This window comes from Papaver somniferum, chromosome 4 (genome assembly GCF_003573695.1).
Source record: "Papaver somniferum cultivar HN1 chromosome 4, ASM357369v1, whole genome shotgun sequence".
Classification (NCBI taxonomy): Eukaryota; Viridiplantae; Streptophyta; class Magnoliopsida; order Ranunculales; family Papaveraceae; genus Papaver; species Papaver somniferum.
In genome coordinates this window covers 143638461-143710549 of record NC_039361.1, presented here as the reverse complement: position 1 = coordinate 143710549, position 72089 = coordinate 143638461, and the positions used below count along the sequence as shown (strand labels likewise).

At 35.3% G+C, this 72089-nt stretch overlaps 2 protein-coding genes and 1 long non-coding RNA gene across 4 annotated transcripts; 2 read left to right on the top strand and 1 right to left on the bottom strand.

Annotated features, from left to right (window-relative positions):
* Window positions 1–25418: 25418 nt before the first annotated feature.
* Window positions 25419–26235, top strand: LOC113274332. The gene is made up of 2 exons (XR_003322957.1): window positions 25419–25757; window positions 26019–26235. It is a non-coding gene; the product is annotated as an uncharacterized LOC113274332 (long non-coding RNA).
* A 16537-nt stretch (window positions 26236–42772) lies between these two features.
* On the top strand, window positions 42773–48204 carry LOC113271449 (chaperone protein ClpD, chloroplastic-like). Its single transcript, XM_026521311.1, has 12 exons — window positions 42773–43887; window positions 43979–44151; window positions 44256–44485; window positions 44676–44784; window positions 44876–45006; window positions 45320–45421; window positions 45498–45779; window positions 45873–45988; window positions 46083–46377; window positions 47071–47304; window positions 47387–47626; window positions 47719–48204. The coding sequence occupies exons 1-12, from the start codon at window positions 43196–43198 to the stop codon at window positions 48034–48036; spliced, it is 2922 nt and encodes a 973-aa protein (XP_026377096.1). The 5' UTR covers window positions 42773–43195; the 3' UTR covers window positions 48037–48204.
* A 343-nt stretch (window positions 48205–48547) lies between these two features.
* On the bottom strand, window positions 48548–51559 carry LOC113271451 (casein kinase II subunit beta-3-like). Of its 2 annotated transcripts, none has more exons than XM_026521313.1 (6): window positions 51256–51559; window positions 50928–51174; window positions 50491–50718; window positions 50077–50183; window positions 49789–49954; window positions 48548–48969 (listed from the first exon to the last, which is right to left on the bottom strand). In XM_026521313.1, exons 2-6 carry the CDS (start codon window positions 51103–51105, stop codon window positions 48833–48835), a joined length of 816 nt encoding a protein of 271 aa, XP_026377098.1. In that variant the 5' UTR covers window positions 51106–51174; window positions 51256–51559; the 3' UTR covers window positions 48548–48832. The 2 variants fall into 2 exon arrangements, with proteins under 2 accessions (XP_026377098.1, XP_026377097.1); XM_026521312.1 differs by having other exon boundaries at window positions 50928–51171.
* Between the last annotated feature and the right edge of the window lie 20530 nt (window positions 51560–72089).

Below are 72089 nucleotides of genomic sequence, written 5' to 3'. Positions count from 1 at the left end.
GGATGCTGGCTATTCCAAGCATAACTATTACAACACACACATAAGGCTATTTATAGTCACAGACCCAAATTTCTCAAAATTATAAAATTAGGGTTTATAGAAAAATCCCCAAATTCCAACAGTGAAATTAGCTCACCTAATCGTCAAATTGACGTCGACCCATCCTTTCTCTGACTCTCCTATATCACTCCATGCCTTCAATTTCACTCTAGCTCAACCTAATTTACCAATTTTGCACGCCTAGGGTTTCTGATAGAGAACGTGCAAAAATTGAGAAAATAGGTGGCTAAGGAGAAGGGAACAGATGGTATTGGTTGTTGGGTGATGGGGTGATGATGGTGGAGGAGTGGTGGTGGCAGTGGAGTTGGTGGTGATGATGGTGGTGCGGCAGTTGCAGGGTGATGGCTCTGCAGAGGGGGGTGGTGGAGGAGATGGCTCGACTGTTTGGGAGAAGGGGGTGTTTGGGTAGGTGGTATAGGTTCGGTTGCTAGAGTGTGAGGCGGCTTCATCAAATTTGATGTTCTGCGACGCTGAGTCATTGGATGCGAAGCTGGTAGGTAGATCGGATGGTTCCTACTGATGAGGTTGGTAGCGACCGTCAGATATTTTGATACAACGAAGTTAACGGCTCTAGATGGGGTTAGGTGTTGTAGTGTAAAGCGGAGATATCAAACGTTGATGACCAGCAAGGGACCGACCGTTGGATTCAACTACCATCTAATCTGAAGGCTTGGAATTTCAGCGCTGTGGTGCTCGGCAGAGACATCAGATTTTGATGATCTATGAGGGAGCGACCGTCGGATGCTTCTGAGAACTGATCTGATGGCTGAGAACGGAGGCGCTTTTGTGTGTAGAAAATGAGGTTGTGCGCACCATTCTTCGCGGCTTCCTTGCGTAGTTTCTCCCGGCTTTTCACTACTTTTCTGCTCTTTTTGCTCCGCAAGTCATCCAGACTTTATTTATTACCTAAAAATGCAAAATTAATTAATAAAAATATTTATTCTTGAAAACAATGAAAATACAGAATATGGGATAAAATGTAGAATTAATGCATAAAAGATGAGTTAAATGCCAACAAAAAGGGATAGATATATACAATATTTGGCACTCATCAGTTGTATGTTTCGACCAATATGACTCGATTTTTCAGATAGAATATTAATATGGACTAGTTATTTGTTAATCCAAAATAATTTAAAGTGGGAATGTTATATATACCCCTCGTATGAGTGAGTCTTTACAAATATCCTTATCAATTAAAATTATACCCCTTCCTTTCTAGAAAGGAACTCATTTAATCGTTAGTACCAATTTTACCTCTTTATATACAGTAAAATGATGTTGGTTTCTTCCGAATGAATATCGGATCTCTTTTTTATCTCTCTCTTTCCTCCTCTCTCAAAAAGAACCATCACCACCATCTTTATTGTCGTTTTCATCACACCACAATTTGAGCACCACTTCTACTCCAGTACCACCTCTATTTCCATCGATCTAACTACCAGTTCCAACACCACCTCATAACAATTAGATTTATTTTAGATCAAAATTAAAGTGAAAAAATAACTTCATTGGAGAACATAAGCAAAGAGATCTTTGCCGAAACTTCATCAGCAACAGAAAATGAAGGTTTGCCATCCGCATCATCATCTTATTCTTATTTGCAACTCGTTTTACCATTGATTTTTTTCAGTTTCAGTTGAAGAGTTAGGAGATCTATAGATCTGATTTTAGATTTCTGTTTGTAATTTTTGGTTTTTAGATTTTTATTATTCATTTATTGAAGTCCAATAACCAATCATGTTGATGTAATTTTAGTTTATGTATTCATCATTTTGTTTCAGAAATTCTTGGAATTTTAATTTTGTGTTTTTTACTGATTTAATTCAAGTTTATTTCGGTGTTTACAATATCGAGGTTATTGATTCATCAACGAAACATATGTGATTATTGCTTGTTTCAGGTTTTGATTTTGATTTTTTTTTTGAATTTTGGTGTATACTCTAGATGATAAGTACTATATTTTGTTGGGTTTTTTGTTATTTTATGTTCGAATTTGACGTAGATGTGTTTATTGTCTTCATTATATTCATATTTAGGCTAATAATATTTGTGATCCATTCATCGGGTATGATGTTGATTTTATTTTGATTTTTTGGTGAAATTTTAGGATTTTTGTTAATTATTTTTGTTGGTGCTTGGGTATTGTAGGGTTAGCAAACACAAAAACCGTTTCAGTTCAAGCTAATGGAAAAGGTTCAGGTCTTGTTTTTTTTACTACTGAGACTAACAAAACTGTCTCTAAGAAATAATTCAAAAAGGCTAAGGTTGTTACCAACTAGTTAATTTAGCAAACTTTTTTCTTTTGTTTAGCATATTATATTTTTTTTTTACAAATCATGTATCTGTAATGGATGTGTAATCTGACAGGGTCTATGATTTATTCAGATGTAGAATAATCAATAACACATATATATATATATATATATATGCTTTGCTGTAAGAATGTGTTCATATTATAGTTAGATATAGTTAGACTTGTAGTTCCACATGTTGTAGTGATGGTGATGGTAAGTGTTGTTGCAGTGGCATCATTAATGGTTATTATTGTTGTTATGGCGGTGGTTAGTGTGTTTGCCGCAGTGGGGTGGATTTTTGTGTTTGTAACAACGGTGTGGTGGGGGATAACATCATTAATTTTGTTATAATTGTTTTGGAAATGGGGGCAATAAAAGTGCTATGATTTTTTTAGTTATGAACTAGTTGATTGTTCAGTATCTACTGAGTTTGCATTTTAGGATGTTCTGTTTGTATGAAAATTTTTTTGTTAAAATTATGTTTCTATGTCTCTTGTCGATTGAACCAAATACTTTAGAAGCTTTGTTTGAGTGGCTCTACATTTACACCTTGTCCTTTGCTTCTTGCAGAGTGCCTTCAAGTTATAAAGGAGATGGAAGACGACCTGATTACGATAAGAAACCATGGTAGAGTGTGTGAAGGATTTATCATTAACAAGAAATGAAATGTTGTTGTAACGTAAGCTGGTTTGGAGAAGCTTGTGAGTGGTCTTACCAATGAAGGTTTAGGCGCTCAAAAAGGAAAGACGTGGACACTCAGTACCCAAGTCCAAGTAGGGAATGTATAATACGAGGATGTATTGTTTCATGAGGTGGTGAGAGTAGCGTTAATCGAAAGGATTCTTGAGGCTAGCATCATCTTAAGTATTGAGGCTGGAGATAGTTATATCTTTCTTGATATCAGTGATAGTCAGAACCTCAAATTTGGTAAAACATGTATCTGGAAGTACATTAGCATTGCCTGAGCGGAGTAGGTAGCATGGTGGTAGTCCCTACTCTTGACGTGATAAACAAGATGAATGAGATTTTCAGTTGGATGGGAGTCTTGATGTAGAGAGATTCTATAAATTACGCTTCAAACCTCAGTACTGCCATTATGATTTATCATTCTGACTCTCCTTCAGGTGCCTGCTTCTGGATTGCTAGGGTTTCGTACTTCATAGACGCCATGATAAGTTGTCTACAACATTTATTCTCCCACAAGGTGTAACACTCTCTTTCAAAGAAGTTAAACAGATGTGGGTAGTCAAGACCTTCTGGTTGAAATTGATGACTGCGTTGGATAGTCTTCAGTCCCCGAATATCTCCCTTGGAATCCAGCGGACATGAGATACTTTGATACAGTTATCATAATTTTATATGTTTGATCCTTAATGACGAACGATTAGTGACATCAAATGGTTCTTCATCCTATCCTAAGATAGGAGATTTAGAGATTCCAAGATTATCAGTGTATGTTGAAGTGTTTTCGGCTTGCTCTGTGGTGTCGCTCGGTCATAGGCCTGAGAAAATTTAGTAACTCCGGTGGCCATGTATCCTCCATTCTTAGAAAGGATCTCTTGCCTATGCATCAAATCGGATATGGTAGGAAGATCTTGAGTGTTTCCGGTTTCTTTGTTATCTTGGACAAAGAGAGGTGAGTTGACAATATCAACATCGATTCCAGTTTTGTCGCCACTGTTCGTGAAGGGGATATCACCTATATTGTTTGAATTGGCATCATTGTTGTTGACATTAGGATTGGTACGTGTGGTACCAATGTTGGAGAAAGGAGCAGTGGCATCAGGAGTACCACCAACGCTTGTATTGAGATTAGGGTTGGTAGTTGAACCTAACCTAATTTAAATTGAAGGAAATTGAATCGAGAGAAATTGACTTTGAAACCGAGAGATTAATCTCCCCCTGTGGTCGCCAATTTGTTTATGGGTAAAAAACTGATTCTGCTGAAAATAGTAAAATGGGGTAGGTTGATAAGAAACGGGTCTAAACCCTAAAAAAATGTACTGCACGGAAATACTTTAAATTCGAGAGATCAGCAGCACTTTGGATTCGAGAGATAAATCTGTACAAGTCTGGCTTAAACCAAGAAATATCCATTCTACTCTTGCTTCAGTCACAATGGAAGAATAAGAGTTGGTCTTAGGAAGGGAAGCAGAGGAAGTATTGAGATCAGAGTGATAGACTCTGTGAGGTGTGATGGTGTATGAATGTGTATCAGAAGATAGAACTCGCTTGTTGATGATAAGCGATGTGTTCTCTTTCTCATAATGAGTGTGTTGGACACCGCATGTCGTAGAACGCCAGACCAATACCCTAGTGAACATCCCCCATTTGTGACATTGCTGGTGTCTCGAGTATTTTGGTAGAAAATACTAATTTGATGTGAAATCGGAGGTGACCTGCATGAATCTTCACACCTTATTGATGAGGCTGACAAGTTGTGAGAGTATGTCATGTTACAGTTTTGAGAGTCTTAAATAAGTTGTGAGAGTTCATCTGTGTCAAATAGTGTTGACATGCTTGGATGAACAGGTGATGCCGAATGTGGCTATTGAGTAAGTTCAAGAACTATCTTTCATGATATCAACGAGAGGTGATGGGTGGTCATGAAAGAGTGGAGAAAAATATATATGAGTATAGAAGTAGTCACGCATATGTAGCAGGACATATGGTCTCATAATCACATTAACACACCTCTTGAATGAAAGAATGAATTGAAATTTATTTTAATGTACTAAGAAATTCGTGTAATTTCGTAGTCAGAAAATTCAGATGTGAAACCCTTCACCAAAACTGTTGTAAATTCTTCATACGAAATTGGATTTTGATGGTTGACCCCACCACTCTAATCAGCAGAGACTTCCTATCTTTTTGCGAGAAGATTTAGGTTTTGAGCTCGTTTAGAGGTAAAACATCCTGAAAGTAAAAACTCGGGAAGAATTCAAGAGGAATTCTATCAGTTTTAAGCCACGACGTAGCTCGCTCTTTAAGTTGTATCTTTTAACTCGTATATTCGATTGATGTGATCTTTTAATTAGTATGTTATACTAGACATCCATACGAAAAAAATTAGTATGTGATTTTTTAGTATGTTATAAGACGTCCATCCAAGTTGAATAGATATGATTGGTCGGAAGGGAAGAAGGGATGGTCGACCAAGTTGAATAGATATGATTGGTCGGACATGTGAATCGGGGGGACAACCAATTTGCCTGGTTATAGATAACACGTCCGTCCAAGTTAGAGAGTTGTTATTGGTCAGTCACTGTGAGCACGTCAGGTCAGGTTCGAGCGTTCTGATTGAACAAAATAAAATTTGGGTGACAGGTGAACTCCATGAGACCTGATTGGTTGATCATGGAAGGTGAGAGGCACGTCGAGTTGGGTGCCCGGAACAATTTTGTGACTAGCAGTCATGGCTAACCCATATCCAATTTTGTTTGTTTCTCGACCATAATTAGGATTTTATTGCAACCAGTCGTGAGAGGTCTTCACTCCATGCTTGGGCAAGCTATACTTCGATCAATAGGAGTTATGATACGATGCATCACGCCAAATTGAGAAAAAATGGAGAAATTAGTCTTCTCATGAAATTGAGTAAAAATTAAAGAATTTATGTTTTTAGGAGTTCAGCTGAGGAACACAACACTATAACATTTTTACAATTAAGTATTGAGAGATATATCGAGAGAAATTCCAAAATGATAGTTTTTTCCTTTTCGCTCGACTTTCCGTAAAATGACCATTTTGCCCCAGGTATAAAACTTGATGAATATGATTTTTCACGTTAAATTATAAAATAATTGTCTTACCCATATAGTATAAAAATTGTCAAAAATCCACCATCAACACTAGTATGCCATAGTCCGTTCTGATTTATATAAATTGAAGAATCTATTTTATAAAGTAAAAACTATACACTCTAACCTCGTATAAAGTGTAGGTTGTGAAGTAGTGCTGAAGTGGAGGTTGTGGAGGTTGTGGAGAATGTGTCGAATACCGTGTCCCTCTTGTTATGGAAGACTGGATGGTTATACACCTACTACTTTTATACTCTGTCAGTAGTTCGCATGTTTCAGACACTTTCTCGTATTGGCTGTATTATTACATCGCGTGTCGTAAACCGCCACACCAATACCCTATGGAATATCCCTATATTTGTGATATCTTTGATGTATCATGTAATTTTAATAGAACTAAATAATACTATTATGAAGTCAGATGAGACTTTCTAAGTCAAACAGTTGACTAGTGGCCTGTCATGCCTGACTAGTTATGACTGATAAATCTGGATGAGTCAGACAATACTAGTGAGACTTGTAGGGAATAAGCAAACTAAAATAAAAAATGTATTTATTAAGCCTTATATCAAGTCTTTTAGAAGCTCATATGAGCAATATGAATTTAAGTGTATCAATACGCATTGACATGCCTTAGTGAACATGTGATGCCAAATGTGGGCATGGAGTGGGTCAAGCATTGTATTTCGTGTCATTAACGTGAGGTGATGGATGATCAGGAAAGAGTGGATAATAAATTATAGGAGTATTGAAGTGATTAAGCATATGTAACAAGATATATATGTTAAGTCATACGTGATAAGACATCCTGGCTAGACATTACAATAAGTTATTCGTGATCAACCTTATAATATAAATTGTATATATGAAAGTCATATGTGTCTTGATATAATGAGAAGTCACATATGACAAACCAATCTTTTTCTGGATTTATCTTTCCAGAATCTTTATTAAGACATATATGGTCTGTCACATGTGACAAGCCAAGTTTTATGGAAATATGGATTACTATGCCAGACACATGTGGTCAGGCACATATGACTAGTTGTATATGAGAAACGAAGGTAATAAGATATTTGTGTCCTGATGTAAACGATAATTATCCCTATCCATATACTTTTATAGATATCCAAATCATCTGTACTAATTTTTATTTTCGGTATAGTATATTAGAGTTTGGAGTCGAATTTTAAGCTAGTGCTTACAAAAAAAAATGTGAAAAATCTATAAAAGAAACTGTAATAGGTTGTTTGTATACCATAAGTACAATAACTTCTGCTTATGAACTTCTAGAAGTTTCTCTTGAGAAGTTGTATAGTTAGTTTCACAACCACCTAGCTTATAATTTAACTAGAACTTCACCCGTGTCATAACGGCACAGCCTCCGTAGTAAGTAAAAAGATTATGTCAATTTTAAATTTTGACATTTTTTTTGTTGGCTCTATATAAAATGAAAATTATTTTCCATGTTTTCTAATTATTATGTTTTGTTTTTGTGAATTGTTGGATTGATCTAAATATTTTTCTTGAGAAAATCACCGGAACATGTAGTGAAACCAACTGAAAACGTTTACTATCACTATTATCGCTGGGTTTTTCAGGGATTGTTTTTCGGAATAAAATGTGGTCAGCCTGTACAATAGTTTCTTTTGTATTAATAACCATATTATTTTCACATTAAGAAAATCAACCACAACTTCCATAATAAATGTTACTTATGTCTTAACAACATAGAATAAACATTATTTCCATTAACATACTGAGCACCTGCACTACCATCACCGGAACCACTCATCACCACTACCTTTTCCACCATGCACCACCACTCACAAAGACCACCCCGATCATCCGTAATGATTATTAACAAATTTATTATTTATTTAATGATGAAAATATATTTCATTTATAATGAGAGATTAATAAAATATCTATTATGTGAAATTAATGATACAATAATGATGTAAACAACCACAACCATTGATATATCTTTTCCCTAAACGAATCTCATCCGCTCTTTATCTTGCCTAACTTGTCCAAATGCAAATTTTAGATTAATACGCAAAAAATATAATTTTACAGTTTTGTTGGTATGGATGCAGAATAAAACATTATTTAGAGTTTATATGTAAATAATTTTTTAGATGTCAAAAAGGGTTGGGGCCTAGCTTGTCGCTCGACTACCAATCAACTCAGTGTAAACGTTTGTTCTTTTGTTTTCTAATAAAGACTTCTAAGGCATCTTTTTTATGAAAAATAATTTTTTCAATTATAACCGCCCTTTATATTGGTTTGGTATCTAACTTTCAGAATGAGCTTGGTTTCCTTATAGTCCTAAACTGTTCATTTTCTTTCATGTCCCGACCCAACAAATATCTGGCCCATAATATTTATTTTAACTTAAAAAAATTAAAAAAATAGAAGAAAAATAAATTTAAGAACTAACATCAAGCAAAAAAATAACCAAGGGTAAATAAGTAATTAACTACCTTAGGACACCATTTCTTATCCCACCACCACTACTTCTTCCAGCGCCACCACCATTAACGTCATCACTCAACCTTTCTCACGTCCAACACCGACCACAATTATCCCCACCGCTAATCCACCACCCCGCCCTCCATCACAACCAATATTAATGTCCACTGATTCAATATAATATAAATTTATCATATACTATATTAATGAAAGTATTATTTTAAGTTTTAAAAAAAAAATAAAAAAAAATAAAAACTAATATCAAATAAAGAAATAAACCAAGGTAACTTAGTAATTTATCTACCTTAAGACACATTTCTCATCCCACTACCACTACTTCTTCAGCACCACCACCATTAACGTCATCACTCCACCATTCTCACATCCAACACCCATCGCCGTTATGCCCACCGCTGATCCACTACCCCCGCCCACCATCACAACCAATATTAATGTCCACTGATTCAATATAATATAAATTTATTATATACTGCATTAGCAAAAGTATTATTTTAATTTTATTTTATAAAAAAAAGTAACATCAAATAAAAAAATAAACCAAGGGTAACTAAGTAATTTATCTATCTTAGGGCACCTTTCTCATTCCAGTACCACTACTTCTTCCACCACCACCACCACCACCATTAACGTCATCGCTCCACCATTCTCACCAACAGCCACCACCATTATCCCCACAATTGATCCACCACCCCTACCCACCATCACAACCACCATTAATGTCTATTGATTTAATATAACATAAATTTATTATGCACTATATTAATGAAATCATATTTATTTGATTAATTAAACAAACATTTATTGTGAAATATTAATAGAATATTTATCATTGAAATTTAATTAAACTGATCATTTTACAGCCGTAGATTTAGCTTTTCCTACCACTACTTCTTCCAGCACCACCACCGTTAACGTCATCACTCCACCATTCTCACATCCGACACCCACCGCTATTATCCCCATCGGTGATCCACCACCCCCGCCCACCATCACAACCAATATTAATGTCCACTGATTCAATATAAAATATATTTATTATGTACTGTATTAACGAAAGTATTATTTTAAAATTTTTAAAAAAAAGTAATATCAAATAAAAAAAATTAATCAAGGGTAACTAAGTAATTTATCTACCTTAGTACATCTTTCTCATCCCACTATCACTACTTCTTCCACCACCACCACCACCATTAACGTTATTACTCCACCATTCTCACTAACACCCACCACCATTATCCCCACCGTTGATCCACCACCCCTACCCACCATCACAACCACCATTAATGTTTACTGATTAAGTATAAGATAAATTGATTATGTATTGTATTAATGAAAGCATATTTATTTGATTAATTAAACAAACACTTATTATGAAATACTAATAAAACATTTATTATTGATATTTAATTAAACTCATCATTTTACAGTCGTGGATTTAGCTTTCCATACGAGAAATCTGGACCACTCTTTAACTTGCCTAAGTTGTCCAAACTATGCTTTATAAGGGAGACTAGAACTTCACCCGTGTCGTAACGACACAGTCTTCATAATAAGTAAAAGAAGAATATGTTAGTTTTAACCGTTGTAATTTTTTTGTTGGATATATATAGTGACAATATTTTTTGATGTTTTTTTTTTGAGAATTTCTAGGTTGACCGTAATAGTTGTCTCGAAGAAACCACCTAGTCAAACATGTAGTGGGACCAACTGAAAACCTTTACTATCCAAATAGTAGATTATTACCCTATCATCCTTGAATTCTTCTAACCAGCTTATTTTCACATTAAAATAATCAACCACAACTTCCATAACAGTTTACTTGTGTCCTACGACATAGAATAAGAATTGTCCACTACTTGATTACCACACTGACCACCTGCATGTCATATGTCTATTTTGTAATTTCTATTCTGGGGTCTGCCGTTAGTAGTATTCGTGGGGCGTATTAGTAATCTGTTCTCTGTTAGGGATTAGCCGTCTGGATTTTGACACGCGTCTTCCTTCAGGTAGTCAATTTTGTTTAGGGTTGCGGCCAATAAATGTGTAAGAAAACACCTATTTGCGGCTTAGCAAATGATTAATAAATTTTAGTTTCTTCTTCTTCTTCATTGGGCTGGTTTTGAACCAGATTTCTTCAAATTCTTAACTCTGTGTGTTAATTTTGTTGTGGAAACACAACAATTGGTATCAGAGTCGTCCCTCACCATGGGTGGAGCTAATAATCTCACCATTAAAAAAGTAAATGAAGATCTTCACAAATTCTCTGAAAAATTCACCAAGCAAATCGAAGATCTCTCTTCACAATACCTTGAACTAGCTGCGCAGAACAAAGAAATCAAAGGAGTTATGCTGTCTAAAGACAATTTCGTCAAATACATGGAAAGTTATGTAGTAAGAAGGATGGAAGAGCAAAGGGAACCAGAGGCAGAAGGTTCACACTCAAACAATTTCCACCAGAATGGTATGATGTATAATATCCCGCAAGTGAATCGTGAAAACATCAACACCCTTCGTATGCCTAAACTGGATTTTCCATGATTCAATGGAGAAAACCCCAAAGGGTGGATTCAAAAATGCGACAGGTATTTTCTACTCAACAATATCAGAGATGAACAACAAAAGGTTACCATGGCAGCTATGCACCTGGATGGAAATGCTGATAGATGGTTGACCAATATCCAAACAACCAGATCTATTACTTCATGGTTTGAGTTAGTTGAGCAAGCTTGTATCAGATTTGAGAACCATGCTAATGAAAATATTTTGGGTATATTCAGTAAGTTATCTCAAACCACTATTGTTGATGAATATTTTGAGCAATTTGAAAATTTAAAAGCTCTCTTGTTTAGACAATTTCCTATGCTTACTGAATATTATTATGTGATGAGTTTTATGGGGGACTGAAAGATGATATTAAACATGCTGTGAGTATGTTCCATCCCACCACACTAATGCAAGCCTTTTCACTTGCTAGAATGCAAGAGCAAACCCTCAATACCCAACTGAAACCTATAAGGGGAACAAATAAAAATTTTCCTAACCAGAGATCATCCAACTCCTCAATTTTTTCTCCTAAAACTGTAACCCACCCACCCCTTCTCCCGTTAACACCAACACCACCTCAGTCTTCTACTACCACTCCACTTCCAATTAGAAGACTCACTCCTGAACAACTGCAAAAAAGGAAAGCTCAGACCTTTAATTTAATTGTGATGAAGTTTATCACCCAGGTCATTTTTTTAAAAAACAGCAGTTGTTCATCATGGTAGCTACAGAAGCTGAGCCTCCTGAACTAGTGGAGGAGGTCACTGACACTGAAGATACTCCAGCAGTGGATAGTGATATGGAAATTTCTCTCAATGGTCTTACAGGTAACCACATTGGAGAAACCATTAGAATTCCAGTCTTTATTAATAATCAACAAATCTCCATTCTTATTGATACTGGAAGCACACACAGTTTCCTTGATTCTGATTTGGCTAAAGCTTTGGGTTGTTGCATCCAGCAAACTGCTAATTTGCTAGTTACAGTAGCTAATGGAGACCAAACAGTTAGCTCTGGTGTTTGTAAATCCTTACAGTGGAGAATGCAGGATTATCAGTTTGTGGGTGATTTAAGGTTACTTGCACTAGGTGGTTGTGACATGGTCCTTGGTGCTGATTGGCTAAGAAAGCTTGGTGACATTTCTATCAACCTGTCCAAATTGAGTATTTCCTTCTTTCATCAGGGTGAATATATTACTTTGGTTGGAGCTCAAAAGTTCTCTTCAATGCATGGAGCCAGCACTAAAGAAATTCAAGATTATTTCAAAACTCATTCACATGGCATTGTGGGCCAATTATTTTCTGTATCTGCAGAAAAAAAAAACCCACACCAATTCCACCAATAATTGATGAGGTACTCTAAGATTTTCAGGACATTTTTTCAGAACCTACTCAATTACCACCATATAGGTCCTTGGATCATTCAATTCCACTTCAACCAAATTCCACCCCTATTAATCAAAGACCCTACAAATGCCCTGATGTTCAAAAGTCAGTTATAGAATACTTGGTGAAAGAAATGTTACACACTGGGGTTATTCAACCCAGCCACAACCCTTTTGCCTCTCCAATTCTCTTAGTTAAAAAGAAGTACAATAGTTGGAGGTTTTGTGTAGACTACAGGAAGCTCAACAACATTACCATTAAAGATAAGTTTCCTATACCAATCACTGATGAGCTCTTGGATGAATTATTTGGTTCTTGTGTCTTTACCAAGATTGATTTACGCTCTGGGTATCATCATATCATAGTCACTCTTGCAGACATATACAAGACTGATTTTAGAACTCATCAGGGTCACTATGAATTTACTGTCATGCCATTTGGTCTCACCAATGCTCCTGCAACTTTTCAGGCTCTAATGAATGACATTTTTCAACCTTATCTTTGGAAGTTTACACTGGTTTTCTTTGATGATACATTGGTCTATAGCCCTGATCTGGAAACTCATGCACAACATTTAAAGATTACACTCTCTCTTTTAAGACAACACCAGCTATATGCAAAAATATCAAAATGCTTTTTTTCTCAGTCTGAATTGGAATATTTGGAGCATATAATTACTGCACAAGGGGTAGCAGCTGATCCTGCTAAAGTTGCTGCAATGACCACTTGGCCAACACCAACAACTATCAAAGAACTCAGGGGATTTTTAGGTCTCACGGGGTATTACAGAAAGTTAGTGAGACACTATGGTGTTATCAGTAAGCCTCTTACTAATTTACTTAAAAAGGACTCCTTCTTATGGACTGATGCAGCTACTAAAGCTTTCAACTCACTCAAGACTGCTATGACAACAACTCACTCTCTAAACCATATATATTGGAAACAGATGCTTGTGACATAATACTTGGAGTTGTACTCATGCAAGAGGGTCAACCAATTGCTTTTTTCAGCAATCCTTTGGGACCTAGAGCAATGGGTCTCTCCACCTATGAAAAGGAACTCATGGCAGTGGATTCAACTGTTACCAAATGGAGGCACTATTTTCAAGGCCACCATTTCACTAAGACTGACCATGAAAGTATTAAATACTTTTTGGAACAGAAAATAAATATAGGCTTGCAACAGAAATGTTTAATGAAGTTACTTGGATTTGATTATGATATCCAATACAAAAAAGGAGTGGAAAACAAAGTAGCTGATGCTCTTTCAAGGAGACCTCATCATGAAGCTGCAGTCCATACCATTGCTCTTTCTAAGCCAATCTGGATGCAGGAAGTCATTGCTAGCTATGCAGATGACCCTAAAACTCAACAGATCATATCTCAGCTACTTATCTCTCCTACATCTATCCAGCACTATACTTATACGGATGAAGTTATCAGATACAAAAAAAAACTGTATATTGGGAGCAACAATCTGGTAAGAGACACTATACTCCATTCTATTCATGCATCAGCAGTGGATGGTCACCCTGGTATGCAATCTACTTACGTTAGAGCTCGAACATATTTTTTCTGGCCAAAAATGAAACAAGCTATCTTCTCTCTAGTCTCTACTTGTGATGTTTGTCAAAGACAAAAAGGGTAACATACATTACCTGCTGGATTGTTGCAACCTCTCCCTATACCTGAACAATCCTGGAAGCATATCAATCTAGATTTCATTGAACGCTTACCCAAAAGTGAGAGAAAAGATGTCATTCTAGTAGTGGTGGATATGATTACCAAATACAACCACTTTATTCCACTTCAGCATCCTTTCACTGCTTCCACTGTGGCCAAGGATTTTCTACACCACATTTTCAGACTACATGGATTACCAGCCTCTATAGTTTCAGACAGAGATAAGATCTTCACCAGCTCATTTTGGCAATAATTATTCAAAAAATTGGGCTCCCAACTGAAGTTAAGTACATCTTACCATCCTCAGACTGATGGACAGACTGAGAGGGTGAATGCTTGCCTTGAAAACTACCTCAGATGTATAACTGGAAATCAACCTAAACATTGGGTGCAATGGTTGGATTTGGCTGAATGGTGGTATAATACTAGCTTCCACACTAGCTTGAAGATGTCTCCCTTTCAAGGCCTTATATGGCTACGAAGCTCCACACCTGGCTTTTCCCTCTTCTACTATCTCATCTGTGGCTTCTGTGGAGCGGTACTTAAAACAAAGAGCTGACATGTTGCACTTTATCAAGGAAGCATTATCTAAAGCTCAGGAGCGCATGAAGCATTTTGCAGATCAACAAAGAATGGACAGGGTTTTCACAGTGGGTGATATGGTTTATCTGAAATTACAACCTTACAGACAAACCTCTGTTTATCTCAGGCGCAATTTCAAACTGTCAGCCAAATACTATGGCCCTTTTAAGATTATAGAGCGAATTGGAGCAGTGGATTACAAGTTACAATTATCATCAGAGGCACGCATCCACCCTGCTTTTCATGTCTCACAGCTAAAAAAGTGCATTGGTGCGGCTCACATTCCTTCACCAACTCTCTCTTTGGTAGATTCTGAAGGTCAGGTATTGGTTACTCCCATTACAGTTCTAGATAAGAGAATCATCACTAGAGGCACTCATAAAGTACACCAGCTTCTGATTCATTGGTCCAACACGACTCCAGATGAGGCCACTTGGGAGGATGCTGCTCACATCACTGCCCATTTTCAACACTTCAATCCTTGAGGACAAGGATTGTTTCATCAGGGAGGCATTGTCATATGTATGTTTTGTAATTTCTATTCTGGGGTCTGCCGTTAGTAGTATTCGTGGGGTGTACTAGTAATATGTTGTCTGTTAGAGATTAGCCGTATGGATTGTGACATGCGTCTTCCTTTAGGTAGTCAATTTGGTTTAGGTTTGCGGCCAATAAATGTGTAAGAAAACTCCTATTTGCGGCTTAGCAAATGAGTAATAAATTTTAGTTTCCTCTTCTTCTTCCTTGGGCTGGTTTTGAACCAGATTTCTTCAAATTCTTAACTCTGTGTGTTAATTTTGTTGTGGAAACACAACACTGCACTTCCACCACCACTACCTCATCACCATTGTCACCAGCTTCCATGGACCACCACCCGGAAATACCACCAGACTGATATGATTATTAACAAATTTACTGTTTATTTAATAAAAGTATCTATTAAGATAATCATAAAACATTTAAAACATTAACAAAAAATTTAATAATGAAACTATATTTATTTAATGATGAATATTTAATGTTGTGAATGTTAAAGTGGGAGATTTCTTTTCCTCTAGGTTAGGAACTTAGGGTTGTCATTCAAAAATAGGTTGGAGCCCATCTTGTTGCAAAGCTCCCATCCAATTTCTTGTAATATGTTCCACTCTCCATCGTACTCTTTCACACTAAAGGAAAACCTGTTTAAAAATTATAAAACATTTATAATGAAAAATTAATAAAATATTAAGTGAAAGTTAATTTATAAAGATTATTATAAGATATTTATGATACAAAAATATATTTATAATGTAAGATTAATGAAAGTTTATTTATGAAGATAATCATAAGATATTTATAATATAGGATTAATAAAATATTTATTATGAGAAATTACTGATATACAACTATGATGTAAACCACCACAGCTGTTGATTTAGCTTTTCCTAAAAAAATCTTGGCCACTCTTTATCTTTCCATAATAGCAAGGGTGTTATATAAATTATGTATAATCATGTTAGGTTATTTATTGAAAATAACTTATAGTCAAATTATTCTGTACTTTGAAACATAAGCCCGGAGAACAGAGGCTTTTGTATACATGTAAGATTATTTTGTAAATACCAATCTATTTTCAAATTATAATGTGTAATCTAAATAACCTTATAAGTTTCTCTCTAAGTTTATCTATCAAGATGAAATCAAAATTCTATTTCCTCTAATGTCTAAACCTAGGAAAAAAAAATTGTGAATAAATGAAATCCCGACGACATGTGATAGCCAAATTTTCATAACCTGACTAATCACAAAATACAGGCACCCCTAAATTTCAACCATGAGGTTATTGTAATCAATAAGGTTATCTTTAAAAATGTATACTTCAGCTAAATATACAATACAACAATAATATTCAAGAAAATGATAGAAATTCCAAAAAATCATACATGAAACAATATACTAGATAAAAATCAAAATGATAGAACCCTGAACAATATATATATACACTAGGTATCACCCCGGCCTACGTCCGGGGATCAACCTTTTATTGTTAGCAATGCATGTTTGGTGTGCTTTTTGGCATATAATGGTGGTCTACGATATTGCCACCCATTTCAATTTCCGTTTATCTTCCCACCAACGTATTTTTTATTTTCACTCTTCAATGCTTAATTGCGCAATCATGTATCATCTCATGTAAACTAGAACACCAACTGATATAGTTCCAATTTCACTGATTTTATTTAAGTCGTACAACACTTTAGCCTTCCAAATAACGATATATGATGTATAAATTCATTGAGTTTGTTGAGGTATTAGAAATTGAATTACTACCATGTTGGAAAGAGTTACAATGTATTTCTTCATGCAGTGACGTCGCATCCATTTGTAATGGATGAAGCATTTCAATTATTTTCCAGAGAAGAAAACTTATTAGAAGATAATGGGTGCAGAATCGACTGTCACTTACCAAAGTACACTTGATTTGATATGAAACTGCAGCATATCGTAGCCTGTCAAATAACTTTTCCAACAAAATTTAACCTCACAAAAAAAACAAAACTAACTCTTGCATAGAACGACTCGATTTCGGGATCAATTGAAATTCCAGAGCACCCCATACTATTACTAAGCAAAATACGTGGTCTGCACCTAATTCTGTACCCACTGCAACTTGAACCGGTAGCCTATTTTTTCATTAAAACGCTAAAAAGTCAGATAAATAAAGGGTTTAAAGCCGCATAAAAGCAGTTATTGAATTATTTAAAATAATCAACCTTCATATGACAAACGTGACTCCAACCATATTATCGACCCACCTTCTACATAACGTGCCAAAGTATAGTGGCTATCACCTTGAGGAGGGTCTCGTACAAAGGTTGTAGGATCTTCGACAACTTCAATGCATTTTTTTTCACATGGATAGAATTTTCTACAATGACATGCTTCACCTTCATTGAACTTCACTATATACCCTGTAGCTATTATGTTTCTTTCTCTGTCTAGTAGATTCACTTTTCTTTGTGACAACCGTGATTCTGCTCATATTATCCATCCAACTTCAACATAACCCACCAAAATGTAGTGACCATCACCTTGAGGAGGTTCTGGTGCAGCAGCAGTAGGATGTTCAACAACTTCAATACATACTTTCTTCTCTTCGGGGTAGACTTTTCTACCATGGCACAATTCACCTTCCTTTACATTAACTGTGTACCCTGTTGCGACAATGTTTCTTTCTCTATCTAGTGAATTTACACTTTCTTTTGAAGAGTCCATGTTTTTATTGGAGCTTGGATGATTAATCGGGATAGGAGTAATCAATTAACAATGTGATTTAAGGAAATTTTTTGACACACCTGATCAGAAACTTTCTTCCTTCGATGATTGGAATTACACCTTTGATGTCCCCTTTACTATTGAAAATATGTGCCCGGAACTTCTATAAGGACAAATGATAAATATAAACGTAAAGCGTTTAAAGTTTATAGTAAAATTTAAAACCTACGACAGTTACACAAATGTATCATATATATATATGGAGTAAATTTAGAAGGCATGGTCGTTGAAATTTTAAAACACACTTAAATAAATATCAAATCCCGTTTCTTAAAATGATTTCCGGCCTTTTACTATATATGAAAAGAAATAAGCAACAGAAGTCTCGGGGGTTTGCTATTAAAGTTATTTTATTCTCATGATCAGTACTAGATATTACTGATGCATTGCGGTCACTCCAAATCAACATACCCAATAATAGTGGCTCAAAATATTACGTACATTGTTGCTACACCGCCAAACTTATTCTACAGACATCATATGTGATGGCGCTATTGATCAATTATTGGTGTTTTTATTTGGGGGATAAGCTGCGAAAATTTAATTTTGATGCCTCCTCCTTTTTAGTCTCGCACAAATTTCAGTTTAAGAGGAACCCAACTTTCTAAACTTGAAAACTTTTAAGCACTACAAATTCTTCTACGTCCATTTCCCATTTCAATAGAAGCACCAAATTTCTCCTTAATTGAAACTTGGCTTATATGGAATTTAACATTCCGATAATGATTGGGATGACGGCTACGATAGCCAACAATTTAAAAATTCCTTATCCCTATACGTATTTAGGTGAAGTTGTTAGTTAGGGTCTGCTTTTGTCGGGCCGCGAATAATATCTAACTTCGAAAACAATAAGATGCCTAAAATCAATGGTCACCAAATCAAACAACTAACAATTGATCGAGACCGTAGGATGACCGAAATCAATGGCCTTAATTGACCATAGAAAAATAACCTTCTTCCTTATAATATATATATATATAAAGGATTTTCTCATATGTTATTAGCTCAGAGTAGTTTAAGGCCACAGATGTACGTTTTGGTGGACGAAGATTGAGAGACAATTGAAACAATATTGAGCGGAACTATACTCTTAGATTTGAGTTTTTTCCTCTCCGCAATCTATCTCTCTTCCCAACTTTATTTCTGATTTTCGTTTGCTCTAAAGTAAGGAATTAGAGTTTTCAAACCCACTCATCCTACCGAATTTGAGCGACAAATCAATTGGTCAATTTTATGGGAAGTTAGGTTTGTTATTTTTAGTTGATCAAATTTTTCCATTTTGATTTTGATTTTGAGATGGGAATAAAAGAATATGTAATGAATTTTTCTCAAATAAACGTGTATTCATGGGATTGACAGAAACCGTGAATTTACCAATTGGAAGGAAAAATCAGGACTGGTCTTTATCTTCCTAACTTAGCGAAGCTTCATTGTATAAAACAATACAAAGAAATAGGCAGGAAAGTATGCATACCTAAGGTACATCCCTTACCATAACGACACCTCCCGATAATAAGTAATTTTTTGTGTATTGATTTTACCTTGTGCCCGATTGTTTGTAGTAATTATATAACATGACATTTTTTGGTTTATTTTATTTTGTTGATCTTTCACGTATTTTAACCGATATTATTTTATTAATAAGACCATCAACCACAACTTCTAATTTATAATGTTACTCATTTTGTAGCGACACAAAATTAACGTAGCCTATTGATTCGCACCAACCGCCGCCACCACTACAAAACCATCTAATACCATTTTTTTATCCCCACAACCACCGCGTCCTCCCGTTGGCCGTTTGTCGTACCTCTAATTTTAAATCACACACATCATGAGTAAATTTTTGATTGAACAAACTTAGGTTGTTAATTAATTTATTCAATGATATTTTTTATTGTTATATACTCTGTTGTATTGCAATCAATTTTATTTTAACCCGTTTTTGAATCAAGATGAAATCAAAATTCTATTTCTACTAAGTCTAAACAAATATGAACGAAAAATTGGTTCTTGAGAAAATATCACATTTCTAGACCAAAAAGTTTTGAATAGATTGAAATCCCGGCGACCTGTGATAGCCAAATTTTCATAATATGGCTAATCACAAATTTTTGTAGCTAAATTTTCATATTTTCACAAAATATGATATCTGTTTTTATCAATCGTGATGACCAACTACATCTTTCACGATACAATGTTGCATGTGTTGTAAATATACAGAACTAATAATGTTCACGACTATTCACCAACATCACCACTATAAAACCACCCTTCGACATTATTTTTTCCACCACCACTGATATTATCGCCTCCACCACCACCGCTTCTACCAGCCACTATTTCTTCCACTACTAACCACTAATTTCTATTGATATAGTTTTTATTAAAATTATTTATTAATGTAAATACACATATTTATTAGATTAATTAAGAGGACATTAAATGATGAAAATTTAATATATTATCCATTATGAGAGATTAATGAGACACTAATTAATAAAACACTCATAATTATTAATTTTAATTAAAGAAAACCACAACCATGGATTTATCTTTCCCAAAAATGAATCTGGACCACTCTTTAACTTGCCTAAGTTGTCCAAACTATGCTTTATAAGGGAGAAAAAGCAAATAAATAAGTTTGGCAAATTTACATGTCAGAAGTTAAAATATAATTTTATTGTTGTATTTTATTTTTTTAGTCAATTACTGTTATATTCATTAGACATTAAAATCATTAATTTTGAGGCAACAACAATTTTGATTCTAACTTGGAATTCTTCATAACAACTGTCAAGGCCAACTTGTTGAACGAGAAGCATCTGCATTTGGTAAAGTGATTCAAGGGATGGACACGGTATTTGCAATAGAGAGTGGATCCGGGACTTATAATAGGAGACCCAGGAAGAAGGTTGTTATTGCTCACTCTAAAGATATATCTATGAGCAAGTGGGACAAAAAACATGAAGAATTCTGACTATTCAACAAGTATTAGAATACAAATGGTTTGGAGCGTTTAATTTGCGCACTAGCACACTAGCTAGATAACAATGTTATACAATGTATATACACTCTCAGTTGTAGTCTTATGGATGAAAATTATAATTTTTTCATTTGTCTAATGAAAATTTTCTGATTAAGTATAAACAAAAATATTCTAAAGAAAACAAAGCTTGTACCTACACATGTTGGCCATAAATGCTTTCTAAGTCTTTGATTATTGATTTTAAAAAAAAATTCACACTGGTAAACGGTTATGTAAGGACATATCAGTGCGGGTACCATTTCGATAAGAATTTATTTCGCGACGTCTTTTTTGATATTCATTAGCAGATAAATTGGCATAAATGTTAATTTCAGAAGGATCACTTGGCCCTTTACCAGGTGCAATCATGACTTCAACTCCATACTCCGTGAATAAAAATCATTTTCCATGACGTGTCTTCTAATAAAGTTATGTATTGCAGATCATGTTATAACAACGTTTCTTTGCTTATGCAAGCTATAAGACAATATCATCCTCAAAATAGGAAACCAAGCTTTTATTACTCCGAAATACCTTTAAATTTCATTATGTAACGACGAGTGTGCATGGTTAAATTTTTCCCTTGCACTACGAGGTCTCATAGTTCCAGGGTAGTCATTGAAATGGTACCGTTGTCCCATGTATGAAGTTAAGTATCCTAGCATATGAGGATATCCCGAGTCTGCTACATAGTATTTTCCTCTACAATAATAATACTCAATGAGTAAGTGATTTTCACAACTATATAAGTTTTTACGGTATAACAATGATGTGTCTTGAAAATACCACCATTAATTGTAACTTGCATTGATGTTTAATAGTAAAATTGAAAAACATAAGTACTTTATAATTTAAAAATTAAGTCATATTGTTTTAGTTTGTTTATGCTTCCATTCTCTAACTCGGAAAAACAAGAAAATGAAGTATAACAACAATTGAAATTTACCTGTAGAAGGATGTAGAAACTTTGATCGCGGATTGTTGATTGCTTATATGAATATTCTTGCATCATTATCCTTGCTTTCCTAACCGGCTAAAACCTAAGTGAAACACATATCAAAATCACAAACACATATCATATTTTGGGTGAGTAAAATCTTCCTCCCTCGATATGGTATTTGGGTTGCACCACTCGGAACTGACGCATTAATATGTCAATTACGACACTGGTTAATTTCTAGCGTCTGATATGAAAAGAAGACACCTTTATCTTATGATACAGATGATATTGGATGAATGTCTTATAATAAGTCAAAGGAAGGACGACATTGCCAGGATACCTTCAAACGGCTTTGATTATGCCCTGACCTTCCTGAGTCCTAACTTAACTATTTCCTAATGTCAATCAATTTCCTAAATTAACCTAACTTTCACTATTGATTTCCTAATCTAACCATATTTTTTAAATTAATTATTATCGATTTTCCAATCTAACTATATTTCTTAATCACAAGTTCAAGACAGTTTTTAACATTAATTCTAACCAATACGCCGGTTAAACTTAACATCATCATGCCAGTTCATCGACCCTGGTCATCTTTAAACTAGTTGATATCTATATTATAAGGTAAGAATAATTCCTATGAGCTAGATTGAGCTGCGGATTAGCAGAAAAGTGTTGCAGTTCAAAAAAAAGTGTGGCATGCTTGTTAACACTAGTTCTCTCTCCTAGCATGTGCTCACAGTTGAACTAGCAGCGAGATTGAAGCATTGAATGGTTCAGTGCTTAAAAAGTGACCTTTACGCTGAATAGTTCAGCGCTGGGAGATTAATTTTCTGATCTAACGACTGAGAGTTAAAGCACTGAACCAAACAACGCTGGCCAGTGGTCCCAAATGACGTGGATTGTTAATATAGCTGCTAGATTAGCACTTCCATGAGACTTAGGAGGTTTCCTTAAATGACGTGGATTGCTAATCTAACTGCTAGATTAACACCCACCGGACTTAGCCTAAGAAATAAAGGTGTTTGTGTAGCCTGCAAACCCGACCCTTAAAATTATCATCGCAGGACATGGATCCATTATTGCTTGATATATATACATAATTCGTCCATCGTGTGCATGAGCAAGATTTTAATATTTTTCACGACGCGGATTATGCCACGACCCAAGAAAACTAACCCTAACCTAACCACTAATGATAAACTGATGTAACAGATGCTGATGTGATGTGTTTAGTTTAAGGTAATGGATTGAATTGCACCGTTAATGGATTGATTCAAATGGGCCTTATTGATGTCGTTTTCTGCTTTGAAAACCGAGGTCTTTACAAATGGGCCTTAATTGTTACATAGTAGATAGTTCATATGTTATTAAAGTCTGACCAAACTTAAAATTCATTTCTGTCTTTACGGTTTTATTGGAACATTTCCTCTAATTGTTCTTTGGGCTAAGTCGTATGGGATAGATTGAGCTACTAGATTAGTCAAAAAGTGTTGTCTATTTGTTAATACTAGTTCTCTCTCTTAGCATTTGCTCGCAATTGAACTAGCAGCGAGATAGTAGCGTTGAATAGTTCAGCGCTAAAAAAATTATCTTTTCGCTGAATGGTTCAACGCAGATTGATTTATTTTTCGATTTGACGGTTGAGATTGGTTGCTCTGAACTAAACAGAGCTGGGTGGTAGTCCTAGCTGACGTTGACTGAAATTTATTTCCTAGATTAGCATTCCCATAGGACTTAGGAGGTAGTCCTAGCTTACATGGACTGCTAATTTAGCTGTTAGATTAGCACCCATAGGACTTAGCCTTAGAAAATTGAGGAAGAGAAAGGAGGTAGTCCTAGATGACGTGGACTGCTAGATTAGCACACCATATGACTTTGTCTTATAAAATTGAGGAAGAGAAGTTGGAGAAGCTTGCACACAAGGTAAACATATCATATTGGGGTTGTTTGGTAACCATTATTTTAATGGATTATTATCCCATAATCAATTAAACAGATTATAATGGATTCTATATGTGTTTGGTAACCATTATAATAATTGATTATTGTAATCATAATTGATAAAAATCCATTATTTCCATAAACAGAAAAAAAATTGTTTTGAAAATTTATTATAGTCAATTATTTTTTTCTAACAAACTCAAATTGATTTTTTTTCTTCTTATTTTCTCTAAACTATCAATAGAAAGACAAAAAAATAACATAGGACTAAAAAAATCCTAGATCATTATTCTTTCCTCTCTTTTTTGAGATCATCATTCTAAGATAATCAATTATTTGAAAAAAGTGTTTGTGAAAATTTATTTTAAAAATGATTATATCAAAATCATTTGTCAATTTATTTGGAAGATGATTTTGCAGTATTAATCTTTATAGATTTTATATATTAAGATATTTTAATTAAAAATAGAAAAAAACCAATACATATAGGTGGAAATGTCGGTGAAAGGTAACCGAACAACAAGTTGGACCCAACACCTTTTTGAATAACAATTTATGATTATTTATAATCATAAATTTTACCAAACAAGCCCATCCAGTTTTTTCAGAAGACATTTTAATGAGTTTATTCACGCGGAGCTGGATGGAGTCTGTTACAGATAAACAGACGCTTTTAATGAGCTGGGAATTTGAGACATGACTTCAATGAAAAACATCGAGAAAAAAAGAGTTCGAGGAGTATAAATGCACCACCTCTAAGAAAGGACAAAATCTTACATTTCAAGTATGTATAAAATGAATAAACATTCAGAAAACGCCTTTACATTGGGGTTTTGGCGACATCACTTTCAGGCAGAACGGCTTTTATCGTTATCAACTACGTTTATAAGGTTTCTAGTTCCTACGTGCCATTTATATTTTAGGTCCTTATATATTTTGGTTATTTTTTAAAATCCACCACGGACTCCCCATGATAGTTTACAAATTACACCGAACTCCTTATTGCATCCACGGCCTTCATCACACTAAGACGTTGAAAGTCAGATGATCCAATGGGTGTGAACAATAGTTCACACATAATCCTACGACCGAATCCAACGGTTCAATTTTATTCCTTGTTCAAATTGGTTAGCAGTTTCAACTTTTCCTGGCTCTCATTAAAAGGGGAGATTAATTAATTAAGACAATTAATTGGTTGTATGTCTCGACTAATATGACTCGATTTTTCGGATAGAATATTAATATGGACTAATTATTCGTTAATCCAAAATAATTTAAAGTGAAAATGTTATATATACCCCTCGTATGAGTGAGCCTTTACAAATATTCTTATCAACTAAAATTATACCCCTCCTTTTCTAGGAAGGAACTCATTTAATCGTTAGTACCAATTTTACCCCTTTATATACAGTAAAATGATGTTGGTTTCTTCCGAATGAATATCAGATCTCTTTTTTATCTCTCTCTTTCCTCCTCCCTCAAAAACAACCACCACCACCATATTTATTGTCGTTGTCATCACATCACAATTTGAGCACCACTTTTACTCCACTACCACCTCTATTTCCATCGATCTAACTACCAGTTCCAACACCACCTCAAAATTAAAGTGAAAAAATACCTTCGTTGAAGAACAGAAGCAAAGAGATCTTTGCCGAAACTTCATCAGCAGCAGAAAATGAAGGTTTGCCATCCGCATCATCATCTTCTTCTCATTTGAAACTCGTTTTACCATTGATTTTTTTCAGTTTCAGTTGAAGATTTAGAAGATCTATAGATCTGATTTTAGATTTCTGTTTGTAATTTTTGGTTTTTAGATTTTTATTATTCATTTATTGAAGTTCAATAACCAATCATGTTGATGTAATTTTAGTTTCTGTATTCATCATTTTGTTTCAGAAATTCTTGGAATTTTAATTTTGTGTTTGTTACTGATTTAATTCAGGTTTATTTCGGTGTTTACAATGTCGAGGTTATTGATTCATCAACGTGATTATTGCTTGTTTCAGGTTTTCATTTTGATTTTTTGTTCGAACTTTGGTGTATACTCTAGATGATAAGTACTATATTTTGTTGGTTTTTCTGTTATTTCGTGTTCAAATTTGACTTAGATGTGTTTATATTCATATTTATTATTTTGTTGATTTATCATTAACAAGAAATGAAATGTTGTCGTAACGTAAGATGGTTTGGAGAAGCTTGTGAGTGGTCTTACCAATGAAGGTTAGGCGCTCAAAAAGGAAAGACGTGGACACTCAGTACCCAAGTCCAAGTAGGGAATGTATAATACGAGGATGTCTTGTTTCATGAGGTGGTGAGAGTAGCGTTAATCGAAAGGATTCTTGAGGCTAGCATCATCTTAAGTATTGAGTCTGGAGATAGTTGTATCTTTCTTGATATCCGTGATACTAAGAACCTCAAATTTGGTAAAGCATATATCTGAAGTACATTAGCATTGCCTGAGCGGAGTAGGTAGCATGGTGGTAGTCCCTACTCTTGACGTGATGAACAAGATGAATGAGCTTCTCAGTTGGATGGGAGTCTTGATGTAGAGAGATTCTATAAATTACGCTCCAAACCGCAGTACTGCCATTATGATTTATCATTCTGACTCTCGTTCAGGTGCCTGCTTCTAGATTTCTAGGGATTCGTACTTCATAAACGCCGTGATAAATTTTCTACAACATTTATTCTCCCACAAGGTGTAACACTCTCTTTCAAAAAAGTTAAACAGATGTGGGTAGTCAAGACCTTCTGGCTCGTCAGTCCCCGAATAGCTCCCTTGGAATCCAGCGGACATGAGATGCTTTGATACAATTATTATAATTTTATCTATTTGATCCTTAATGACGAACGATTAGTGATATCACATGGTTCTTCATCGTATCCTAAGATAGGAGTTTAGAGATTCCAGGATTATCAGTGAATGTTGAAGTGTTTTTGGCTTGCTCTGTGGTGTCGCTCAATCATAGGCCTGAGAAAATTGAGTAACTCCGGTGACCATGTCTCCTTGATTCTTAGCAAGGATCTCTTGCCTATGCATCAAATCGGCTATGGTAGGAAGATCTTGAATGTTTCCGGTTTCTTTGTTATCTTGTACAAAGAGAGGTGAGTTGACAATATCAGCATCGATTCCAGTTTTGTCGTAACTGTTCGTGAAGGGGATATCACATGTATTGTTGGATTGGCGTCATTGTTGTTGATATAAGGATTGGTACCAGGATAAAGGAGCAGTGGCACCAGGAGTACCACCAGCGCTTGTATTGAGATTAGGGTTGGTGGTTGAACCTAACCTAAGACCGGATATTTTCTATGAAATTGAAAGAAATTGAATCGAGAGAAATTGACTTTGAAACCGAGAGATTAATCCCCCCCTGTGTCGCCAATTTGTTTATGGGTAAAAAACTGATTCTGCTGAAAATGGTAAAATGGGGTAGGTTGATGAGAAATGGGTCTAAACCCTAAAAAAATGTACTGCACGGAAGTGATTTAAATTCGAGATATCAGTAGTACTTTAGATTCGAGAGATCAATCTGTACAAGTCTGGCTTAAACTAAGAAATGTCCTTTCTAGTCTTGCTTCGGTCACAATGGAAGAAGAAGAGTTGGTCTTAGGAAGGGAAGCATATGAAGTATTGAGATCAGAGTGATAGACTCTTTGAGGTGTGATGGTGTATGAATGTATATCAGAAGATAGAACTCGCTTGTTGATGATAAATGATGTGTTCTCTTTCTCATAATGAGTGTGTTGCACACCGCATGTCGTAGACCGCCAGACCAATACCCTAGTGAACATCCCCCATTTGTGACATTGTTGGTGTCTCGAGTATTTTGGTAGAAAATACTAATTTGATGTGAAATCGGAGGTGACCTGCATGAATCTTCACACCTTATTGATGAGGCTGACAAGTTGTGAGAGTATGTCATGTTACAGTTTTGAGAGTCTTAAATAAGTTGTGAGAGTTCATCTGTGTCAAATAGTATTGACATGCTTGGATGAACAGGTGATGCCGAATGTGTCTATTGAGTAAGTTCAAGCACTGTTTGTCATGATATCAACGAGAGGTGATGGGTGGTCATGAAAGAGTGGAGAAAAATATATATGAGTATAGAAGTAGTCACGCATATGTAGCAGGACATATGGTCTCATAATCGCATTAACACACCTCTTGAATGAAAGAATGAATGGAAATTTATTTTAATGTACGAAGAAATTCGTGAAATTTCGTAGTCAGAAAATTCAGATGTGAGACCCTTCACCAAAACTGTTATAAATTCTTCATACGAAATCAGATTTTGATGGTTGACCCCACCAGTCTAATCAGCAGAGACTTCCTATCTTTTTGCAAGAAGATTTAGGTTTTGAGCTCGTTTAGAGGTAAAACATCCTGAAAGTAAAAACTCGGGAAGAATTCAAGAGGAATTTTGTCAGTTTTAGTCCATGACGTAGCTCGCTCTTTAAGTTGTATCTTTTAACTCGTATATTCGATTGTTGTGATCTTTTAATTAGTACGTTATACTAGACATCCATACGAAAAAATTTAGTATGTGATTTTTTAGTATGTTATAAGACGTTCATCCAAGTTGAATAGATATGATTGGTCGGAAGGGAAAAAGGGATGGTCGACCAAGTTGAATAAATATGATTGGTCGGACATGTGAATCGGGGGCCAACCAAGTTGCCTGGTTATAGATAACACGTCCGTCCAAGTTAGAGAGTTATTATTGGTCAGTCACTGTGAGCACGTCAGGTCAGGTTCGAGCGTTCTGATTGAACGAAATAAAATTTGGGTGACAGGTGAACTCCATGAGACCTGATTGGTTGATCATGGAAGGTGAGAGGCACGTCGAGTTGGTTGCCCGGAACAATTTTGTGACTAGCAGTCATGGCTAACCCTAATTCCAATTTTGTTTGTTTCTCGACCATAATTAGGATTTTATTGCAACCAGTCATGGGAGGTCTTCACTCCACGCTTGGGCAAGCTAGACTTCGATCAATAGGAGTTATGATACTATGCATCACGCCAAATTGAGAAAAAATGGAGAAATTTTTCTTCTCATGAAATTGAGTAAAAATTAAAGAATTTATGTTTTTAGGAGTTCAGCTAAGGAACACAACACTATAACATTTTTACAATTAAGTAGTGAGGTATATATCGAGAGATATTCCAAAACGACAGTTTTTCCCTTTTCGCTCGACTTTCCAAAAAATGACCATTTTGCCCCAGGTACAAAACTTGATGAATATGATTTTTCACGTTAGATTATAAAATAATTGTCTTACCCATGTAGTATAAAACTTGTCAAAAATCCACCATCAACACTAGTATGCCATAGTCCGTTCTGATTTATATAAATTGAAGAATCTATTTTATAAAGTAATAACCATACACTCTAACCTCGTATAAAGTGTAGGTTGTGAAGTAGTGCTGAAGTGGAGGTTGTGGAGAATGTGTCGAATACCATGTCCCTCTTGTTATGGAAGACTGGATGGTTATACACCTACTACTCTTATACTCTGTCAGTAGTTCGCACGTTTCAGACACTTTCTCGTATTGGATGTATTATTACATCGCATGTCGTAAACCGCCGTACCAATATCCTATGGAATATCCTTACATTTGTGATATTTTTGATGTCTCGTGTAATTTTAATATAACTAAATAATACTATTATGAAGTTAGATAAGACTTTCTAAGTCAAACAGTTGACTAGTGGCCTGTCATGCCTGACTAGTCATGACTGATAAATCTGGATGAGTCAGACAATACTAGTGAGACTTGTAGGGAATAAGCAAACTAAAATGAAAATGTATTTATTAAGGCATTATATCAAGTCTTTGAGAAGCTCAGATGAGCAATATGAATTTAAGTGTATCAATACGCATTGACATGCCTTAGTGAACATGTGATGCCGGATGTGGGCATGGAGTGAGTCAAGCACTATATTTCATGTCATCAACGTGAGGTGATGGATGGTCAGGAAAGAGTGGATAATAAATTATAGGAGTATTGAAGTGATGAAGCATATGTAACAAGACATATATGTTAAGTCATACGTGATAAGACATCTTGGCTAGACTTTATAATAAGTTATTCGTGATCAACCTTATAATATAAATTGTACATATGAAAGTCATATGTGTCTTGACATAATGAGAAGTCACATATGACAAACCAATCTTTTTATGGATTTATCTTTCCAGAATATTTATTAAGACATATATGGCATGTCACATGTGACAAGCCAAGTTTTATGGAAATATGGATTACTATGCCAGACACATGTGGCCAGGCACATATGACTAGTTGTATATGAGAAACAAAGGTAATAAGATATTTGTGTCATGATGTAAACGATGATTATCCCTATTCATATAGTTTCATAGATATCCAAATCATCTCTACTAATTTTCATTTTCGGTATATTATATTAGAGTTTGGAGTTGAATTTTAAGGTAGTGCTTACAAAAAAAAAGGTGAAAATCTATAAAAGAAACTGTAATAGGTTGTCTGTATACCAGAAGTACAAGAACTTCTGCTTCTGAACTTCTAGAAGTTTCTCTTGAGAAGTTGAAAACATGGTTAAAAATTATAAAGCATTTATAATGAAAAATTAATAAAATATTAAGTGAAAGTTAATTTATAAAGATAATTATAAGATATTTATGATGTAAAAATATATTTATAATATAAGATTAATGAAAGTTTATTTATGAAGATAATCATAAGATATTTATAATGTAGGATTAATAAAATATTTATTATGAGAAATTATTGATATACAACTATGATGTAAACCACCACAACTGTTGATTTAGCTTTTCCTAAACAAATCTTGGCCACTCTTTATCTTTCCATAATAGCAAGGGTGTTATATAAATTACGTATAATCATGTTAGATTATTTATTGAAAATAACTTCTAGTGAAATTATTTTGTACTTTGAAACATAAGCCCGGAGAACAGAGGCTTTTGTATACATGTAAGATTATTTTGTAAATACCAATCTATTGTCAAATTATAATGTGTAATCTGAATAACCCTATAAGTTTCTCTCTAAGTTTATCTATCAAGATGAAATCAAAATTCTATTTCCTCTAATGTCTAAACCTAGACAAAAAAAGTTGTGAATAAATGAAACCCCGACGACATGTGATAGCCAAATTTTCATAACCTGGCTAATCACAAAATACATGGACCCCTAATTTCGCACAATTTTGATGCCTCCTCCTTTTTAGTCTCGCACAATTTTCAGTTTCAGAGGAACCCAACTTTCTAAACTTGAAAATTTTTAAGCACTACAAGTTCTCCTCCGTCCATCTCCCATTTTAATGGCAGCACCAAATTTCTCCTTAATTGAAACTTGGCTTAAATGGAATTTAACATTCCGATAATGATTGGGAGGACGGCTACAATAGCCAACAATTTAAAAATTCCTTGCACCTATACGTATTTAGGTGAAGTTGTTAGTTAGGGTCTGCTTTTGTCGGGCCGCGCATAATCTCTAACGTCGAAAATAATAAGATGCTTAAAATCAATGGTCACCAAATCAAACAACCAACAATTGATCGAGACCGTAGGATGACCGGAATCAATGTCCTTAATTGACCATAGATAAAAAACCTTCTTCCTTATAATAAAGATATATAAAAAAGATTTTCTCATATGTTGTTAGCTCAGAGTAGTTTAAGGTCATGGATGTATGTTTCGGTAGACGAAGATTGAGAGAAAATTGAAACAATATTGAGCGGAACTATACTCTTAGATTTGAGTTTTTTCCTCTCCGCAATCTATCTCCCTTCACAACTTTATTTCTGATTTCCGTTTGCTCTAAAGTAAGGAATTAGATCTTTCAAACCCACTCATCCTACCGAATTTGGCGACAAATCAATTGGTCAATTTTATGGGAAGGTAGGTTTGTTATTTTCAGTTGACCAAATTTTTCCATTTTGATTTTGATTTTGAGGTGGGAATAAAAGAATATGTAATGAATTTTTCTCAAATAAACGTGTATTCATGGGATTGACAGAAACCGTGAATTTACCAATTGGAAGGAAAAATCAGGACCGGTCTTTATCTTTCTAACTTAGCGAAGCTTCATTGTATCATTCTTACAAAAACAAATGTCTTTTGTCCAATCCAATGGACGTCAATAAGCTATTTTGTGTGATCGACGGCTGTCATTCTTCTAAAAGTGCAAAACATAAATCGTGGCCGGGAATGAACCCTCATTTCATGCTCTGATCCGACATCCCAGATCGATTCTTGCATTTAATCCTCTCTGTGGTTACGGAACTCATTATCACTGCAACCGGTGAATCCTCCTTTCACTTAACCCCCCTATTCCGTTACAGATATAAACTAGGGCTTTAATTCAATTAGGGCTATTATGATTGTTCTCCTCCATTAACAACAAATTTTTTTTGTTGAAGGGATTTAACAACAACTTGATTTGCGCCATACCTTCAATTCCTTCGGTTCATACCCAACTTAATTTGATGTGTTACGTTAGAAGAGCTACCCCTTTGAAATGTTCCTTTACATAAATCTCAACAAGGGTTATCATCTTCCCATGTTTCTCCATTTGTTTCTCCTGCATTGTTTCTTCTGCATACTCTCTCGAGATTATTAGGTAAATATTATCTTCAAATTGATTTTTCTTTTAACTTTGTACTTGATTAGGTTCTTCAATTGGAATTTTGTTTCTTCGATATGTTCAATTGATTTTTCATTGGGATCATGTGTTTAAATTGTGTTAGGTGTTTTCTTAATTGGTTTTGAAGGTATTTCAAATAATGAAAGTTTCTCAGTGTTTTAGTTTTGATATTGATAAACACGGGGTTTATCAGTTATGGAAGAAAAACTTATTCAGCTAAATTAGATTTAATCATCATCAACACCAGAATCATCATCAATTGAAAATTCCTGGCTAGAAAACTCATCCAAGGACCAAGGTAATTGGAACTTTTATGTTTTAGCGAGTAATATATTATTTTTTAAATTTAGTTGGGATTTGAATGTTGTGTTATTTTTATTCAATCTTTTTGATTTATTATTTGTTTTGATCGATTGGTTTTGCTATAAATTTTGATGTATTATTATTGCATATTTTTGTTGGTTGAGGACATAGCGACAAAAGATCCAGCATCCATCTCAGGTAAATCATTTAAATCAACAATGAGATACCCACCTCTAGCTGTTGTGTTTCTCAGATTTAAATGGCGTGTGATTGTTGTACAGTGATGATAATTTTCCTGAAGGAATACTATTGAGTGACAGTTTGATAATGATGCATTGCCAAATATCATGATAAAATTAAGAAATACTATTGGCTAATATTCTGTTGCATTGTCTTTCAGCAATTTAACACAGCTTTGCTAGCTTACTAATTCCCCTTAATTTTGGTTTGGATGTACACAAACTCGATTTAGTCTACTTGGACGGTGTATCAAGATAAAAACATTCAAATTTAACTTTTTTAAAATGCCTACTTAACTAATAAATTAAAGATTTAATGGACTGTTTTCTGTCGGCACGAACAAGAATTGAAAGAGTGTATGGTTTACTATAGTAATAAAAATACCCAAGCCTATATTTTTAATTTTGTAGGAAACCATACACTCTTCTATATGTATCGTTTTTTTTAGATGGTAATGTATCTATCATTAGTTTTTGAATTAGTTCCAACTTAGGTTTTTAATATACCAAGGATTTCTTTGTCGACTTCGTGTTTAAGATCTTAGTTCAGCATATGTGTCCATTGCTCCCAAAACAGTTTGACTCCCGAAACATTAAGTCCAAGGCATTACAGAATTAGAAGTTTCCATGCAGGTCTACAAATTATTGCCATATAATTTTGATATTTACTTTATAGTTGTCTACCGTTATAAATTTAATTCTTCGGTTTAGGTCAAAGAACATAGGCTTCTAAGTTTCAGGACAAGAAATAGGTCCGCATTCAATCACAGTATGAAAAATCAGAACTTAATGTTTACTACCTAGGTGAAATTAGAGATGCCGTTTGAGTCTTTGATATTTATAGTGGAACATTGTTGATGAAACTTGAATCTTATTCCTTTTACATGTCGATGTGGCACCACACCAGAAGGTTATATCTTCCTCTCGCAAGAGTATGTTAGACCGCAAGGGAAATTATGAGTTCGTACATTATACCACTAATTCTTACTTGACGCCAAGGTATGTAATTCGCCCCGATCCAACTATTGCTTTAAAATTCATTTATATGTATCTGAATGATATTTTTCTTTTGTAAAGTTTACAATATTGTTGTTCTGCATCATGAATTGAAACAGTATACTAATTAAAAATTTGAAGTATGATGCCTCATTTTTCTCTTAGTTATCTTTTATCAATCCCAATTAATAGTGTGTTATTGACTATTATGTTTCCTTTCAGGAGGGGAGAGGTCGAACGGTTTAGTGGTCAAAAGTTCTAATGTAGCTTAGTGTAGCATCAACGGTGTATACATATATCTAATCAGTTGGTAAATCTGACTACTTTTTTTCTTCTCTCGAGTTGCATAATAAATTTATGATCACTTTCTCTTCTATTTTGATGAGCTTTTATTTTTTGCAAAAGATTGTCATGTTATTGGTGGAAAATAAAGATAGGTTTGTTGTGGGAAGAATTAACAATTGTACTGTGCAGCTAAGGATTTACTGAACCCCTGCTCCAAAATGGTTAAAACTTTAGATGTTGTAATATATACGCGATGCTTTTTTTGGGTAACATACTTATATATTGTTAAATATAAAATGCTAGCCGAGATGTGGCTGCTTCATAATTTCAAATTCCCTATTAGGCTATTACCCTTCTTTCAATAACTTGCATGACTTACTTAAACTGAGTTTCTAATGGGAATCTATACAGTTACTGTAATACTTCAAAGTGGAATGATGTGTATGATCAATTTCGTTTTCGGGTGTATATTACCATCTTCCGCACCCTTTATTCTTAACCGGTATCTTTAGGGAGCAAGAAGTTTGTGATCTGGCTAAAATAGCTCACAATATGGAAGTGTTGATTATCATCATTACTCGCACACGCTTTAGAGCCTAATTACCTCTAGATATGTAAGCTCATGTTCAACGGATCATTTATAAGTTTAAATTGCAAATTTCTCATATATTTGATGATTTATTTGTATTTAGGATACTATTGACGCATTTTAAAATTTTAATTAGATCAGGATACTTGAGATTTTAGGTGAGCTCTTTTATGGATTAGAACATACAGAATGTAGTGCACAATCCCTTATGTTCAAACGCCATGCACGGTTAGTTATGGTTTTTAAGATTATATGGCTTGGCTTCACAAATTTAAGGTTTTGAGTTTTTATATGTTTTTAAAATTAAAAAATCTGGTTGAACAAATAAATTCTTGAATTTTTTTAAAATCTACAACATAATGGATGTTGGTAAAGCCGTGATATGTCTTCTACAATATTTTGTTCAACAACATTTTGACGAAATATCTCTCTTTTTTGTACATGAATGTAGGTCATTCTATTCATTTGTTTTTGTTTTTATGTACGAAAGCATCTAAGGCTAATTATGTTTTTAAGTTTATCTATTAGAAGATGGTTGTGGATATACTTCCTAATGGAAATGGGTTGAGATGATTTAATATCATATTGGTGATGTATGCTCTAGCTTCTAAGAACGTTCCGGGGACTCTGTTTAACTTATAAGATTTGGGTGAAGGCGTTGATAAAATTTCTGACACGACGTTCATTTTTCTCTTTTTTCCTTCAGTCAACCGTAAAAAATAACATCGCTGGAAGAATGTGGAAGCCGTACACTACATGAAATACTTGGGCCAGAGAGTATAATTTATGTTCATCAATTTGGTTATCCGAACATACCATTTGGTAATGGAAATGAATTGAGGATTTTATTGTGTTTGAATACTAATAATAATACCTATAAAGTGATAGTCTGGGTACATAATTTACTACCTCAGTTTCTGGAAAAGTGTTACTTTCACTTTTTCATTTTAGCCTAAAAATATGGCAAATTGAAAAAGTGAAAGTAACGCTTTTCCAGCAACGGAGGGAGTATTAAATTTAACATGATTATTTCTCAATTAATTTGCATCTATTTATCCATTCATTTATCCTGCTCTTAAGTTGCGGAAGAACAAGGATCTCTATGCGTGTCATATGAGCTAATAACATCCCATTTTACATATGAGCTAATGACATCCCATTTTACAGTAACACTACATATGAGTAACGGCCCGAGACAATAATGCTCAAGTATACATACCTAAAGTACATCCCTTACCATAACGACACCTCCCGATAATAAGTAATCTTTTGTGTATTGATTTTACCTTTTGCCCGATTGTTTGTAGTAATTATATAACATGACATTTTTTGGTTTATTTTACTTTGTTGATCTTTCACGTATTTTAACCGAGATTATTTTATTAATAAGACCATCAACCGCAACTTCTAATTTATAATGTTACTCATTTTGTAGCGACACAAAATTAACGTAGCCTATTGATACGCACCAACCGCTTCCACCACTACAAAACCATCTAATACCATTTATTTATCCACCACAACCGCCGCGTCCTCCCGTTGGCCGTTTGTCGTACCCCTAATTTTAAATCACACACATCATGAGTAAGGTTTTGATTGAACAAACTTAGGTTGTTAATTAATTTATTCAATGATATTTTTTATTGTTATATACTCTGTTGTATTGCAATCAATTTTATTTTAACCCGTTTTTGAATCAGGATGAAATCAAAACTCTATTTCTACTAAGTCTAACAAATATGAACGAAAAATTGGTTCTTGAGAAAATATCACATTTATAGACCAAAAAGTTTTGAATAGATTGAAACCCCGACGACCTGTGATAGCCAAATTTTCATAATCTGGCTAATCACAAATTTTTGTAGCTAAATTTTCATATTTTCACAAAATATGATATCTGTTTTTATCAATCGTGATGACCAACTATATTTTTCATGATACAATGTTGCATGTGTTGCAAATATACAGAACTAATAATGTTCACAACTATTCACCAACCACACCACTATAAAACCACCCTTCGGCATTATTTTTTCCACCACCACTAATATTATCGCCTCCACCACCACCGCTTCTACCAGCCATTATTTCTTCCACTACTAACCACTAGTTTCTATTGATATAATTTTTATTAAAATTATTTATTAACGTAAAAATACATATTTATTAGATTAATTAAGAGGACATTAAATTATGAAAATTTAATAAATTATTCATTATGAGAGATTAATGAGACACTAATTAATAAAACACTCATAATGATTAATTTTAATTAAATCAAACCACAACCATGTATTTAACTTTCCCAAAAATGAATCTGGACCACTCTTTAACTTGCCTAAGTTGTCCAAACTAGGCTTTATAAGGGAGAAAACAAATAAATAAGTTTGGCAAATTTACATGTCAGAAGTTAAAATATAATTTTATTGTTGTATTTTATTTTTTAGTGAATTACTGTTATATTCATTAGAAATTAAAATTATTAATTTTGAGGCAACAACAATATTGATTCTAACTTGGAATTCTTCATAACAACTGTCAAGGCCAATTTGTAGGACGAGAAGCATGTGCATTTGGTAAAGTGATTCAAGGAATGGACACGATATTTTCAATAGAGAGTGGATCCGGGACTTATAATAGGAGACCCAGGAAGAAGGTTGTTATTGGTCACTCTAAAGACATATCTACGAGCAAGTGGGACAAAAAAACATGAAGAAGTCTGACTATTCAACAAGTACTACAATACAAATGGTTTGGAGCGTTTAATTTGTGCACTAGCACACTAGCTAGATAACAATGTTATACAATGTATAATACACTCTCAGGTGTAGTCTTATGGATGAAAATTATCATTTTTCATTTGTCTAATGAAAATTTTCTGATTAAGTATAAACAAAAATATTGTAAAGAGAACAAAGCTTGTATCTACACATGTTGGCCATATATGTTTTCTAAGTCTTTGACTATTGATTTAAAAAAAAAATCACACTGGTAAACGGTTATGTAAGGACATATCAGCGCGGATACCATGTCGATAAGAATCTATTTCATGACGTCTATTTTGATATTCATTAGCAGATAAATTGGCATAAATGTTAATTTCAGAAGGATCACTTGGCCCTTTACCAGGTGCAATCATGACTTCAACTCCATACTCCGTGAATAAATCATTTTCCATGACGTGTCTTCTAATAAAGTTATGTGTTGCATATGATGTTATAACAACGTTTCTTTGTTTATGCTTCCATTCTCTAACTCGGAAAAACAAGAAAAGGAAGTATAACAACAATTGAAATTTACCTGTAAAAGGATGCAGAAACTTTGATCGCGGATTGTTGATTGCTTACATGAATATTCTTGCATCATTATCCGTGCTTTCCTAACCGGCTAAAACCTAAGTGAAACACATATCAAAATCACAAACACACATCATATTTTGGGAGTAAAATCTTCCTCCCTCGATATGGTATTTGGGTTGCACCACTCGGAACTGACGCATTAATATGAGTTCCATCAATCGCCCAAACACAATCCTACGCGTTTGCACAACATCCGTTCTCGTGGTCCTCACTAATAAAGAAACAGACAGAAGGAAGAGAACGAACACTTTCTTTAAAACTAACAAAACTAGTTAGTTATATTAGTTAGGAGAAAAAAAGCTAAAAAAAAAAAATAGAAAAAAAAAATTCGAACAATGTACAGAATTTTCATCAATCTTTTAATATAACCTACAAACCTTTTAATGGTATTTATCTTTTGTATATCTTCTTCTCTCAATTTTATACGTCTTTTTTAATTTTTCTCACAACTACTAAGTTTCTGGGAATAAAAAATGAAAGAGTAAAGTACTTTATAAGGAAAGAAAAAAATATTAGACGATATTTCCTAGGAGAAGCAGAAGCAGCTTCTATAAAAATGCCATAACTTTTTGCTAAACAAAAACAGTTTTTTTCTTCTTCTAGAAGTAGATTTAAAATGGCATTTCAGAACGAACTTTAACTTTTCAGCATAAGAAAGCGAAAAAGTCACTTCAGTGTGACCATCCAAATAACCTATAAATGATTTATAACCTATTTGGATACCTCCAGATAGTTGTTTTTTGACTTCTGAAAGCAAAAAAGTCATAAATTAGTTTGCGTGTGCAATTTCACAATGACTTATGTGAGCAAATAATTTACTAATTTCAGTGTTGAGTTGTAAAATCCTTTAGACATGGCTAGGTTTTTGGTAAACCTAAATTATTATACATTATTTAATTGACTATGTCGATATTGATTATGCTTTTTACTTTTGCGTTTATTTATTTTAATAATTTTTTTTCATCGATTCAAAAAAAAAAGAAAAAAACATATGGATTGGGTAGGGAATAAAGAAGAAAATGAAATGAAATTTTGTACAATGAGACGGTCAATTGGGTTATCTTTTATCCAAAGAACAATTTAAGCTATTACATGCACCTAAGATATTCTATGCCCCTGAGATATCCATCACCCGGGATGAAAATAGCCCGACGACTCAAATGAAACGGGAAAAATAAAATAAAAATAGATCTAAGTAATGATAACCAAACGAAGTAGGCAAAAATTGTCTCTCCCGATGTTCTTAGTTCTCTAGTCAAATTTTTGAACAAATTATTCCATTTCCATTGGAGCATCATTTTCTTAAGAAGACAACCTATCAAATGATCAATACATGTTAGGAAGACCATCTTATCACTGATTTCATCGGTTTTACCATTCTTGTATCAAATTGTTTCTCGGAGTTCGTTTTCTTTTTTCTTGTCGGAGTTTTCGATCTAGTATAGTTACAAGTATGCTGCTTTAATTTCGTTGTTATTCTTGATGTAGTTGATGTACCCATAATTTTGATTTTATATTAGTGAATAAGTCGACAGAAACTTTAGATATAAATAAAAAATTGACTAGATGAAATTATAGTGACTAAGATAATCAAGTTATCAAGGTAGCTGAGAGGGTACCAACTACCAAGTCCAAAATAGTTAACCAACGGATGATCAAATTTTATCAAAAAATAAATAAAATGAAAGCAGTCCTTGCTTCGCTTGATTGATTGTTTTCTAAATTAAGGGTGTATAAAACTTTCCCCGCAACCCAAGGCCAATACAGACCGCCCTGAGTCATGGCATACTGTAGAATCCCATGGCTCGTTAAGGGTTGGCCCAGCCTAGCCCATTTAAATAAAAAGGATGCGCACATGCCATTAGTTAAATTTTCGTACCTAATATTCTCCTTATTATCCCGTCATTATTACATGCCTTGTTATCCCGTTAAAATTGGTAATTTTTCTGGCACAAATGACTGTCTCATTTTTTCATCCTAGATTCTAATTCAATAAATTAACCACGAGATGAACAATCCAAGTTTAATGTTGTTATCTTTAGGCAGGTTCTTACGTGTATAGCAAAATACAAGGTATTCCACTTTTTTACCCACTATAGGTATAGCCAAGTAGAAAAATGATCGACTAAGTGACAAATATACCACTTAACCATGTGTTGTGCAGTGCAGTGTCTACTGAGCGATAGAGACTTCATCGCTCGATGGTCATTATACTGCTCGATTTTCATCATAACGCCAACGACTTTGTTTATTTAACTTGACATTATCTTTGTTGCTCAGTGGTTCATCATCGAACAGTCAAAAATCCGCCACTTAGAAATACTTAGTTTCAAACTCATTTCAACTCACACCTCCTCCACACGTCCCATAATTTTGTTTTCAATTATTGTATTAACACCTCTCAAAACTCCTCAAATTTTTCTGTAATACGAATTCTGAGTTTAACATGGACGAAATCAAAAATGTGTTAACTGAGACAATCCAAGAAAAAAGAGGAGTGTGAAATTTAATGTTGCCGAAGATGAATACAATTGCAGAAATTAAATTCTTTCACTTGAGATTCTGTCGATGGTGCACAATAACCATACATGATACTATGCGAAAACATTTTTCAGAAATTTCAAGAAGAAATAATGAACCTTAATAATCACGATGCAAATACGTTGAGTGGTCGCTTCGTTCAAATTAATCACCAAGTAAGTTTGTAAATTAATCACCAAGTAGGTTTGTATGTTGCTACGGTAAACAAGCCAATCGAAGTCGAATGAGTGGTGAAAACGATATTCAAATTCAACAATTATACATATTCCAAATTTTTAAAATAATTTGTGATTTCTTCAATGAATTTATTTTTGTAAATCACAGGAACAAAGAAGTCGGGTGAATTGGCTCCATATAAATGAAAATGATTTCCATTATGGAAGTTGTTAATAGTTGCCTATATATAATCCAGTCTTAGTTTTTTAAGTAAAGTTTTAATTTATTAATTCTCAATTTTAGTCTAAAAATAAGTTTTAATTTCTTAATCAAATATAAATCTGATTAAACGCAGGATTTAATTAAGTATCGATAAATTAAAAATATAAGTCTAATTTTCAACGATACTTCTTGGTTTAAGTTAAACTTCCGAATTAATTAACAACTGTGCCATCTTAAAAGATATAAATTTCAAATTAATTAATAATATTCTGTCATTTTGTAAGATATAAACTTGGACAATAAAACTTAAATAAAGACTTCGATAAGAATCTTTGACAATCTTTGATCTCCTGATTTTCGTTATATTTGAAGAAACTTCTATTCGATGCGCTATTGGGGATGTTTTTCTTTGTTCTTGTTACTAGTATGGTTAACTTTCAAATTTTCTTTGTCCTTGCCTTGAACTCTTCTTTACCTTTTAACTGCAGGTTTGATTTGGTTAATATCCAAAACTTGAAGACTTATTTGCATTTTACTTATTTCTTTATGTTTATCACATATCTTGTTAACAACAGCTTCAAGTACTACTCCAGAACAACCAAATTGGATTGCTAAATGAAGTTGGATTGTAAATTTTGCCATTTGAAAAATTTGGGATAAAACTTTGGTGTAAAAATCAAGTTTAAAACTCACGTATTTATTGACGATAGAGAATGAACCGCTAGAGATAGAGTCTCCATTGAGCAACTTACTCCGTTTATCGTTGGTGGTAACCACTTGAATGCTCGATAGAAAGTCTATCATTACACACTTTCTCATAGTGGCACAGCTAGTTTGACAGGCTATCTTGCACCTAAACGGAAAAATTTTCCATACCGCGTAGGAAGTAGGAACCGACCAAATGATCAACAGCTTAACTTTTTTTTTTTTTGAAGGTGTGAAAAAAAGTCATGAGACATCCACACAAAATGATTTTGTGCTATAAAATTCCCATAATAAAGAACACTATCTTGTCTTGCTTGCTTAAGGCTCTAGCTAGTGGGGGTGTGATGGTAGTGGTAGAAGTCCAGTCCTTGACGCCACAACTTGGTGTACATTTCATATTTGATTGCATCACTTCTGTCTTCACTCTCTAGTATCAATGGATCTGTCTCCGTCTCTTGGTTGATTTTGCTTTTGGTGGCAGCCTCCGGCTCTGAATAAAAAGCAAGCAAAATTGGGTGTGAATTGAAGGCAGATAAGTCCAAGGCAGTCTAGTTCCATCAAGAGGAAAACAAGGAAGTCTAGTCAAAGAGAATAGAAGAGGAATAAAAGACAGCAAGGCCAAGATGGACAAGGGAAAGGCAGCAGCACAAGCAAGCTGCAAAATGCAGCAAATCCCCTTAAGAAAGAATCAATCAAAAAACTTGTTGGTTAGGGGGGTTTGAGTAACGTGTTCTCTTCGTTCTCTTGATCCATTTCCTTCCTTCTCCACCAAACCAAACCTCGAGGAAACTCTCTTCTCTACTTCTTCTCTGGGATTTCCTTTGAGAATGACATGAAAAAGAAATTTACATTCAAAATAATTTAAAAAAAAAAGAGTCAAAAATACAATAAAATGAATTTTCCTTTGCTTAACTACCAAACTGTTGAAGACTTCTTCTCTCTAATCATACATATACTATACTAGTCCTCTTCTTTCTGTAACAGTAGATAGAAATTAGAGAATAGAGATTAAAGAGAGACTGCCATTAAAAGAAAAAAGAAAAAGAAAAAAACTGAGTGTAAATATAGAGAATGGAAATTTCTTCAACTTGTTCTTCATCTGTAGTATCAGTTGTTCATAACCAATTTCATTTGAAAGCATCGAAATCCTCCTCCTCCTCTTCTTCTTCTTGTAAATTACTCCAACGCCAAATTCTTAATTTCCCAACTTTATATTCCTCCTCTTCTTCTTTTTCCTCTATTACATTTGGGATCTCAATTTCTGATCATCAATACGGATCCAATTCTATTCAAAGAAGAATACAAAGGAGCAGAAGAAGGAGAAGAAGAATTGGAATCTCAGCAGTATTCGAGAGATTCACTGAGAGAGCAATCAAAGCAGTGGTTTTCTCCCAAAGAGAAGCTAGATCACTGGGCAAAGACATGGTCTTTACACAACACATTTTATTGGGTTTGATCGCTGAAGACCGTTCTCCTAACGGTTATCTAGCCTCTGGAATTACCCTTGACAAAGCCATAGACGCTGTTCGCACCATTTGGAATAGCAACAGCGATGATGATAACGCCGCATCTAAGTCAAAGGAACCGGCTGCTTCTTCGTCATTTTCATCATCCGAGACACCCTTCTCAATAAGCAGCAAGAGAGTTTTCGAAGCTGCAGTTGAGTATTCCAGGAGTAATGGTTATAATTTCATTGCCCCTGACCACATTTCCATTGCTTTGTTCACTTCTGATGATGGCAGCGCTGCTCGTGTCCTCAAAAGGTAGTGTGTGTTTTTTTTTTACTTCTTGTGCTGATTGCTAATTTGTGTGAATTGTTGTGTAAATGAATTGTGGCAATGATAATTTTGACAGATTGGGAGCTGACATTAATCAATTAGGAGCTGTTGCAGTCTCTAGACTTCAAGGGGAACTTGCCAAGGATGGTAGAGAACCATTTAAGACTTCGTCCTCATCCAAGTCACCGCGCCAAAAAAATACGTCCGATAAGACTGCATCCGCCGTAAGATCTTCAGAAAAGAAAAAAGGTGTGGCATTTTGCTTCAGTTTACATTTTGTGTGTGTGTCTCATGTGAGCTCTACGTTGAGGTCTGTCTAAAACCAAATGTGTCTTGGTTATGTTCCATTGCAGAGAAAAGTGCTTTAGAACAGTTTTGTGTAGACCTTACTGCTAGAGCCAATGAAGGGAAAATCGATCCTGTAATCGCTCGAGATGATGAAGTTCGGAGAATCGTTCAGATTCTCTGCCGGAGAACCAAGAAGAACCCGATTCTTTTGGGTGAGCCTGGGGTTGGGAAAACTGCCATTGCTGAAGGCCTGGCAACTAGAATTGTGGATGGGGATGTTCCTCCTTTTCTCTTGGTGTGTGTAATTTTCAGTGTTCTTTTCTGTCTCAATTCACCAAGATATCTATTGCCATTATTTAAAAGCTGACATTGGACAAACACGTAACTAAAACTGTGAAAATATGTACCACAATAGAAATTTATACTAGAAAAATGTGATGTTACATTTCACATATTTATATATGCTTTTGCCATTTGATCTGCAGACAAAACGTGTGTTGTCTTTGGATATTGGTTTACTAATGGCAGGTGCCAAGGAAAGGGGTGAGCTAGAGTCACGGGTTACTAACTTGATCAGTGAGATACTAAAAGAAGGTAGGTTATCTGCCGGCATCTGATTAAGTTTTCCACCTTTTATATGTCATAACACAATTCAAAATATTTATGAATTCATGTGTCAGTGCAGGTAATGTAATTTTGTTTATTGATGAAGTCCATACACTAATTGGGTCTGGCACAGTTGGAAGAGGAAGCAAAGGGTCGGGTCTTGATATTGCCAACTTATTGAAGCCTGCACTTGGAAGGGGAGAATTACAGGTTAGGTCTCATGTGGGAGAAAATGTACTTTGGCATACCCTGTATCAGTGACCAGGAAAATCAGATATAGTTGTTCTTTAAAATAATCCTAGATGCATTGGAGTATTTGTGCATTGTGTTTCCATGTGATGGTACACGGAAGTAGCAAGAAGAAATCATTTAGTACGAAAAGATAGGAAGTTGACATATCTAAAGCATTCCTGCAAAACTTTCTCACCTATGTGGGAGTTACATAAACAAATATTCCATTTCATTTGCAACTTGTATATCTCCAATTATGTGCCAAAAACTGACAGCAGACAACTACTCTCAGTGCATTGCATCTACAACTTTGGACGAGCACCGGAGCATTTTTGAGAAGGATAAAGCATTAGCTCGGCGATTTCAACCTGTGTTTATTGATGAACCAAGAGAGGTAAATACTAATCCATGCAAGCTATTTTTTGGGTCGCCATCAACATTTTGGTTGTAATTCACTATATCCTTCATAGGTGGACGCCATTAAGATATTGTTGGGTTTGCAAGAGAAGTACGCAGCTCATCACAAGTGCAGATATACACCGGAAGCCATAAATGCCGCTGTATACCTCTCAGCAAGGTATATTTCTGATAGGTATCTTCCCGACAAAGCTATTGACCTCATGGATGAAGCAGGAAGCAGGGCCAGAATAGATGCATTTAGGAAGAAAAAGGAACAACAAACAATTATTCTCCCAAAGTCACCAAACGACTATTGGCAAGAAATCAGAGCTGTCCAGTCAATGCATGAAGTGGTATTAACTAATAACTATTCTTATATGTTACATAAAGTTAGTCTTAGATCCACTATTTTGGTGTGGGAGTAAGTCATTTCTTTTGACGTGCAGGTCCTGGCTAATAAATCAAAATATGGATTTGGCGATTCTAGTCCTGATGAAGAAAATGTAGAAGTCATTTCAGAACCCCTTGTCCGCTCTACATCAGATGTCAACGGTGATGATGAGTATGATTCTGTTCTCGCTACCATCTATAAGAATGTGTTTTAAGCCTGTCCCGAATCATCTGATTCTGATGTGTAATAGTGCACTATTTTCCAGACTTGCAGTTGTTGGAATTGAAGAGATAGCCTCTGTAGCATCTCTTTGGTCAGGAGTTCCAGTTCAGCAGCTCACTGCAGACGAAAGACTGCGCCTGGTGGATCTTGACGAACAGCTTAAGAAGAGGGTAGTTGGCCAAGATGAGGCGGTTGTAGCAATATCTCGAGCTGTGAAGAGATCCCGGGTTGGCCTAAAAGACCCCAACAGACCCATTGCAGCAATGCTCTTCTGCGGACCCACTGGTGTTGGCAAAACCGAACTCACAAAAGCTCTGGCAGCATGCTACTTTGGATCTGTAAGTCTTCACATCATAATTTATAGAATTTATTGGTTCTTTATCTTATATTGTGTAGAAGGTCCACAACAGTGGAAGCTAAAATTGTCAAAAATAAAAAACAACTAAAATTTGGCTTTAGCAGTAGCAATTTGACAAAACCCAGTATGGTACCTTCACAATTTGTAGCCAAGCGGTAGTTTAAAGTGAGCTTCCCTGCCACACAAAAAATAGTTAGAATAGATTCATGGTATTTAATAAAATATCAATAACATATACAAGTACGCGTAGGCTAAAACTCCGCTCAGATGGGACACAGTTTCAGATTGCGCTTGGCTTATCACGCGTGCTTTTATACATCTTGTGGCTGGCTCAGTTTAAATGTGAGTTTGTCATTGGGCGTAGTTTTAAACTACGCATAGTCATATTTGGCAATCGCCAAATCTCACTGCCAAATTTTGCATATTCTCCCATTCCGGTGCATATAAAAGTCAAATTTGGCTTGTATAGCATGCATTGTGGATGCTTTTACCGACTTAATGTTTGATTTAAACCTGGTTCCTAGCTCTAAGCACGCAAGATACCTTTTCCTTGAACATTGACAGTTTCAGAAAGTGTAGCATGTAGAGGGTTTAACAGACGTATTTCCCATCTCATATCAAGCATCCGCTTTTAATGCCGTATCTGCCCTTGGCATTTATTTTATCTTTACAGGAGGAAACAATGTTAAGATTGGATATGAGTGAATACATGGAGCGTCACAGTGTGAGCAAGCTGATTGGGTCTCCGCCAGGTTATGTCGGTTACGGCGATGGAGGTGTTCTGACAGAAGCAATCAGAAGAAAACCTTTCACTGTCGTATTACTAGATGAAATCGAGAAAGCCCATCCAGATATATTTAACATCCTCCTCCAAGTATTTGAAGATGGACACCTTACTGATTCCCAGGTATAATTATTCTTAGCTATGCTCCAACAAAGAAATTTGGAAGATATGTACTGCTTTTGCCTAATTCTTGTTTTCTTCATAGGGAAGGAGAGTATCGTTCAAGAACACACTGATTGTCATGACATCAAATGTGGGTTCGAGCGCCATTGCAAAAGGTAGACGGAACAGTATTGGTTTCATACTTGATGATGATGATGGCAAGTCAGGATCATATGCTGCAATGAAAGCTTTGTTAATGGAAGAATTAAAGGCCTATTTTCGTCCAGAATTACTCAACAGGTTGGACGAGGTTGTCGTTTTCCGTCCACTCGAGACTACACAGGTCTGTTTCCTATCTTTATTTATCCATAAGCATCAGTTTTCTTCATTGATCCCGCACTACTTACAGAAAAGAGTGATGCATTTGGTTTTCAGATGGTGGAGATTGTAAGCATAATGCTAAAGGAGGTGAAGGAAAGATTAATGTCCCTGGGCATCGGCCTTGAGATATCTGATGCTATCGTGGACCTCGTCTGCAGGCAGGGGTATGACCGAAGTTATGGGGCCCGGCCTCTTAGGAGGGCAATCACTCATCTAATTGAAGATGTACTGAGTGAAGCTGTCCTTGCTGGCGACTGCAAGCCTGGTGAGACAGCCGTAATTGATGTGGATGCTGCTTCTGGAAAACCATTCGTCACAGCTCTTCATTCAGACCAGACGTCCCAGTTATCTGATGCAACTTCTATGACATAAAATGTATAGACATTTGATGTATATTCAACTTACTTCCAACAGAGTCTTTCACCTTCACTTGTATAGTTGTAGACAGTTCTGTATATTCTGATGTTAAAAAGATTCTGTATATAGTAGACACACAAACAAATACAACGTGATTCAAAATATCTTCGTTCATTTTCTCCAGAGGTGTAAAAGATATCTTGAGCTTTGTTTAGAATTCAGTTACTGCACAGGTACATTCAAGAAGGTTGCAGTACTCTTAAGTTATTCAGGTCTTACTTGTGTTTCACCAGTAAGCACTCAACATGCAAACTTAGTCCTCCTGTTTTGCTAAACTACAGTTCATGTGGTTCACGAAAGATGAAAAAGCTTTGGACTGGAATAAGTTGCTTCCAAAGTCCACTGACTAGTACACTCAGTCTCACCAGGAAGCCGTGATTTAAGAAGCCACAAAAAATTAACCTCACGTTATCATTGCAGGCATTTTCACTATGATGCTTAGCAAGAATAATGCAGTGTCGCGATTAAAGAAAATATAAAGCATCTCATCTTATACCATTCTATGCCGTAAACAGTTTTTAAATGTAATTCCACCCATGCCGATCCGCTGGCAATATAGCAAATGATTGAGTTCTCTTGCACATCCAGGATTATTAAGATGAAAACCAATCCTGTGATGGAACATGCCAATCAACGCATATGATGTTCTTTACATAGTCCCGATAGTCTCGACTGACAGTCTTTCCCCTGCCCTCCCATTATCACACACCCCTTGTACATCTATGAGAAGAGAACAATAAACTGAAAATCATCATTTAACTCCCTTGTGGACCTTGAATCCGAAAATCCTGGGTACATAAGTCTGAACTGGCTTCGCAGGCTTTGCCGAGGGATAAGTCATCAAGAACAAGTGTGGGAATGTTGTTCCAATATAAGCACCATCCATATCTAAAGTATGTCAAGGAGAACGTAGAAGACAAGGAGAATTTTCGAAAAACACTCTGTAACCAGCTAGAATTACATGAACAAAAATAAGAAGAAATGAAGAATTATTCTTTTTTTTTTTTTTTTTGATTCGAAAAAATGAAGAATTATTCAATAAGTGTGCTACTTTGCTAGCAAATTTTTCTCCAGAAAACCAAGTGCTGTTTTCAAAAAACTATCACAAAAGACTGCTCTACATATAAATAAGGATTAAAGAGGAGTTTTACTATCTCCTCCAATCAAATTGAGCTTTTCTAGCAGTTCTTAGTTATTCCTTATCCCATTCCAAGCTTTTTTTGCTTGTAAAGTAGATGTAGAATAACATAAAAGAACTTTTCTAGCAGTTCTTAGTTATTCCTCATCCCATTCGTTTCTTATTTAACTAGACATCTTTTGTCAAGACCTGTTCACTAGGAACTTTTCTACTATAGCGAGATCAGAATAGACCATTTTTCGGCATATTCTCATATGAATATCTTGTGGGCTGTAGCAACAGTGAAACACTCGCATGATCTCACCACTATCTAGATAGATCTTCCTCTGTTTTATTTCCTGTTTCCTGCGGACTATCCTCATTTCTAGCCTTGGTATTGCTAATCTTTACCATTCACCCAAACTTTACTAAACTCATCATACGAGCATGTTTCGGACTGACTAATCTATATCACTAAAACAATGAAGACAAAATATCTCCATGACATGATAATATCATAAATAAGAACAAAAAAACTGAAGCACAAGAAAACTGGAAACTTCAGTGAGCGTGTACGCATAAAAGGATACTGCTCTGGTATTTGCACCTTGGAAAATATATGTCTTCACATTTGGGACAGTAGATCTTTACCGAGCCACCACGAGGAATATCTGATGTTCCCACTGGCAAGCATGGTTGTCCACTGCATGACACTCGAGCACATCTTCCAAATTCCACCCTCTTGTATTTCTCATGCTGCAAATAAATTGAATAAAAATGCAGGAAACATAAGCCTCAGGCCTCGGCAAACCCAAATAATAAATCCCTCAAAACTGAAACGAAGACATCCAGAAAGAAGAGAGAGAGAGACACCGTACCATGGCATTCAAACCTTTATGGGTTAAGATGTATCGCGCATGTATAAGACCATATAACAATTCTGCAGCAGATTCAGTTTCATTGTTCTGCTCACCATCCATATCAGCTACAAAAACAATTACACAAAGACAAAGAACATCAGCACAATGTTGTTTGCTTTGCTGAACAAGACCATGATGCCCTTAAAGCCTATACGCGATGAATAGGCCCTTGTAATCATGTCATATTTGCTTACTATGGCTAATTCCGCGAAGTCTTTTTCACTAGGTACAACTAGCAATTCCTATTTTTCTGTTACGGAATAGACCATAGATCAATTCCCATAGATTTCTTCTGTTCATATCATCCAAAATCTTATAGATACAGGACTAAAATTGGATGACAAAAGGATGAATTGAAGTATATTAACAAACCTGGTAGAGGGCTCAAGGGGTCATTATCGAGGATGATATCCAAGGCATGATCATAGCGCGGAACTTGTCCTTGGAGTCCACACAAATTGAAATCATCCTGTATATAATCCTCATCAACTTCACAAAGAAGCTCATTACCTCTCAATCCACAAAACCAAGATATCCATGAGATATCTTCTCCTTCAGAACTACTACTGCTTATGTCTGTTTCTTCCTCCTCTTCACTTCCTGCAATTACAAATAACCTCACTCCATTAATCCATTACTACTATTTTTTCTCATTCAAATTTTTTTCGAAAAAAAAAGAAGAAAACAACAGACCAAAGAACAGCTTTTGAAAGACCACAATCAAGTAAATAGGAGCTTTATTTTAAAAAGAAGAGTGATAATGTAGCTGTAATTCCAAGTAGTAGTGTAAATAAAGAGAGACAGTGAACCTGGAACAGGAGGAGAGAGGAGTTTTTTGTTGTGATTGTTCTTATTTTTGGTGTTGTTGTTGTTGGTGGTGGGGGTGGTAGTAACAGCTTGCTTCTTTGTCGTGTTTGTTGCCGATGTTGGAATAGAAGGAGGAGGAGGATTAACAGATCTAGTGTTGTCCGCGACGCCACGTCTCATCGTTCTAATAACTTTACTCCTTGCTCTTCTTGTTGTTCGGTGGCGGTGGCGGCGGCGGCGGTGGTTCTACTTCATAAAAAAGAACAAATCAAAATAAACAAACATGTAGATGTATGTAGCAGAGGAGGAGGAGGATGACCTAGTAAGTACCTGTTTCAAGAGTCCAGAATGGAAAGGGCCGATTTCGCTTTCATTTCAGATTGCTAGTCTTATACGGTGATGCTGCGGCTGATTTAAAACGAGAAGAGCAAAAAAAAAAATAAAAAAACAGCAAACGGGCGGCGGAGATTATTCTTACTCACTCTCTCTAACTCATCGTCCGTCCCTCAACTCTAACTTTTTCTCTGTTACTTTTAACTTAATGAGACGATGGTGATGATATTTTATTAATGAAGATCAGAAGAATCTTGTAGATATTAAATTTTTACAGGTTTTTATGTTGTTGTTTTTTTTTGTGTCGACCTCCATTCCATTCCATCCCATCTTTACTATTCGTCCCTCGCCTAGTCACTTGGACTACTGTTCATTGGTCTTACAATCTTACAAGCCCAGCCCACACAGGTTTTCTTTCTTTCTTTTTTGTTTCTTGAAAACCGTGGTTGAAGGCAAACACAATATCTCCCACATAAGTCTATTTTGCTTCTAGGTTAAGGTAAACCTACCTAGGTACTCCTCTATTCTTTCAGAAAATACCGACACCTAAATTTCACCAAGAGCATGATCAGTGGTATCTCATCAATTCTAGTAAGGAGGAAGCTAGGGATTAGATCCCCATCGTATTAGAGGTTTGTATTTAAAGTAGTTGTATAGAGGGGTTTGGCGGGGTTGGGTCTAGCAATGGGGCTAGGGATGGCAATGGGACGGGGACCTTGAATCCCGTCCCCTACATGTTCCCCATAAGAATGGGACGGGGACGGATATGGGGAATTCCCTTAGGGAATGGGTTTCCCATAGGTTACCATAACATTACAATAAATATTTAAAATTTTATAAATAATAATAATTTAAAAATAATTATAATGTTTCAAACAATAATAATAACCTAAACAGTGCATTTTAAAATTTTAAGTTTATAATAACCAACTAAAACTGAAAAATAAAGGAAACAATTGATCTACAACTAAGTATTATGGTTCCTTTTACTTCTTAGTTCCTCATTATTAACCATCTTCCTCCATGTTAATCATCTCGTCATGATCTTTTTCGTTATCTTTCAAAAAAATTCCTCGTTCAGATATAATAGATTATGGTATGAGGCGGGTATGGGGTGGGGACCTTGAATCCCATCCCCACCCCATCCCCGCATCACTACTTTCGGGGATTCCCCGTACCCCGTCTCGTTCCCCGTTTATACGGGTAAAACCCTAACCCTTAGGGGCGGGTTCCCAAGGATGAGTTTGAGTGGGGCAAATTGCCATCCCTAAGTGGGGCTAGTCCAACTGGTTGGATTTGTGTAGGGGCCTGGGTCCGGCTTTAGCCTATCAAAAAATATATATATATATATATATATATATATATCAAAATTCAAAGATAGGCTCTAAGGATGGAAGGTGTTACGCTCACTTAGGCTGGAAGGTCCGTGCTTGTGAAAGCCACACCGGACTAGGTCCCTATATACCAAATGACATGTTTTCCTTTCCCGGGTAAAATTTTAATTATAATGACGAAGTTTCAGAGAGATTTCTGGTGGGGAAAAAGATGAAAAAAAGGATTCTACATCAAAGGTTGGGGAATGGTTAGCCAAACCAAAAAGAATGTCAGTCTCGGTTTCAAAAATCGCAAACTGGTTAATGAAGCATGCAAACAAAACTAGCTTGGTAACTTGTATCTAATCCTCGAGGCCTTTGAGCTAAAATCTATAAATCTTGATACTTTTCATGGACTTGCCCAGTTAGGGGCAATTATAAAAACATGGATCTGTTGCTTGGAATGGAATCAAGGAGGGCCTAACCAAACTTAAAAATTTTGGAATATGGGAACTGGATATCCACTCAACAACCAATATATGGGAGCATAATTGGATCCCAGGAGCGAAAACGCCTTTGATCAACCAGTCCCAACATGAGATATCTGAAAGATTTTTGGAGATTGGCGAATTATGGGACCCAGTAAGGCGAGACTGGAATATAACCTTGTTGGAGACTATTTTCGATCCTCACATCGTTGATCTCATCAAGTGCATCCAACCTCGTCTAGATGATCAAGATGTACTCCTTTGGAGTCTAACCAAGAATGGGAAATTCTCAACCAAATCCATATATGACGTCTTAGAAGGTACTGAGGAAAGATCCAAAGTCTTGAATTTGTTAGAAAAAATTTGGAAAATTAGGTCTACCCCTAAGATAAAACTCTTTCTTTGGAAATGTGTTTCCAACTTCCTTCTTGTAAGGGGGTGCTAGCCTACAGAATGACATTAGAGTCTGATAAGTGCCCTGTGTGCAATTATACTAGAGAGACGGTTTACCATCTTCTTATGGACCGTTCTTTCGCGAGAGAAGTTTGGTTTGGTATAAGCACATCTAATAGAGTTATAAATGACATAGATATTTACGAATGGATTCTTACTTGGTTCTTTAACTCCCATGATTGGGATGATCCTATGATTGACTGAGCGACTGTCTATGGCATAGTGGTTTGGAATATATGGAAGGAAAGATGTGACGTGGTTTTTAAAGACTTGATACCTACACCGGTGGAACTGATAAGGATCATAGAAATATAGATAGTAGTTCATAATTCGCTTACCAACAAAGGTATCAAGAGTAGTACTAGGACAACTAGAGGAAAAAAGAAGGAGGAATGGAAACCACCGAAGTTCGGGAAAAAAAATTAACTTTGATGCTCCATTCAAAGAAGGGGAATTAACAGTGGGACTGGGGTTCATAGATCGAAATCATTCAGGTACCTTTGCAACAACAACGTATATCAGAATAATCGCAACATCGGCTCTCATGGCAGAATGTTTGGCAGCAAAGAAAGCAATTAAATGGGCAACTTCGATCATCCAAGCACAGGTAATTCTCGAAGGGGACAACCAAGATGTTATCAATTATTTGACTGGAACAAATGATGATTTGGATTAGCAGTGTCAAAGAATATTGGAAGACGTCAAGACTATGGAAAAATCATTCAGCTATTATTAACCAATACATATCGGAAGACGGGGAAATAAAGTGGGACCGGAAACTTACTCTCCAACAAATATCTCTATGTCTATTTTTGAAATATTAAGTAAAGACTCAAAGTTTATTTTCAATTATGATTATGTAACTCGCACAGCAGTGACGAACAACTTTATAATATAATTTCTCTAAAAAGAAAAAAAAAGTCTATTTTGCTATAGAAAAAAACATAAGTTTATTTTTCCTACAATGCCAAAACCAATGACTCAGCAAGATCGGCTTGGAAAAACATCTACAAAATTGCCTTTTTGTGCAGGAAAACTACACAATTCAGATTGGAGATGGCAAACTACTACAACCAAAGAAAATTGGATTCCCATGCCCATGAATGCAACTATTACAGGAGACTCGGGCGACAATCTGGTTGGTTCTTTATTTGAACCTCATGCTTATACCTTCAATCATGAAATGGTACTGCAATATTTGTTAGAGCACTGCTCGGTCGAACTCGCAAGCGTTGCTATCCCAAGCTTGTTTGTCAAGTTTAGTTGCCAAAACTATAAGTCTTGATTTCCAGTCTACTTATAGCTAAGTCTCAGACTAGGATAGAAAGTATAGTTGAGATCTAGACTCCACGGCGTTCATCATACAAATACGAAGAACTACTCAAGGAACTAGTGGAACTTCATCGACTAAAAGGTATGTGGAGACTTGAACTTATCTATCACTCAAATCTATTTACTCTATCTCCTATCTTGAGACAAAAGTCATGTTGCTATATAGACTTTGATTATACATATTTGCTATTTCGAGCCGAGTTTATCTCGCTTATCTATTTCTCGGAATATGTGTTGGTAAGCTTTCGCTTTGGCCGAGTTCATCTTTACAAGTGACGAAAGTCATGTTGATTATTAAAATATATTGAAAATCACTTTAATGAAGAATAGTGTTTGACTAACCTCTATTTAACATCCTCTAAGAATGTTTCAATGATTGAAATGAGAGTTTAGAATACATAACCTTGAATGGATATAAACATTCTATGTGAACTCATACTTGTGTAAGTCCATAATCCTTGAACCAAAGTATGTGTACTTTGCGGCTCAGGATAACCGGAACTAAATTCCGTGTACCTGTACGCGTACTGTCGGAAGTTCACGTCCCGTGAGTTTCTGCTGGAATTTGTGAACTGAAAACAAACTTAATCTGGGTACTTAAGTATGCGTACCAGTATGCATACTTGAGTGGGTTATTTTCTAAAAACGGTTTATTCGTGAACTTAAACTTATATAAACTAAGGAATGCATATTTGCAAACCGTGGCTACAAAGTTCATGAATCGATTCGAGTGAATCAAAATTGTTTTTTCTTCGATTGTGTCTTGTATACTTCTATGAGATCTAAGCAATTGAAAACTCTCTAACTAGTTCTTTTGAGTCATTGAACTAGTTATGGTGAAGATGAATATGGTTGATATGAAAGTTCTCATATGGCTAAGCATTTGGTTAACTACTGTTGAACCAATTAGCTGTACACGTTTAGGTACGGTTACACAAACCTAAATGAACGTGCATTTCATTTGTGTATAACAAGCTAAGTTCGATCTAACGGTTGAAATATATTAGCTTGAATCTAATCAGGTTTTCATCTAACGGTGAATATTGAATGCTTACCAATGTAGCATTGATTGCAAACCCTGATTTTAAGACTATATAAAGGAGAACTCCATCAACTGGGAAACTAATCCCCACACCTCCTGTGTGATACTAGTTGTATAAGCTAGAGTCGATTCTCCTTTAACCTTAGGTTTCTACGAAGACCCTGTAGGTTAACGACTTGAAGACTTCATTTGGATTGTGAAGCCAAACCCAACTATTTTCTCTGTAGTTGCGTGATCTGATCTTGTTGTTTCTATCGTATTTGAGTATAATTGTAAGATTAACTTGATATTAATTTCTCCGATTGGCAAGATAGAAAAGTAGTCACAAAGATCTTCTTCTCATCGTTTGTGATTCCGTGATATCTTGTTTCGCCAGTCGATTAAGATTATTGTGAGGTGATTGATAATTCTAGGCTATTCTTCGGGAATATAAGTCCGGGTTATCGATTGGTTCCTGTTCACCTTGATTTATCAAAAGACGGAAAAAAATTCGTAGGTATTTCTATGGGAGAAGGGTTTATCTATTCCTGTAGACTTTTCTGTGTGATACAGATTTGTTTATTAAAGTCTTCGACTTTGGGTCGTACCAACTCTTAGTTGTGGGTGAGATCAACTAAGGGAATCAAGTGTGTAGTATCCTGCTGGGATCAGAGACGTAAGGAGCGCAACTGTACCTTGGATCAGTGTGATATTGATTGGGATTCAACTACAGTCTAGACCGAAGTTAGTTTGTAGTAGGCTAGTGTATGTAGAGGCTTAATACAGTGTGTTCAATATGGACTAGGTCTCGGGATTTTTCTGCATTTGCGGTTTCCTCGTTAACAAAACTTCTGGTGTCTGTGTTATTTCTTTTCCGCATTTTATTTTGTTATATAATTGAAATATCACATGTTGTGCGTTGAATCAATCAATTGGGAAATCCGACCTTTGGTTGTTGATTGAAATTGATTGATCCTTGAACATTGGTGTTTGGTACCATTCAAATTAATTTCTCTTGTATTCAATTAGACTCATAGATTTCTATTTGCTTGAGTAAGTATTGAATCGACAAATTGAGATATAACTCTTTGATATACTTCTTATTAAGATTGAGTCTGACTGTCTAGTTGATTCTCTTAAAAGTATATTGGAGTTAGTCCATACAAATTGCTGAGCGAATTATTGGGTGAGGTTGTTGTACCCCCACTTTTTTATGATTAATATTCAAACTCCAACAGTGACCCCACAACTACCCTAAAGTTCAAACAAATTTTTAAAGCAGACTGCCCACCAAAAATAACACTTTTCATGTGGAAAGTCGGTCACAATGGTCTACCATCATTTGAGATACTACATGTTCGAAACATTACAAACAACAATATGTGTCCAATTTGTAACAACAGCTCGGAATCGGTTCAACATTGCATATTTGAATGTCATCGGGCATGGAAAACTTGGGAACTCATGTGTCACCATTTTAATAAATAGGTGCAATCAAATGGTCTACATCTATCACCACATCCTATACCTAATCTCATATGCCACACAACAAATAGGTGCAATCAATCAATAGTAATAGCAAACTCGAAGAGCACATCGGGATAGAAACAGGAACCAAATACAAGTACCAACAACTTCACTGAGTTCATACACCTATTTGAACACAAACAAAAGTTCACGTTGTGCTGCTATAGAATATGGATGATTTGGTTGGCTATAAATGCAACGATGTACAAGAAAACAATTCAAACACCACAACAAACATTTCAGATAGCTTTGGTGTTAACTCAAGAATACAAATGGTCGCAACAACAGAATCTGCACATATAAGGTCCAACTCAAAACCATTGAGGAAGCCAGCACGATTCAGGAAACACAACAACTATATGGGTCAAATGGATACCACCACCACCTAACTGGATGAAAATCAACACAAATGGGGAAAGTAGAGGACAACTGGGAGGATAACCGGAAATGGCTGGTGTGGGTTGGATTTGTAGAAATATGCAAGCTTCAACAATCATGGCAATGGCTTCACCAATTGGAATCACTACTGAAACATGAGCCACACTACTGACAGTTAAAATGGCAACTGCACAAGGATGGAATCACATATATTTTGAAACAGATTCTACTGCCTTAGTGCAGTTAATCAAGAATGGCGATACCAAAGCTCCGTGGATAATTCAGAAAATCGTTAAAGAAATAAACCAACATCTGCAACAAATAGTTGACTACACATTCACATATACATATAGGGAGGCGAACCAAATTGAGGATGGACTGGAAAATTATGTGGTAGCTACACAACTAAAAACAGGAGGCAACACGAGCACTTTCATTTTGGACAACTCATGTCCAACCTTTCTTAATGTAATTATAATGAATGACTCCATGGGTATTTCGTACCCCAGAGAAGTTTCCTTTTAATAAAAGTAACTACTCTTTCAAGAAAGAAAAAAAAACTTCGAGGCATAAAGGACAAAATAGGGTTAGTAAACAATAGAAAAACGTACTAGTCCCTTATCCGCAAATTTATTTTTGAAATGTCATCCCCTATTTGATTAGTGTTGGTGATAATGATTATTAGTGAACATTAGCAATTAGTATAGGTTTATAAAATTCAGTATTAATATTTGTTTTTGAGAGATAGTTAGGGTTTATTGAAGAAAATGATAGAGAAGGAGGATCAGTGAGATTATCGTGATTCTAGTTTTCAGAACTAGTGATTCAAATGAGTAAGTCAAACTTTCATCTCGTAATGCTCACAAAATACACATCAAATATAAAGAATATCCATATATAGCTGCTTATTTGTATTATGAGAATGATCTTACCCAAGCTCAAACTCAACTTCAACCTCGACCTCAAGCTCTATATGATAATTTTTATGATCCAAATCTTAAAGATGAATACATGGATGAGCACTCTCATGCTAATAATACACATGTGTACTTTTGATGAAGTGTAATGTCCTTTTTGTTGGTTGAACTCTACAAAAATTGAAATTTTACAAGTAAATTTGGCGCAGCCAAGAGAGGTTCAACTTATAATTGATGGTCGAACCAAGTTAAAAAAATCGTTTGGCTTACATGTGAATAGTTCGCAATTCAAACCACACTAATTGTTAGCCGAATCATGAGCTTATAAATTTCTCACTAACAAACAAGTTACGAATTCAGCTAATAACATATGTATTTTGATTAGTCGAACATTCTTATGTGTGACTTACAATGAAATTCTCGGCCAATTACAACAACATCCAAACCTAATAATTAGTTTTGAGAAAAACACAACTTAAAGGTTCGACCGATAAACTAAAATTAAGTATCAGTAGAAATTAAAAGTTTAAAGTTCGGCTTATATTGTAGATATCGAGTAAGCCGAAACCTTAAGGAATTTATCTCATTTTCGTCATCTTACCTCGTGATATCCTTGTAAATGGTTCTTGCTAAACCTGCACTTATGGATAATCAGCCTCCGGCTAATGACATCATCTGCGAAGACATTAAAGTTCACTTTAGAAATGACTTGGTAGGTAACCGATAAATGTTTTGTTTTATTTTCTTAAGTATATTCTCCAAAACTTTACTAACTTTATATTTGAACTTGCATCATTATAGACATGGAAAACTAAACCTCAAATAAAGGCTTGGGTTGAGGAACATGGACTGAAAATAAATTGTGTACTGGTGTGTGGTCAACAAAGCCGACATAACCAGTTTGAGATGGTTTGCGAGAGAAGTGGTCCAAACGTAAGTAAGAAAAACAAAAAGAGATCTTTGTGTATTGAGAAGACCGGGATAAAGTATAAGACTAAGTCAAAGAAAAGAAATTGCTCCTTCAAGATCGTTTTCAACCTCAAATGGGGAAACCATTTGACTATGAATAAAATCATGGATAACCAACCACGTCCACATGATTTTAATGGACATCCAAGAGTTGGAAGACTCAAACATTAAAAAAAAAACGTGGAAGTAGATAAAATGTCGCGAGAACAGATGCCAAAAATTAAAATTCTTTGAAGATTAAAGGTGGATGAAGAGAATAACAAGTCCATTATACAAACTATCTACAACACGAGAAAGAGTTTGACAAGAAATGATTTTCAAGGTTGTTGGTGTACCATCAATTGATGTGGTTGGCGGTGAAACACTAAAACATGGTGTAAAAGAAATTGGATGAGTTCAGACAAGTCAAACACCTTTTTATTTCTCACTCGATGCATCAAGTTGGCTCAAAGCTTTCCACAAGTTATTATATTAGATTACAAGTACAAACCCAATAAATATGAGATTCCCTTGATGAACATAGTTGGGCATACGTCGACCAAGACATCATTCACCGTGTCCTTTTGTTTTTTGAAAGACAAGTCAAAAGAAATTTATATTTGGGGATTAATAAAGAAGGCGCAATTGGGGGATAGTCAAAGTTAAATAGGGTTGCATTTTGGTTGAGGGGTCCTTCTTTTTAGGTGTGAAATAACCATATTATCCTTACTCTAATAAAAATTTAAAAGCTATTTTTTTAGTATCCCCATTCACTTTTCTTCTCCATCAAAAAAATCACACAAATCATGATGAATGATTTTTTATTTAGGTTATCATAAAAATCAGTTTGAGTAGCGATGCAAATTATGATAATCAAAATGATTTGAATCAAAACCATCTAGGCTATATAAAAAAAATTCGAAATTTTATTTAAATAAAAAAAAAATCGAATTTGAAATTCAGTAGCAGGTTAACATTCGGTATTGTTTTGTTGGATGAATACAATATCGACAATACTTTCTGTGTTGTTTTGTCGGATGAATACAATACCGGCAGCGGCTCTGTAAATGCAAAATTTGATTGACTTAGTGTTTGAATTGGGATTTGGTTTGGGGTTTCTTCGTAGATGAAAGTTTGATTGTTTGAAAAAGGTTGCAATTATGAGTCATTAAAATCAATTTAAACACGTTCTCATATCACACAAATCTTCCAAAATCCTTCTTCTTTTCATTTAATCAAAATATATTATTTGAAGTATCCCCCAAACACACTTGGATAAGGGGAACTTCAATTACTTCATATTTTTTTTTGAGTATCCCCCAATTTGTGGAGATATCCTCCAATTGTGCATTCTTAATAAAATGTAAGTTGATCTTTCTGGAATGATGCACTTCCTAAGGTGATGGTAACCGACAAAAAGCAAGCATTGATGCACCTTATCAGTAAGGTATTTTTGTACACACAAAACTTCTTTTGTTTGCTTCATATATCAATTAATGTTAAGAAAAAATCCTAACCGATGATTGAACCACTTAAATTGAAAAACATAAAGAACATTTCTGATATACCGGTGGAACACAAAGAAAGAAAAATAAAGAATTCAAGAAAGAATGTGATGGGATGCTTTGCAATGTTCAATCACCGAGGAAGTGTGCAAAGAAAATCTTGAAATGTTTATTGTGCATTAGGACACCCAATATCCAGACGTCATTATCTATTTACGTAAATAATTGTTGGAACCTTACAAACAAAAGTTTATGGCTACGTATACGAGCTGACACAAACACTTTGACAACCAAGCTACACATACGGTAGAGTTGGCTCACAATCGATGCAAGAAAAATCTTTTTGGTTATGTTACCACTTTTGTCACGGTGTTTGAAGCAATGGATGACTATTTCATGACTGATAACATAAAAATTAAAATGGCACTTTAAAAAAAGTATATTTTTCAAACATAATTATTATAAAGATGATTTTTGGCTCTGGGGATTAACTTACAGGGTCTCCCGTTTGTGTCTTGCGAAATTGATGATTGAAGGGAAGTTTAAGAAGTATTTGAATGCTAACTCATAAAAATTGTATGTTTATAAAATGAGGGAATCTACGGGATTTCTGTGCCTCCACGACATAGCTCGGTACGAGGATGGTGTCATAGTTTTTGAGGATATTGATCCTTTTTTCGAAAAAATAATAAAGTTTTTACCCTCCCCAACCTGGAGCAGAATGAAATTTCCTTAATGTTTGTACTTGTTAATTTAGAGGCGTGTTATGTCCCAATGAGAGGTATCCAAGGTGGTTAAGGGAAATTTCCCATAGTTCGCTTATATATGTTATGTACTTCGCGCCATTAGTAGTAATTGTTATTGTTTTGTGTGAGTGACTCGTGGTCTGCACAATAGTAGTATGTCGTCCAGCTATGACCATTTGATGATTTGTACCACAAACCCCAAAGTTTAGACAAAACCATTTCCATTATCAATTTATAGAAACCTGAATGAATATAACCTCTCAGTAATGAAGTGAAAGCTTTCATAAGCAGTCGAAAAAAACAAACCCCAAAGGAATCCAAGGGAAGCAACACATGATATGGAGAAGCTTGAAGTTGCACTTTACAGATCCCACAATAAACAAGTTCAGAAACAAAATTCTCATGGCAATAAACCATTGAATTGAACACACAAGTACCCAGGAACAAGAAATACTTGTAACAACATAACTCACCCATTAATGGTTTCAAATTCTTTTCCACGATCAAATAGTCTAGCGGTTGAAACAAGAGAGAGGAGAAACACACAGTGTCCATTTGAAACACATAATATCTAACAGAAGCATTTTACCAAGTTTATCCAACACGAATACTATTGAATCCATAAAACACACTTTAGTTTGATGCTCAAACTTAGAGTCAAGTTTAGAAAAACAAGAAACCCATATTATAAGGTCGATCTCCTTCCCACGACCAAACACACTGTGAGTAGAATCAAAAATACATTTATTAACTAAAAAATTGTAACTCACCTTACCCCTTTGAATTTGCATAAGAAAACCATCTCCTCCATAGATAAAACTCCAAGTTACGCTCTCAGGCATTTTAACAAACAATATCCAAGTAGTACCAACAACACCACTTTTGGTTACTATATGGGGAATTGTTTCACTAAGCATCAATTTGACCAGTACCCATATTCACAAACCTGCTCATTAACAAATTTCCCACTATAATCATCCATTATCAATAGAATTAACCCATTAAAATTAGCCAAGCAATAAGTAGGCATATCAAAACTGAACTTAGAACCGCTTCTAACAAAATAAAGATATTTTTCAATAGCTAAAGAATCTTTACCACGATCAAATAGAATTCGAGAATAATCACAAAGAAGAGAAAAACATTCCTTATAGTTTTCAAGTCTTCGCAATACTCCACTCAATTTTAATTTGAGAATCTCTAATATCAATCAATTTACCCAAATAATTGATGGGTTTTTCTTCTTCTGGCTCTAAACTTATTGAATCCTCTTTTTCTTCAAGGAAAACATCGGAATCAAATTACAGTCGACAAAATCATTTTCTTCATCTGCCGATGGGATTGAAGATACTATGCTAGAATCAGTTACCAATTCTTCAACGATAAACACCTCCTTCATCTTTGTTTATTCTATAACTACAACTTCTTCCACTGTTGGTTCTCAAATAATTGCTGACGAATTAATGTTAATTTCTTCACTGCCTCCCTTACTTCTTTTTCCTCTTCCATCATAATAACCAGCTCCTCCATGAAAAAATATACAAGGATCAAAATTGTTCTGATACTAATTATAGTAATGCACATTACAAATGGAAATTCATAATCATATCCACATAATCTACACTGCAGAAATGAAAGATAAATCTCAAATGAGGGAATAACAAACACATAACTCAATTAGATAAAACCCTAAGGCATACAAGCAGGCCATATATAAATCCGGACGACATATGACTATCGTGCAGCGACGATCCACTCACACAAGACAATAACAACTGCTACTAATGGCGCCTATCGCATAACCTATATAAGCTAACTGAAGGTACCTGCCCTTAACCACCGTGGATACCTCTCATTGGGGTACGACGATTGCATTATAGTTGGTAGTCTTACTGATGTACGGTACATTTCCCACACCCCAAGGACATAATAATTTGAACTGCCACCTCGAGGAGATCACCAACTGTAATGCAGTTGGGAACTTGGTTTCAACGACAGTAAGATAAATTCTCTTTGTTCCCTCAAGAAATTATGTCCAGCTACTGTAATGCAGTTGTCAAATCCTAATGGGAGGTATCCAAGGTGGTTAAGGGCAACTACCTTGAGTTAGCTTATATAAGTTGTGCGATGGACGCCATTGGTAGTAGTTGTTATTGTTTTGTGTAAGTGTCTCGTGCTCTGGACGATAGTAGTATGTCGTCAAAATTTATATATGGACTGGTTGTATGCGTTGGGTTTCTATCGCACAAAATTGTGTGTTTGTTGTTCCCTCATTTGAGGTTTTTTTTTCAATGCTGCAGTGTAGATCATGTGGATCTAATTTTATTTTTCATTTGTACTGTAGATGAATATAAGGCGATCGCAAGATTTTGGAGCAAGTAAAAAATGGAAGTGGTTCCCAAGAGTATTTGTTAACGGTTTTAACATCCCTTAAGATATTGAGCATTCACCTTGTTTTCAGTAAGGTCAGGAAATATATCTCTACTAAGAGTGTTAGAGCATTGCTCGGTTGAACCCACCAAGCGTTGGTATGTCAAGTTTGGTTGTCATATTTTAGTGAATTAAAACTCATTTAAAGAGTCGCTTTATTATTTACTAGAGTCAAGTTCGTATAGGTTAGCTAGAAAGTTACTAGTATATGAGACTTACAAGTATTACATGATGACTTGAAGAATGTGAAGAAGTAAAGAGCTACAATGACGGCATCATCCTTCCACTTGAGGTTAGTAATATTTGACTTGAACTGTTTCGTTCCTAACGTATCTTTCAAGTCGTGCATATTGAAAACATAACTGTGAAGTTGTGAATGCTTATACTCTAGTTAGACATAGTATTAAGGAATTACAATAGAAGTATAACGTCTATCTTTTGAACTTCGTATATAAGACATCGACATAATCATATGAATGTTATTGTGATTATGTGTATGGGTATGAGTGAAGATTTCGTCCTAGGAAACAATGTTTTACATTCGTTTAAAGGAAGTACAATTCATAAACATGTTTTATGAATCGAGAGGGAAATCGCTAGGCTTATCGGTATTGTTATTCATGGCAAATCTTTGGATTACCAATATGTGTGTTTAGTATAACCGCTCATAACTTGTTTATGTATCTTGGTAAAACTATTCACAATGCCTGACTTTTGTATTAGTACGACTTTTTGAAAAAGCGGGGGTCTAACAACACCACCCAATAATTCGATTAGCAAACTGTATGGACTAACTCCAAAATACTTTGCTAGAGAATCAACTAGACAGTCAGGCTCAATCTAGATTAAAGTATCTCAATAAGTTAATATCTCTCACTTGTTTTGATTTTCTCAAGCTAAAACGATAGCGAGTATTTAATCAAACACAAGGAATAACTTGGACCGTACCAAAGACCAATGTCCAAGAATCAATCAACAACCAAAGGTTGGATTCCCAATTGATGATCTTAATGCACAACATGTATTATTTCAATCATATAAACTATAATGAGGAAAAGAAATAACACAGACACCAGAAGTTTTGTTAACGAGGAAACCGCAAATGCATAAAAACCCCGGGACCTAGTCCAGATTGAATACACACTGTATTAATCCGCTACAGACACTAGCCTACTACAAGCTAACTTCGGACTGGACTATAGTTGAACCCTAATCAGTCTCCCACTGATCCAAGGTATAGTTGTACTCCCTACGCCTCTGATCCCAGCAGGATACTGCGCACTTGATTCCCTTAGCTGATCTCACCCACAACTAAGAGTTGCTACAACCCAAAATCGCACACTTGATAATAAACAAATATGTCTAACACAGAAAAGTCTATCAAAGGATAAATTTGTCTCCCACAGAAAAACCATAGGTTTTGTTCCGTCTTATGATATGAAATCAAGGTGAACAGGAACCAATTGATAGTCCGGTCTTATATTCCCGAAGAACAGCCTAGATTAATCAATCACCTCTCAACAATCTTACTTGAATACATAAGAAGATGTCGAGGAATCACAAACATTGAGACGGATATGTTTGTGACTTCTTTTATCTTGCCTATCGGAGAACTCTCACGATTTCAAGCCAATCAATAGATTGCACTCGTACGATAGAAGATGCAAGATCAGATCACACAACTACAATAAAAGTAGTATCGGTCTGGCTTCACAATCCCAATGAAGTCTTTAAGTCGTTAACCTGGTTTTAGAGAAGAAAATCAAAGATTAAAGGAGAATCGACTCTAGCGAGAGCACTAGTATCAAACAGACGTGTGGGGATTAGTTTTTTCCAATGCTAGATGTCTCTTTTATATAGCCTTCAAATCAGGGTTTTGCCTTAGTTACAAAGCAATCCATATTCACCGTTAGATGAAAACCTGATTAAGATTCAAGCTAATATTTCTCAACCGTTAGATCGAAAACTTAGCTTGTCACACACATTTGAGATATAGGTTTTACTGGGTTTGTGAAAACCGTGCCAAATGTGTACGTGTATGTTGGTTCAACATAGTAACCCAAAAGGTTAACCATATGAGCATTTCATATTAACCTTGTTCTTCTTCACCATAACTAGTTCAATTGACTCAAATGAAAAAGTTAGAGAGTTGTTCAATTGCTATGAGATCTTATGTAACTACACGAGACACAATTGAAACAAAGATGATTCGATTCGATGAACTTTATAGCCACGGTTTTCATAAAGCATTCCTTAGTAATTTAAGTTTCATGTTCAGAGCACATCTTTAGATCATAACCACTTAAGTTCACAAACAAGTTCGCGGACTTAAGATAACCGACAGAGTTTCAAAACTCAGCAGAAAATCTCCGCAAAGAGACTTTCTCCAGTTCGCGGACTTGAACTTCACGAACGAATTTGGAATCCCAGCAGAAATTCTCGGTACAAGAACTTCCGACAGTTCGCGGACTGAGTTCGCAAACTGGGTTCGCGGACTTGGCAAAGCCAATTCCTCCGATTTCTCTTGATCAACAAAGTTCGCAAACTTTGGTTCAAGGAATAGGACTTATGCATATATGTGTTTCCACAATAATGCTTATATACATCATTGGTTATATAGACCTAAACTCTTATTCCAACCATTGACACATTCTCAGAGGACGTTATTCAGTCGTTATTCGCAGACCTTTCTCGTCAGAGCAATTTCCAAAGTAATTGAAACTTTTCATGACTTTCGTCACTAGGTGAAGATAAACCCGATCAAAGCGAAACGCTTTACCAACACACGATTTCTAGAAAAGATAAGTAGAGTATACTCAGCTCGAAATGTCAAATGTGTATGATCCAGTTTATATAGCATACGACTTTTGTCTCATAAGAAGTAGGAGACAGAATAGATAGACTTTTGAGTAATAGATAAGTTCAAGTCTCCAAATACCTTTTTATTGATGAAGTTCCACGGTTCCTTGAGTAGATCTTCGTCGTTGTATGATGAATCGCCATGAAGTCCTTGAGCTCAACTACACTTTTCTATCCTAGTCCGAGACTTAGCTATAATAGACTAGAAATAAAGACTCATAGTTTTGATCACTAACATTGACAAACATGCTTGATATAGCAACGCATGCGAGGTCGACCGATCTATGCTCTAACAATCTCCCCCTTTGTCAATTTTAGTGACAAAACTATTAATATATATGGAATACAACAAAGATAGACTTTAGTGGCTCCTATTCCATAGTCTAATCTTCAACATTCCTTGAAATCTTCGTCCTTCCAAGTACTCCAATGATCCCAAAGGTTGTAAGTTTAGCACCACCGTTGTTGAAGATCCGTAGCTATAACAATGAGAGAAATCGAGATTCTCGATCATCATTATACAGTGACATAGTATTATTATGTAACATCAAAGTCCAATTGCATCACGACTTTAACAACAATACTATGGTGATATGTATCACTCCCCCTTAGTCAATACTCCATCTCGATTATGGAAACCACTCCACCTTACACAATGATCCGAAAACCATATGTATTTGTAGTGTGAACTACATTACTTCTCCCCCTTTTTGTAAATAAAATTGGCAAAGGTAAAAGAACGGGATCATAATGAAATTTCCACAAGAGACATTTCATAGACTAAAAGAAAAATACATACCAACTTAATTTAGATGCAATCATAAAGCCGAAGCTAAATGTATTCATCAAGGAGTTTTAAGATACAAGATAACCCTTATAAAATTCCACAGTCGCACACCCCACAAGATATTATTATTAAGCAAAAGTTCAAAAGAACTCTCCCCCATTTGATGTCATTCCCGAAGGAACAACAAGAGCGACCTTAATTTCGAAAGAAAAGAAGGATTTTTTAATTGGACACCGAAAACCATGGAATAATTTTCTATGTCCAAAACTCAACCAAATTAATCACAAGTAAACCCATGATTTGTTTAATTTGAATACGCAACTAAATCAAACCACAAAAGTGATCGATTTAATTGATTGTTCTCAACACAAGTAAACTTACGGAGCTACGACTAATCCAATCATATGGAGATGACTAACTTAACCGTTCAAATACTCAACATAAGGAAAACCTTACGGAATATACGACTACATTAACCAATAGAGCATGATTAGTATAGTCGTTCATATACTTCAACACAAGAACTTGTGAAATATATGAAAACTCAACTAGATTAATTACAAGAGGACCTATAATTAATCTAATTGGGATACACAACCAAACTAATCACCGAAGTAATCAATTTAATTGTCAAATGATTTGCTCGACAAAAGAAGACTTTCGGAGCAAATAACTAAATAACAAATCAAGATGATTAATTTAGTTCAAGAATGCTCAACATATAACATCCCATGGAACACCAAAAAAGCCAAAATTAATCGACTTAGTTGTATTGTGCTCAACACGAGACACACAATGGAGCCTTCACGGTAATACATAAAAAAGTGGATCAACGAAGATCAATACCGTGGATAATATACAAGGATTTATTCTATTTTCCATTACTATATGCATAACAACATAATAGACTTTATCCTTGTCTTACAAAAGATTTCATCTTATTTTCCATCAAATAAATGACTGCATAGGCATAACTTTTGTATTTGTCAAAAATCCATTCGTCCTTTCATCAATACGAATATCGATTTATGAACGACTTTACTTTTGACAAAATATGGGACCTTTAAGTTCACAGATGCAAACAATACATATCCTATAAACATATTGCAATACTTCAAAATAAAAAAGATTAATACTGCAATAATATCATCCTCCAAATATTTTTAGAATTTAAAACAAATAAACCTAAAAAATAACACAAGAAGATGAAAACAAAAATAGCTATGTGTAGTCACAATCCTCTCTATTCAAAGCACTAGTTATTCTTCCAACTAATCCAAAAAGAAGACATATTAGGAAACAATTCCTTTGAGAAATTCTTTATCATTCCCGAACTCCTTGTTATCGACAGCCATCGGGACATAAGGTTCAGGGAGATAAGTGTCAATACCCACGAACTGTCTTGACTGAAGAGGTCGAATTAGGGTCCTCTGAATTTCCAAAGATTTAGACACGAAAGTCTATATTTCACAAATCTCCCTTCTTATTTCCTTTAAATCATGAAGAACATCGGAAAACTTCTGAGAATTAGAAGGAGCAGCCCTGGGTTTTCTTGTATTTCTTCTTTTTCTTTTCAGGGACTTAGAAACAGGAGATTTCTCTTTTTCCTTGATTGAAGGCTTAACAATCATGTTGACATCCTTTCCATCTGACGACATAGTGCTTTTAGAACAGTTATGAACAACTGGATTTGTGTGATGGAATCACTTAAATCAACAAGCAGTCTTATAAAGGATGTCAAAAAGAAAAAGGAATGTAGGGTTCGAAACCTATTGACAGGTTCGTACATGCCCAACTCTAAAACCCTATAAAGATTATAATTTTCGATAATAACCCTTTCTTTTATTTGATAGACAGAAAATAACAAAACTACGAAAATAAGAAACAAATTTCTGAAGCCTGGATCAACTCTCAATCTTGTCTCTTTTCGATCAGGCACATGAGGCAAGATTTTCCCAACCACGCACTCAAGTTGTGTTGCGATGAAAAATGATTTGTCCATCTTTTTCCTCATGGGAGGAATCCTCTGATCTTTGTTTATCAAAACGATTTGACCATATTTTATTTTCAAATGGTCTTATTCTATCCCTGTAAACCAACTTCTTAGACGAAGATAAGATCCTACATACCTTGGTGGTCTTCTGAGCAAGTTTCAGCTTCCTTGCAAATCGATCTTCTCTTCGTTGAAGTTTGCTAGCGTGCCTTATTTGGTGCTTGTATTTGGAACACCTTCATAGTTCGTGTCCCTTCATCGAAGAAAACGAGCACGTCAATCTTGGATAGTATTCAGGCATCTGAAATGTGCAAGCAGATAAACATACAATTGATCCTGAAACATCACTGATAGGGTTTCCAGTTATCGGATTCAATGAATCTTCCAGCTTTATTAGGTTTCCTTCTTCTCCGAACCCATCGAGGTTGATATATGTATTGCTACAAGTATCAAAATCGATGTTTTCACAAAGAATCCCTACACTTGATTTCCTATCTTCATCGGAATCATAGGTTTCAGACATTTCATCAAGTGTTACAGCTAGACCTTTGTTCCCAATGTATTTTCTACGATTTGGGCATTCGTTAGCAAAATGGCCAAAACCCTTACACTTAAAGCACTGATGCATGTCTTCGTCATCAGCCTCGTTAGCATCCCTGTTTTTAGGAAATACACGACCGTGAGGTTTGTCTGATGACTTAGGTTTGTCTCTTGAAAACCATTTAATTCTCTTCAACAGAAGATCCCTAAACTTTCTTGTGATCAAGGAGACTGATTTATCAAGATCTTCATATGAAAAATCATCCTCGGACTGATCATTCTCAGAGACATGAACACTTTTACCTTTGACAAGTAATTTAGTGTTCTTCTGTGCTTTAAAGGAAACATCCTTACCGACTTTGGATGTATGCTCATGGTCAAAGATCTTAAGCTTCCTAACCTAGATGTTTCTGGAAAGATTATCGAGGTTTTTCCCCTCAACGATGACATGCTTCTTAGACTCGTATTTAGATGGCAGCGATCTGAGAATTTTCATCACAGTGTCCTTTTCAGGAATAGTCTTACCCAATGCAAAAGATGCATTAACAATTTCAGACACTTTATGATTAAACTCAACAAATGAATCTTCATCTGCCATACGAAAGTTCTCCCAATCGGAATTAAGGTTTTGAAGCCTAACTTCCTTTTCACTGGAGTTTCCTTCAAATACGGTTTCTAAGATATCCCAAGCATCTTTAGACCGAGTGCAATTACACACATGGTGCTGAAGGTTTGGGGTAATGGCATGTATGATAGCATTCAAACCGTCGGAGTTTTGCTTCGCAACAAGTATCTCAGCAGGGGTATATTCACCAATGGGTTTGGGAACATTTACGTAACCAACTGCCACAACGGGAGCATCATAGCCATTAACAACATATACCCATGATTGAAAATCACGTACTTGAAGAAAAGCTCGCATAGCAATTTTCCACCATAAGCAATTAGAGCCATCGAAGACTGGTGGTATGTTAATAGAGATAACACCTCTGTCCAAAGAGTCAGATCGCTACAAACACAGACTTGTAAGGTCTTGAACGTGTTTGCCTGCTCTGATACCAATTGAAAAAGCGGGGGTCTAACAACACCACCCAATAATTCGATTAACAATCTGTATGGACTAACTCCGAAATACTTTGCTAGAGAATCAACTAGACAGTCAGAATCAATCTAGATTAAAGTATCTCAAGGAGTTAATATCTCTCACTTGTTTTGATTTACTCAAGCTAAAACGATAGCGAGTCTTTAATCAAACACAAGGAATAACTTGGACGGTACCAAAGACCAATGTCCAAGGATCAATCAATATCAATAAACAACCAAAGGTTGGATTCCCAATTGATGATCTTAACGCACAACCTGTATTATTTCAATTATATAAAATATAACGCGGAAAAGAAATAACACAGACACCAGAAGTTTTGTTAACGAGGAAACCGCAAATGCAGAAAAACCCCGGGACCTAGTCCAGATTGAATACGCACTGTATTAAGCCGCTACAGACACTAGCCTACTATAAACTGACTTCGGACTGGACTATAGTTGAACCCCAATCAGTCTCCCACTGATCCAAGGTACAGTTGTACTCCCTATG

What these genes read in the sequence shown, in the direction of transcription:
- LOC113271449 (XM_026521311.1), top strand. Translation starts at nt 43,196, where the DNA reads ATGGAAATTTCTTCAACTTGTTCTTCATCTGTAGTATCAGTTGTTCAT. An exon ending in ATGTTCCTCCTTTTCTCTTG is followed by an intron (nt 44,486 to 44,675) that starts GTGTGTGTAATT and finishes TTTGATCTGCAG; the next exon opens with ACAAAACGTGTGTTGTCTTT. An exon ending in CAGTGAGATACTAAAAGAAG is followed by an intron (nt 44,785 to 44,875) that starts GTAGGTTATCTG and finishes GTGTCAGTGCAG; the next exon opens with GTAATGTAATTTTGTTTATT.
- LOC113271451 (XM_026521313.1), bottom strand. Translation starts at nt 51,105, where the DNA reads ATGAGACGTGGCGTCGCGGACAACACTAGATCTGTTAATCCTCCTCCT. An exon ending in CCTCTCTCCTCCTGTTCCAG is followed by an intron (nt 50,719 to 50,927) that starts GTTCACTGTCTC and finishes TTGTAATTGCAG; the next exon opens with GAAGTGAAGAGGAGGAAGAA. An exon ending in CCCCTTGAGCCCTCTACCAG is followed by an intron (nt 50,184 to 50,490) that starts GTTTGTTAATAT and finishes TTGTTTTTGTAG; the next exon opens with CTGATATGGATGGTGAGCAG.